Genomic DNA, 72,089 nt, shown 5'->3' with positions numbered 1-72,089 from the left:
CACTCCTCTAATCTAAAGCAGTAAGAGAATACCCCGACCTCCCTCTTCCCCTTACTACACTTTGCGCAATGCTAAGTGAACGACCCCCAATAAGCCCTACGCCTAATTTTATTCAGTGGCTGGCGTAGGAAGCAGAGGCGTGGTCCGCTCGCGTCTCCCACCGTACAGCGCTTTTAAAACCGACACTCACATCGCTTACTAAATTAGATATACTTCCGCTCTCATCGTCGTCTCTCATATGAAGTGGCTCCCAGTACGCCACATATTTTACTAATCAGAAGGATCACCCTCTTGATTATGTGGTGTGACGGGATTTTTGAAATCGGAAAATAATTCTTCGGCTCAAGACGCCACTACGACTGAATGAATACGGGTCCTGCTCATTCGGTATCAATCCCGTTGCATGTGATTATATCTTAAGCATGTGCATTTAGTTGCAAATAAAGTTACCAATTTTGATATACCGATAATGTCATTTGGTATGATGCAACAAAGATGATCCAAACTGTAAGTGTAGGGGAATCGCTTTATATTTGTGCAGTCTGTTAAGCTATTTGAAATTAAACATTTTTATGACACAAAAATGCAGACATGAGGTTCCGAATTCTCCGAAACTCCGAATTCATTATTAACTCCGTATTCATTATTGCAAAAAGCATGAGGTCAGGATGATTGAAGCGAACTCTCAATTATTGCTCAACTTGTTCCGAGTATGGACATAAACCAGGAGATGTATCAAGCAGTTGCATTTTTCAAAATGCCATTTAGTAAGGATCAGTACCGTAATAATATATATATATAAATAATATAATATATAGAAAGCACTCCCTTTTATCTATTTATCGTACATTTTCCATCCTGCTATTCTGCCTAAGTTCATGTTTTAATAACGCGCATTGTGACGATATTATTGGTTATTTTTTGGGACATAACACAACTTAATTATACCCTTCATTTATATATTTGCGAAACTTTGTAATGGCAAACTGAGTAGCTTATCGAAAGTATCAGAGGATCTAGGTTGAAAATCACTCAAGGAGCGAATAAATTTCAGATTAAATCTCTGGAATAAATCGGTAAGATGTCTCTTTAGCTGTGAAATGTCGAAAATGTGTTATTGGCCCATCGTATTACGGTAGGACAGATCTTGTCAATGAAATTAGAGAGCTCAAGTGCTGAACAGGTAGATGTAAGATGTCACTTTTCCCGTGAATGATAAGGGATAAGAATAAGATAACGTTTGTCCGACCGCACTAGGAGGGGAAGGTGTTTTGGGTCTTGGGTAGTATGATGTGTTATCACCCCCTGCCACACACCCTAGCGGTGGCTCGCAGGGTACTAAGTAAACTAAACTATGTGCATTTATAGGTGATAAAAATTATGTACCTGGCGATGATGTGTCCGTGTTTAAACTCACATTCGCAATACATCGCTGAGGATAATTCCAATCATTTGGGAATAGTAAATTTGGCTTGCGATTTCCTTTCTGAATGCAAGCATGAAGAAAGTAAGTAGTCCACCGAATTACCTAAATTTTTGAGTTCATGATTTTGGTTTTAGTATCACTAAGCATGAATACCGATGAAAATTCCTTTTAAAAATATAACAATTTAAGTGGCATTAATTATTCCTACAATTAAAAGCTGGACACATAGAAGGCCCCAAGTTGTAGGGGTGAATTTTTATGAAAAATATTATTGCAATTCAATTCATGAACGCTGGCTGGTTGAAATCTTTGGAGGTAAAATATCAGTCATACCAAACCCTCTAAGACCAGACCAGAATCCTTATTGTCTGGGCAGTTGCCCTTCGTTTTCAATGCTGCTTCGGTGAGACAACGTCCACCCCTTCAGCGTCAGTGGTTGTGCAATTGGCACATGGGAAACAATGGCGAGCGAAAGTGTAGATGACGAACGTGTACCTTTCCAGTGTTAGTGAAGGAGAAATTGAAAGAAGGACCACTAGTGGGTTGGCAATTGGCCTTAAATTTATGCAAGAACTAAAATTAACTTAATTTTAAGGGCGGGAACAATTTGCCCAAAACTCGTCAACATGACGGGATAACATTTTCTAATCCTAAAAACTTAAATTTAACTTTTTAACACTCTGGTCTAAGCTATGTATATATAATGTATATATTTTTTTCTTTTGTTTTGGTTTTTTTCCTTAAATACTTTTTTTCAGTCTTTTTTTTATATCTATTTAGATATATATATAATTTTTTTTATTGCTTTTGTCTTATATATTAGTTTTTTAAATCTTTTTTTTCCTCTTTTTTTAACATCAATTTTTGCCCAACAGACCCTCACACATTAGGTCTAGTCGGGGCCAAATGCATATTTACTGTGATATATATAAGATGCAACATGCCTTCTTATATATACACTTACATAAAATAATGATTAGTGTTACAAAGTGTTTACTATATTCACAAAGGAAAACCCTCATTTTAATAAAAATATTAGTAAGTTGATAAGAATGAAAGTCATAGAAAAGATTTCGGTTTTGTTACCGAAATAGAATTTCTTCATACCAAACCCTCTCACTTTCATCAGGGAATTCATATTTTTCCAGCACTTATTTTGGGTAGAATTTAATAGCTGAGACAACTAATTAAATCAAAGTATAATTGCAAATCAAGAGAGTACCGAAAATACAGAGGAGTTGATGGATATACTAATACTTTTTTTTCTGAAAAATTAATAATACGGTGAATGTTGCTGTGAATAATTTTCAGCAAAAACATCAACAATTTTGCGTTCATTTCTTAATTGGTGTTAAATTTTATTATTTGGAAGTCTACAATTTAAGGTAGATTTTGGATGGCACATACTAAACAAGGCTACACTTCTTAGCCTCTCCAGACAAAGAGGAACACTGAATAAACTCTTCGTCATTCCATATACTTCCTTCCCCAATTCATATCGGCCAATATCCCTATCCTTTTTTAACCCCACTTCACTTGCCTAACGTCCTTCCTTCGAGCCATCGCAGAACAAAATGCTTTGCATCCATCTTTCTTGCCTCCTTTTAATTTCTCCCAATAATACTCTCTCTATCCCAACTATGTCTAATACTTCTTCGTTTATTTCCCTTTCCGTCCATTTTACCTCATCCATCATTTTCCACACCAGCCTCTGAAAAGTCTCCAATGGACGTTAAGCATCTTGCTTCAATAGCCATCTTTCGGCGCCCTACATTACTACGCTCTATATCAAAGTTTTCCTTAATCTTTTCTCAACACCCTTACTCTACGTTCCTCTCCGTAATTCCATCCTTGTAAAAGCTTCTTTTCCTAATGCAATTCTCATTCGTACTGCGTAACTACTTTGGTCATCTTAATCCAATGTATCGAAACAAAAATTGCGATAAATTCTCATCTGAATATAAGTAATGCTCTTCCTTCTCTATCCCATTCCACATCCTGGGTAAGGAGATTTAGGGTTTATTTAGGTTTTTGTGATATTATTAGAAATCCCGATTGTAAATCATGTGAAGCCGTCCGATGAAAAAAAATTTTATGGGTCCTCATTTGTTACTGTCCTCGAAAGTTTTCTTGCATGGGGTTGCCGAGCCTTTGTATATTTGAGTGTCCTGCTTCTATGGCTTATCCCGACAATTGGCCAATTGGCGTAACTGCCGTCTCGGGAATAGCCGCTCTGTAAATTAACGCCTCATGGACGGTGGGAAGCATGAAATACGACCACACGTTAAGTTCACTTTGAAGAGAAGATGATTTTTTTTAGGGTTCAGGTTCTCCTTTTCCGATAAGTCCATACATTTCATAATGAGTAACATTTCAGAAGCCCATTTTCCCCTCTGTAAAGTAAAAATAATGCAACTTCGGAACGACATCAAATGAAATTAACGGTAGAAATAACACATCTAACGCAATAAATTATTTCATTCCAATTTTTAAGCCAATTTAAGTGAATTTAATACATAATGAGTATCGCAATGCATAGGAAAAAGTTCAGAAAACCACAGATGATTGAGATACTGAAATACATGTCTTTTCTTGCTTGCTGCAGATGCTCAGACACTGACGATGATTGCGTGCTCCCTAACAACGTCAGACTGATGCGGACGGCATATTCGAGAAGAAACGGAATTTGTTGCCTTAACATAAATCAAGAATTTTCCGAAATAACCGTTTAATCGTGTCGAAAATGTCGGCTGCCAATGTATGCTCACGGTCAGGAAAAGCGATCAATTGTTGATTCAAATACTAGACTCACGCGTGGCGATATTGTTAAGCTGATTCATGTATAGCAGAATCTTGACAAAAATACACTAAAATTCTGTGTATCGAAACCACGCGCCTGTTGGGGGGGACAAAACATTCCTTCTTTGGAGAGAGAGATCATATTCGTATTCTAGGCTTGAGGAAACGGTTCGTGGTCACTGAAGATTATTGTGGTCGGTCGGGTTGTGGCCAAGCTCGCCATGGTATCTCTCGAAGGGTGAAGGACCTGTCGGGAAGCCAACGAGTAATGTAACTGAAATAGGTGCTGCATTCAAGTGAATTGTCGTGAATTCCGATCTCCCGGTGAAAGAACTGGAAATGTTACTTGGTGCAAATGAAAACTGCCTTCCTGTGTGGAAGGACATAATTGTGATGGTGAAACATTTCAGTAGAAGGAGGGGGCCATAGGAAAGATCTCGTTATTTACGTATAGGATGCTCCTGATTTAATGTAGCAGTGCTAATATTTATTGAGAGAATTATTGTCATGCCGTAGTATTTGTATTTGTATCAGCTAATGTGTATGGAAAGCCGAAAAACTTTCCTGAACGCGTGAAAAAATTAAAAACAGTGTTTTGATTGTAAATGTTATTGACTTTAATTCCAGGAAAGGAATTCGAGCACCAGGTCAGGTCTAAAATGGCAATTAAGGTCATGTCGAACGCAATTTGGGACAATATGGGATTAGACAGTTGCGGGGAAAGTGAAAGAAAAGTACTGCGGGGGAAAACCGCAGAAGTGATACGTGTACCTGAAGCAAATACTGTCAGACTTCAAAGCGATGAAAGTTCCAAAGAAAATTTCATATCATCCAACTCTGCTTAAAGTACTTGGCCGTCCTTTTCCTGTAGTGTTTTCATGTACCCGAGAAACATTTGTTAAGATCGTTTGTTAAACTTTGCTGCTGAATTTATAAATTGTCGGCTGAATCATTAATTAATATTTAAATTTTGTAGCGCACATCAGGCGTACAGGTGTACAACGTGAATAATAGAACAATACTTGGCCTTTAAAACTTTTAAAATGTATCCATGCCAACATTTTAACAAATTATTGTTTAATAACAGTACAAAAACAATGAGATTTGGTTTACCTTTTTGTTATCGTCATTAGTATCTTTGACTATCAAACCAACTTTTGTTCTGATCTATTAAAGTTTCCGATTCTTCGGGGAGTTTAGGGAACGAACAATAATTGTGAATAAAACAGAAATTTAGTACTCTATATTAATTCTGGTTTCAATTTCATTCTTTCAGTGCGTTCTTGATAGAGGGGTTCATTTTGTCACCGGTGGCTTCCTAGTCCCCGCCTTCCGTCGATGACAATGTTTCCCCTGAACGTAAGGGTTTTAAACGCGTTTAAAACGATAAACAGCTTGAAGACAGTGTCATCGTTAACTTGTGATTAATGATTAATACTTATGTGTGGGATCTAAATCAGGTTAGCGATTCGTGAAACATTTCTCTCAATATGTGTGACGTCATATCATATAAAAGTTTCTTCTCATTAAATTCCATAGCTTACCCTTTCAGTACACATCAAAAAAGTCTATGAATAAAATAATAATAAAGTCTGCGATGTCCGAAAAGTATTCGTTGTTGTAGCTAATCGTGCAACCGAGTAAAGAAGCATTAATTCCCTGACTGTATACCATGAAGAAATCAAAATTTGAATAGTGGCGTCATCGGTCTGTCGTCCACGTGTCTTTGAGGCATCAGCGAAGGCATTGTCTTTTATCTATAATCCACAGTTCGTGTTATTTTTTTTCCGTTGTGAAACCAGGGAAGGATATGTGGTCGTTATCCACTAGGTAATCACATGTAGAACATCCTTCCCCGCCCATCAAATAATAATGATTGTAAAAAAATATATAATTATCGTAAATGGAGCCGGCCGTCCCGGAAAAAAAGCGTCTATGGTCAGATGATATCATAAGAAGTGAAATTAATTTGATGCATGTTTTTATCGGAAAATTCTCTTCGAAAAGGGAGCGAAGAGGGGCCTTCATAGTTTTTTCATAACCGTAGCTTGCTCAACTTGAGCATTCAACCCACGCCCTGTGTGGGAAAAGCTCTTATGTGGGGTGCAAGTCTTTCTGAAATATGATCCCCTTTGTATTACCCAAATGTCTGGATTCCACGACGGCGAGAATCAGTTCGAACTGGTTTCCTGCTGCCCTCTTACGGGAAACCGAATCGGTTTTGATACCTACTCGGAATATCTACTTTGAGAGGCAATAAACGGAGGAAAAAAAATGAGGTTTTGAGACTTCACTCCCTTGAGCACGCATCCCCCTCTAGGTATGGTGGGGTTTCCTTGCCGCCATAACACTTGCACGTGCAAAGAGGGCAAAGAGGGACACGCGCAACCACGTGCACGCGTTTAGTTAAACGACTACCATTAACTTTTCAAGGGGGGGCAATTACTCTCATTCTTTCGGACTTTGTGGTGGCCTCTCAGCAAGGGGGGAGGGGGGGAGAGACATTGTATTGGCCACGCAACCACTCGCTTCTGCAAGCGACGGCTGCTTTGACGTCCTGCTCCTCCCATTTGCCCCCTCCGGGTCCTCCATAAATTCGAGAGCCGAGAAAATGCGGGGAATGCCTCGGAGCGAGTGATTGTCTTCCAAAAACCCTAACTTAAGAATTTCGCAAAGGCGGGAAAAAAAATACTAACCTTCCACCAGTAAACCTCCGCCCCGACGGGTTTCTTCCGACGCACCACTCGGAGGGAAAAGAGGATTTGCCGTGTGCGTATGCTGTCGAGGGCGAACGCCGATTGCAGAAAGCGCTCATAAATACTTACATTTATGTGGAAAAAAATAATTGAGCTGATTCTTTAAGTGCGCTTCTTATGAGAGTGAGCAATGCTTTTTTCAGAAATTATTTTTCCAAGAATAATTATTTTGAATGTACTGGTGGCTTTTCATATTCCTTTCTCCTCATGAACGCCCATGCATTCGTTTTATATTTAATAATATAAAACGAATGCATGACACGACACTTGGCGATTAGAATCAAATGTACTTACAAAAGTACGTAGAGATAATTTTTTCGGAAAAGAGCAATTCCCTTCCGAACGCCTTCCGCATTGGGAACACCAAAATGGAATATGTGGACTAAATTAAATACCTAGGCGTTACCCTCACTCACGATCTCTCTTGCGTGAAACACATACGGGGAATATGTGGACAAGCTAACAAAAAATTAGGATTTATTAGAAGAGTACTTGGTAAATGTGATAAAAATGTAAAAGAGAAATGTCGACTGTCGTTGGTTAGGCCTAATTTAGAATATGCTGCAAGTATATGGGATCCTCATGAAGTTGGATTAATTGCCGAATTGGATCGCGTGCAGTGCAGAGAAGTTAGATATTACAAAACGTTTTAATGATAAACTTTGTAGCGTATCCAAAATATTAGAGGGGCTAGGCTGGGAATCACTCTCGGGGCGAAGGGAATTAACAGATTGAAGCTCATGCATAAATTGGAAGGGCGCCTCGTTAGCAGTGATGTTGAAAATGTATTATTACCCCCACCGTAATATGGTAGGAGAGATCATGTCAGTAAAATTAAAGGGATTAAGTGTAGAACAGATTTAAGAAGTCATTTTTTCCACGAAAGATAAGGCATTTTAATAACATTGTCCGCGGTAGGGTCATGTTTGGGTTAAAATTAGCCTGGTGTGTATTCACCCCTTGCCACACACACTAGCGGTGGCTTTTAGGGTACATAAATAAATAAAATAAATAAATAAATATTTTTCCCTCTTATTTATTAAGTAAAGAGATTAATCCTTCTGGAAAAAGGTGCTTGTACATGCCTTTAATGATATTGCAGTATCAAAAACTGCAATAAAACTTCTTTAAGTGATCGCGTTCAATTCATCTTTTTTCAATTTTGACTGTCTAATTACATGACCATGTACACTCATTCAAAAATAGCACTATTGGATCCATAGCTAGGAATTATTAAATCTTTAAATATTTGTTAAGTAGAGTATTGAGTTGTTTAATTCTCATCTGTACTAAGCGTGAGATCTACTGTTGCAAAATAAAAACAAACATGTATATACCTTTTATGTTATTTAAATTCGTAGGGTGTGGCAGATTGTTCGGTATTATTTTAACATAGAATTCTGAACGCACCCATGCTCTCTGATTGTATCGTTCTCGCTTGATCGTTGCTTCGGAAGTGCTCTAGACAGTGAGTCATGCGGCTTAGCATTGCGGGACACGGGTAATCGGTTCGAGAAGGATAGAAGCATATAGACAGATGTTGTCCTTGTTTTCAATCCGCTGTAAGTTTTCTAGTCATATCATGTATCGAAGACTTCCCGACGCAGGAAACTGCATCCGAAGGCACGTATCAAATTAAAAAAATCGGAAGACTTCCTTAAGCGGATAAAGAAAATCAGATTTCTAATCTATTCACGTCACGTGAGAATTTTCATTGTGAAATAATTCGTTTCTTCTTACACATGTATTACATTTACGGCAAAGAATACATGTATGACCTTTCCTCTGAGATGTCCTTCAGGGGAATCGCGTATGAATAGATGGAATGTTTATCCTCTCAAGTTTTCCTATAACTTTTAGCGCGAATCTTGATTGGTCTTATAATCTTGATTAATCTCTTTTGACAACTTCACTTTTTCCTGATCGAATTTAGACATTAAAGGAGACTGTCCTATCCCTTCAGGACTTCCGGAAAACATTAGCCGTCAAACGTAGTCGTGATTAAACTAAGCAATTTAATGAATTCGTAACGTATAAAATGTTTTTCGTCTCGTTGAATAAATTCCGTTGCGCAATTACTCGTGAGTCGGCGTTTTCCATGTTCACTTGATCATCCTTCCAGATAAATCTATTTCTTCTTGATGACGGAATCAAAATATTATGCCTCCGCGTTGATCGGAAAGCGGTAAGATTTTTAATCTCCAGAGGAAACGACGCAATGGCAGAAACTAAGCGGTGTCGTTTTTTGCTTATATCAAGTGGATCGATTACGCTGGCCGATCAAGGTGTTTCGAGACAGTCGTAATTAGTGGAACGAAAACTCGAATGAGGTCAATAGGAGAGATCAAATGACATATATGGCAAATACGGAAAATGCGTGTGGAGATAATTTAAAGGCATTGTTAACTTAGGCTTTGTGCGAAGAGAAAGCTTCGAGTAATACACGTGGGAAACTGAAGACTTATAGCTAGGGGTAATGTTAACTTTCGCGAAATTCTTAATCTCACTCCACTTACTTGACATTCCCGACTATTCCGAACTAAGGGTACTAATGACACATCGTGACAACGTGCTCGGGTCTAATTTCAACACACCATTGAACTAACTGCCTATTGTTCGTCGCATTCTTATCACCGAATGTCGATTGTTATTGAGTTCTGCAGTACGGCATTGCAAAACCTTCGAGCATTATATAGAAAGAGGAGGCATTACACACTCTTTCCCCTCCCAAGGCCTCCCTTCCTGCCATAGTGCGTCTAGTTGACTTCACGTTTCTGTCTAACCGGCACTCACCGTTTAATGCTTTATTTTCATTTCGCAGGGTGGTGTGAATTTCCAAGGATTGTTTATATCCCGATCTCTCTGGGTTGAGTTCATGGATTTTTATGACCACATGTTTCCTCCGGTGGGGGAGAGTCCCAACGCCAACTTTCCTAGGATTTCAACCGCTCTTAGCTGGTGTGAGAGAGAAAAAAGTCGAAGGGCCGAGGAAATGTTGCAACACAGGTTAAAGATGCTATTGCCGTCATCCCCAAGTTAATGCGACTAGACAGTTTTTTCCCCGAAGATTGGAGGCCCATATTTTCAGTCGATACTTAAACTCAACTCACAGCCCCAAGGTAATTTCCAGGGTATATTTCCCGTAGTACGGTAATCTCCGGGGAACATGCTGTTTTTTGACGCTAAACAAAAAATGCTTTGCAAGGAGAAGATGAAAATTGAGAGGGCATGGACCCTGCCGGCCAACTCGGAAAATACCCGATGAAGGGTGGAGAGCATTCCCCGTAGATGACGTCAGGAGTGGTAGAGGAGCATGGGACGACGAATTCGAGCAAGGCCCTGCGGCGTTGAGTTGTGGCTTGAAAATGGTTTTTGCGATTGATTTAAAAAACATTTTGACGATAATTGGTGCCAATAATGAAAAAAATATGTAGCTTAAAGATTTACAATGAACCTTTCAGAAGTAGATGCTGATAAATCCGCAGAAGTTTTATGCTATGCTTGGACATAAGATTTATTCTCAACGTATTTTTTGAACAAACATTATTTTCAGTTTTTAAGGGAATTGAAAAAATGCATTTAAATAATGCTCAATTGTTTTATTTTAGATCGCCACGGAGTAGGTAAATATGCTACTTTCATTTGCGGCCTAAAGAATATTTTCATTCCGGTATGGTTAGAATACCTGTAAGCATGTTGGACGATATCATGACAGAGGAAAGGAGAATGAAGTTATGAGACCAAACCAAAAATCAGTGGTTTATTCATAGTGGTATATTATCATAGTTATTTAGCTATGTTTGTATATTTTTAGCTGTGTTACTTGTGGGGCAAGGCTAATGAGGACATTCAATCCTGTAATTATATGAACTGAGGCAAGAAATGCTATTTTTTACAAATGCAACTATGCTGTGATTTCCCTGAAAAACGGATTATTCAATGTAAGATAAACCGCGAATTGTAAAATGTACATTATTGTTATTGGATATCAATTAGGCATACATCTCACGTGTGAGCATGCTGGTCTTCTCTTTCTACTCAGCTCCTTTCTCGTGAGACTTCTGAAATACAGATCACCTAATTTCAAAAATCTACGTGTTTCTTGGGCGTGTCAGAGTCGGCGGTCTGAATTTTCTCGCATACCTGATCCAATCCTGGCTCGAGGATACAAAGTTAAGTGGATAACGGGTCGTCTTATTCATTCTTGAGGTGACGCGCTGCCTAGACAGACCTAACACGCGGCGAGAACAATTGCTTTGGGTCTTGTATTATTACGGGCGTAGTAGCGTCGAGTAGAAAGTTGAAATAACCTTCGGTTGGGATTCCTTCGGTGTAGCGCGAAGAAATCACACCACATTATTCCTTCATTGATTCAGAGGATAAGGATGTTAACATATTAATCCAGCATTTTTCATCGACAGATATTCAATTTAGTATCTTATCCCACTGTCACATGTCAAAAAGAGTATATCAGCTTCGTTGAATGCCTTGCTGAACGAATTCTGCCTTATCAGCCTTCATGCTACCCTTATAAGCGACGAGGCGTTCCCATTGGATGTAGCTGGAGGGCTGTTTTTTATGCGGAAGTTACGCTTGAATGGTCTTTTGGGGAGAGCAATGGTATGAGACAAGATATGTGGGGAGGGAGCAGGGAGGAGGAGACTAGCACTTGAGCATTCCTCAGCTCCCGCTGCCCGCGACAATCGAGCTACTCTCTCAAGTGATGGCTCCCCGCGAAAAAAACGCCGAGCTACGGCAATTCATGATTCGTTGCCCGCGCTATTGCATTGCTACGGATATTTTTAACTCGTGCCCTGCACTTCTAATGCTTGCTCAAGTAGAAAAACAACCACGGTACACTCCCGAGACTTCTGAGCTCAGCATTGTGAGATCCGCCGTCGGGAAAATCGGTTCAGTTGTGTACACTGACCAGCCCGACACTCACACTCATTTGATGATCCCCGCTAAACAGGTGGTCGGTGTCGCTCCTCGCGGCCTGGACGCATTTAGATTCTAAATACGAAATGTTTTCCACGTGCAATGCTAATGGTCGTGCCCGAACTTCGAGGGCTTCGTCCAATAGTCGCCAGACGCTTCCCTTCCCCTTAGAAATCCTCTTCCCACTCCTACGCTACCCCTCGCACTTCCTCACCCACGATTCTCTCCCCCACCCGCCCTTCTCTCCCCCCCTCTCAACTCAAAATGCTTCTGTTCCTATTCTCACTGAAGTGAAGGGAAGGACGCAGCTGTGAAGGGTAGGCCTGCGAGAGAGAAGGGATAGCGCTTGTGGTAGGAGCGGAGGAGGAGGTCGAGGAAGGACGACGAGGGCTCTGCGGGTCTGCGGTGGAGGGAAGTGAGGGGGATAAGCCGGGGGAAGTTGGTGACGCTGAGGCGAGGGACTGTCACATGCACAAAGGGGACGAGTCTTGACAGAAAGGTTTAGACCGCTGCTCGAGCCGAACGGTTGAAGGAAGATGGTATCAGTTCTCAGGTCGGACTTGGCGGCAACGCCCAAATTGGAATATATCGTGGAATTTCGGTGTGCTCGAAGAGACCGCGCTCACGGAGGAATGCGCCTAGAGGGATCCCGTGATTTACTTCGTCAGCCCGGGCGATGGGGACCTACTCGCCAGAGAATTCCGTCGTGAAATCTCGGTAGGTAAAATTGTGTTTTCGTCTTATCTTCAACCTCAGGTCGCCGCTTCCTCTTGCCGCAAACGTTGAGTCGCGTATGTAGAATGTATTATTCGAATTCTGAAAAGTTACGCGCATACATATCATGAGTTCATTTCCGAAGTTCAAGTAGATTTTTTCCACTTGAGCGCAAGGCGTCTCAGGCGCACTCTTCATTTTGTGTACTTCGAATAAAGTTTTTCATCAACAGCATGGCAATCAAAGTGACCTATGGTTAGGCTTTTATTCGTTATTTTGCTTTTGGGACCAGGTTTAGGAGGGCAGTAAATTCCAGAGATTACCTCCTAAGCCTCTGGCGAAGCCTTTAAGATTGACCTCTGCTGTCCGTCGCCTGCCCTAATAACTAACTACTACTGCTTCAATTATGAAACTTCACCGGACCGACGGAACCGGCCAAGCAAGTTCTCCTAAATTTTTGATAACACATTTTTCTTTTTTTTTTTCATTTTTTTTCGTAGAAGCGATGGGCATAATTGTAATGTGCTATTTTGAAAAAAATGTGAAATGAGTGAATTGGGGTTCGTAACATTATATTTATCGCAAGTCGTTGCGATCATTAATATAAAAACACTTTGCCATAGGCTTGGTGCCTTACCTGGATAGTACTAAATTTTTAGATTTAAAAAAATCCCACATTCTCTTAAGTGACCAGCAGGAAAGTATAACTTGAGCATCGGAATGGGAGTTCAGTTGGTCCAAGCGGGCTGGAAAAATTCCTACGGGGAACCCTTACGTCAGTACGTGATGACACTGCCATTTTCATTGACATGGTCACTCTTTGTTCATCATGACCCGAAAATGTTTACTTTTGGGAGATATTGGCCGCATAGCTGTGCAACTTATTGAACTAAACGAAATCTCTGAAACTTCTTTCAGGCGTCACCCACAGTTACTGCGGTGGGTATCGCGGCGGAAAAATTAGCGGGTTCGAACACTTCTTAATGCGAGCATTTTGTTTAACTTGTGAAAAATTCTTTAATGATTTCTCAAATTGTTGTTGTAAAACAAGCCATATTGAATCTCTCTTTCGTCATTCAAAGTTTTTTGTTGTGGAAAATTAATAAGGTAACATTTCGTAAATTGAAATTGTTTTACATAACCCTATCAAGGTTTGGAACGACGAAAAATGATTCACTGTGACGTGGAATGTCTTTACTCGATCTAAATGCATATTAATCGTTGAAGTTTAGCGAGGAAGTAGTCACATTGTTTTTATTTACGATGCATACTTTACAATCAAAAATCATTCATCAGAAAAAAGGTGCAGTCGTAACCAGAGTGAAGCACATATGCTCTGGTATTTTTTCTTGCATTTGATGGCTCTTATGGGGCCAAGTGAGTGAGTGTGTGTGTCACACGAATGTTTAACTCTGGTTAGAATAATCTGTTGAAGGAAATTTCAACGCGAGAGAGAGGGAGCAATAATGACAAATTTAGTTAAGAAGGACATTCTTCAAACGTTGGATGTACTGCGCATTCGGATGGACTGGACGAATGAGGAACATCCTTAGTTAACGCCGTCCATAGCCAGCAGCGGCAAAGAGCTGATTCCTGTTGAGGGGGCGTGCAAAAACAGAGAAATAGGGATAGTTAATCCACAGTTAAACATAATAGATCCTGAACAATCTATATGTAAGCTCATAATGGGTTCTCTGCAACTAATATAGCCCGAGTGAAAAATTGATTTTGAGATAATGTCCTTTTTTTACAAGAATAAGGAAACTTCGTACCGATGATGATGATACTAAGTACTTAATATGGCCGATGACGATATACCGATGACGATGATACTAGTACTCAGGCACCACAACTACGTTTTCTATTAATAAAAAAAGCTTTAGGATTTTTCAAGGCATAAAAAGTTAATTGTAACTTAATTAAACAAAACTCATTTCGGAAGAACTCACCTATAAGCTTAACTCAAAAATAATTTCCGTTTCTTGAGTATACTATATTTCAGAAGTTCACGTTGTTTTTTCCACTTAGGCGTATGGTGGATTGTACTCCATGGATTTGTATACTTCAGTAGTTTACCTCAGATAGAATTGCGATTATCGTGCTGCCATGACAGACTCTCCATGGTAATTTTATCGCGGCTTCATTCCTAATGCTAGTAAGATCTTTTTGCATTAGCCGTATCTTGCTAGGACGATTTCTTTTGCAGAGAGAGAATTGGCCATTGAAACCAACATACTAGCGAGAGCTCCAATTTGTCACCCGAACGGGTGTGATTCATCCTCACTCTTTCAGAACCTTAAGGTCAAAATAATCTAAAATAATTATGCACAATTTAGCCAGGGCGACCCCACATCCAAGAATTTATTAGTGGTGAGATACGCACCTTTTTTCCCTGATGATGAATGTCACTAACCATTGTTTGCATTTGATAATTCATCTTCTCAATGTAAAGTGGTCCAATTCCTTTTTATTCCGTCCGCAAAATGCTCACAATTGTTGGAAAGTTGTTCTTATACTCACTTGGGCGTGTAAAAATTAAGTACATCATGTTTTTTATCAAGAGGTGATGAAATAATTTATGAATGCATGCAACAGGGGAACGCAGTGAGATGTGATTGCGTTTGGATTGAGTGTGAGATGTCGGCGTCTCATTTTGCGAGAGGGCGTATCTCTTGATTCTTTGAAGGTACAGGAAGACATTTCCTTTCATCAGCGTTGTCGTAGTAAGCACACACATACTACCTTGATCAAAAAGTTCCCGGAATAACCACCGTGTGGCGCTCCCATCGTTCCGATTTGAGTTCTGTTTTTTTTTGTTAAATTGGTACATCTGTTGTTGATATTCCCTTTAAATCTTAGTGTCATAACTTGACATTTGCAAAAGTTACGGTCGGTTTTCGGTATGTCCATCAGTGCTTCCTGCGATTTTTCCATTACTTCCTCTCGGCTCCTAAAACGCGTTCCCCGTAATGGTTTTTTAACTCGATTGAACAGAAAGAAGTCACAGGGAGCCAAATCAGGTGAATTCGGTGGCTGTTGGATGGTATTTGTTGCATTTTTCGTCAAAAAATTACGAATAATGATAGCACTGTGCGACGGTGCGTTATCATGGTGCAAAATCCACGAGTTTTCTGCCCACATTTCTGGTCTCTTTCGGCGAATTGCTTCACGCAAACGTCTCATAACGCCCAAATAATATTCTTTGTTTACTGTCTGGCCTTCTGGCAAAAATTCATGATGCACTACACCGTTGTAATCCATGAAAACCGTCAGCATTGCCTTCTTTTTTGACTGAAAACGACGTGGTTTTTTTGGTCTCGGCTCATTTGGTGAACGCCATTCACTTGCCTGATGTCTGGATTGCGTGTCGTACTCATAAACCCACGTCTCGTCTCCAGTAATGATCCTTTTGATGAATGTGGGATCGGATTCAGCCTCGCAAATCATGTCTTTTGCGACGTCAACACGGTCTCTTTTTTGCATGAAATTGAGGTCTTTTGGCATGCTACACGACGGAAACCCAAATCATTAACCACAATGTCTTGGGCGGATCCATAGGCAATGTTCAAGTCCTCCGCTATTTCTCTGATAGTTAATTTGCGGTTATTGACCAACATTTCTTTTACTTTATCAATTTTTTCACCGACTTTCGATGTCGATGGTCTGCCACTGCGTTCATCATCTTCGATTGACTCACGACCACTTCTGAACCGCTCGTGCCACTGGTAAACGACCGTTTTTTTTAGAGAATCGTTGCCGAAACACTTTTCCAACATTTCCAACGTCCGTGCGCCACTAAATCCGTTTTTTACGCAAAATTTAATACAAGTTCGTTGTTGCAAATTTAAATCCATTTCTGAAATTGTAAAAAATCGCCAACACACACAGAGATAGATGTACTCTTGGCTACGTAACTTTTGCAAATGTCAAGTTATGACACTAAGATTTAAAGGGAATATCAACAACAGATGTACCAATTTAACAAAAAAAACAGAACTCAAATCGGAACGATGGGAGCGCCACACGGTGGTTATTCCGGGAACTTTTTGATCAAGGTAGTATATAAGTACGTAGGCACTTGCTTCCAAAGCTTATGAGAAAATCAGTGCATAGAGGTCAGACTACTACTGGTTGGTGCGTGTGTACGATTAAATTGCAAAGCTTGAATAGACGTAATATGCAGTACTATGATGGAAATTTGTTGATTTGATCCTCATTATTTCAAAACCAATCTTTTGTCAGCATGAGATTTCAGCAGCATGTTTGACTGGGTTATTTATAAAAGAAGCTTTTTATCTTTAAATGTACTATTAGCGAAGATTTCAGCGCAAAATAAATGAATTTAAGAATAAAAATAGTAATAAAACTGATTAATTATGCATGTTTCATAATAACATTTCATCTTGGTTAACAAATGTTCTCGGTATAACATTCATCGCCAGACTTCAGGAAAGCTGATGGAACAGATTTGAAAATAATAGAAATTTGACTTGATGTGAATTTAGGTGAAATTTCTTTTAATAATATATGTCAACCCGATAAAAATATTAATCCCGGACCAAAAGTTGGCCATGCTAAAAATTTCATTTTGTGAACCTCGAAATGCTGAAACCATTGCGCATCAAAGTCTCTCAATGCACAGTAAATTGTATGCTGTCAGTGGAGAATTTAATGTTTGTTAGCATTTGATAGTCAGAAGTGGGGAAATTTACCTTCTAACAATCCATTTACTGACTGTTATTGTGATCGTTTTCAATGGGAATTTCCAGGTATATTTAATTTTTCCCGTGAGCTCTACCGTGAATCATGACTTTCGTGTTAAATAACTCCGGATAATCGTTTATTATCAATTTTTTCAAAAATAGGCGAATCCAAACTCGTGGAGAGAAACTTTGATAAATATTTTTAAATCTGAGACGAGTGGAAAGAAAATATCGAATTATTTTTACTCATACTTTCATGACTGACTCAAAAATCTTTCTCATTCCAAAGATGAAGAGCAAAAGAGGGATGATGACAAGATTTTGGAGGATAGGCATGAAGTTGGCTCTCTCTTCATAATGTTGGCTAAAACTGCTGATTCACGTGTAAATATTGGAGCTAAGGCCGAAAATAATGTCTTATGTACGTAGGTAGATTCATGCAATATTTTCTTATAATTGCTGTGGACTTTTACTTCGCTTGTTAAATATTTGATTTCTGATTGCGCCCAACATTCCATGGCCTCGGTGTCCTTCACTTTAGTTGAATATCAGACGGAATGGCGGCATATACGAATTTTGAGACTAACTTGCGCAGCAAGACACCAGTGGTAATATTACGGTGTACTGATAGGCAAACTATTTGAATGTAAAATTAAAAGTCTATTAGCAAATCGAGAGCCAAGAGTTATTAACCTGATAATATTCCAATATTTCAGTGATTACTGAACATTTTTTGCGAGAAAATAGCTTTCATTGTTTACGAGATAAATAACAAAATAAAATTATTAAAATTCGGCGTGTGTTAGTCAGTTAACATTTAAAAAGCCCCGAATTACAACGATTTAATGATGTAATCTTTAATGTAATGTCGGGGCTGCTTCATATAATTAAAGGATTCGGACGGTTGCGGGTGAATATAACAACAATGCAGCGGTCTTGATTAAAAATTGGAACGATATACGAAAATATCTTATAATTACGTATCACCAGTCGATGGATCGGCGCTCTCTTTTCTAACATCCCCAAGTTGGTTTTTTTACACCTGTACGTAATTTGACGTCATGTGCTTCCGGTGATAATTAATGAAATGTAATGTTTTTATTTCATTGGATGTATTTTCACGCATTTTAATTTCGAGGGAGACTCTCATCGATGCGACGAGTTGAAATTGATGTGTTGAAATTATTTTATATCCAGGTTGAGAGCCTTACTAAGAGCGTAAAAGTTAAAGTCTCCATTATAATTCAGTCAATGTTCAATAAAATTTTATTATAGCTTCACATTTAGTAATGAAAAAGTAGTGGGAAGGATATTTATTATGTCTACTAAGATTACATGCGGACTTTGTGATGTTGGGCACCGCTCAATGGATGCCAATTCCAGTTTTTTTCGGGCATCAAAGCAGGCCGTAAGCACAGATTTCGGAGTGGGAAGAGAACCGGCCTCCTCTGGGATCTTGTATCAATAATTTGATGAGAATTGTATGGTTCAAACATTTATAATTTCGTGCCCGAATCAGAAGATAAAGCTTTATGCACACAACACGAGTCTCTTTAATAAAGAGTTGGTTATATTTTTTTTAGTCTCACATTTTTTATGCAATAATGAATTGTATGTTATATTGTTAGGCAACTTAATGTCTGATACATGTTTGGCACAAATTCAATTGATTTCACGGCGGTGTTGAGTCAGCAGCAGCTGTAGCAAATTGAAACATGTTTAATTATTTACGGCGATGATGGAAGTGGCACAAAGACGCTGTATTGAAATTATGTTTTGCAAATTCTCAGCCGGAGCATAAGGAAGGAGTTTTTTGAAGAGTTTTCTTCCATATAGGATAGCAAGGAGACGTGTTAAAATGTTTAAAGGCGGGAGAAAAACAATTTCAAGGTGGACCTGGAGTTCCATTCACTATTCTTACAGAAGTAAACATTAACATCGCAGCAGCGATTGTGAAAGGTCTTCGAATAATGTAATAATGTCAATATCACTCTCATAATTATTGAAATATTCAGTAGGTGTCATCTATATGTCGGTAGCAGGAAAATTACACGTGACGTGTTTGTGTGCAGTGAGTTCCAAGACTGCTCATACCCGGACAACAAGACGTTCGCTCGCAGCTAAAATTGATGCTATAGGAAGATCGGTTTCTTTCAAAAGTTATAACAGCAGATGAAACTCTGCTAAATTTTTCAAAGTGAGGGGAATCAGCAAGGCTCTGTGTAGAAATATTTTCACTATCAACCAAAAACCAAAGTGGTGGCTTCGGCTGGGAAAGTTATGATCATATCATTTTTGATTTTTCGGGAATGTTGTCTCAGCATGTTGTACTACTGCATGCGACTGTAAATGGAACGTACTCCGGGGATGTGTTAAAATTTTTCCAAAGCCATATCAATCGCATCAAGTCACATTTCAAAGCATCAGGTTGGATCCTGCAACACGATAATGCGTGACTTCACACTGAACATGTTGTTGCTGAGTATCTCATAAAAAGCCATGTGAAGTGTATTTCTCATGCTCCCTATTGTCCAGACCTTGCCCCATGTGACTTCTTCCCATTCCCTAATGTAAAGAAACATTTTCGTCGGAAGTGCTTTTAATCAGAAGTCGTACTCTTAGTGAAGACCGATGAGGGTATTTTGAAGGAACCATAGAAATAATCGTAAAGACTGTAAAAAATGGTTGGACTAGTGCATTGCATCTCATGGGAGCTGCTTTGAGAGGGGTATCAACATGTGGAGGATGAGTATTTTATAAAAATATCAATGATCATTCTCTGTATCCCTCTTAATTAATCGTACATCAAAGAAAGCGAGTGAAACATAAAGGAAACACTTAAAATGGCGTTTGCGATATAACTTGTCACATGACAGCTTTAGTCAGCCGTTAGAAGTGTAAGTTGTCACTTCCGGGTACAAATGCATCGCTATTGCGAATGTGAAGTGCGCAGTTAATTTCGAACAATTGGCGAAGAGTGGGGAGAACTACAGGGACAAATCTCACATTTGGAAAAAAATGTGTTACTGCACATTGGAGGATAAGGAGGAATACAAAACCCTATATTAAAAACAAAATTTGTTGCTGACATCAAAATTTTACTGGCAATAAAAAGAGTAATCAACACATAGGTTGGTTTGATAGGAGAGGGTAGATTTCAGATGACAAATACCTGTATACGCAATAAGCCCGACGCACAATTCATGCGACTGGGTAGGGGCGTCAGTTCCTTTCACCCTGCCGCCTGTGGTTTCCTGTAAAGACCTGATACATATACTCGAAAAATCACACAGCTTGAGGGAAGCCAAGTGCTCAGAGGAGTCACCCGGAGTAAAAACCAGGTCCTCAGGTTAGTTGCACATTCTACCAGTAGACTACCACACCTCATAGGCATTCCCGATTAGACGAAATGACCTCCGCGATAATGAAGTATGTTGGAAAGAAAGACATTTATTTATGCAGCTGGAATGATGCCAATGGGGAAACTTGGTTTTCCATTTAAATACCAGCCGTAGAAGATCGAGGTTGATAAATGCGAGCATTAGTCGTGCAGTTTGATTGACTGTACAAGCTTAAAAGTTATTCCCGGGATTATATGCATAAGGGTAGAATGAAATCAATAGTATCCATCGATCAAGAACTACACGGCTCTAGGGGAAAAAGATTTTCCTTCAGAGCTGTGTAGAAAAGAGGACAGGTTTCATATTGGTAAAAAAGCACAGCGAATACACAAATTTAATGATCTACTTCAATTTGGGAAATAAGTTGATAACGCTCCCAGGGACAGAATGTTAAATGTTCTCAAGTAAACTAGAGTGGAAGTTTGTGCAAAGGCAAATTAATTGTATGAAGATTGTATGCCTGTAAAAGATGCTTGTGTTAAAATACGGCCGTTGATTATGACAATGTGCTTGCTCGTCCCTTTCCTCAAGGTTTTTTGATAAGGTGAGAAAGATGTAAAAGGAAAAGGAAGTGAAGGACGGTGTACGCGGAGAAAGTCAGTGTGCGACACTTTGCTTGATGAAACAGCAGTGTTATTAGAGAGAGAGAGAGATTAGATTGGACGTGCAAATTATTCTTAGTGGGAAAGTTAGCTGTTATCAGGAGAGGCGACCGATAGCTAAGGTCATTTGCGGTGGGAAAGGCTATTAAAAACAACTAAAATCAGTTTAATGAAACCAAAGACAATAAACAACCAGTAATAACGTGAAACGAGTGGAACAATTTTGTCACCCCAAACAATAAAAATATATTCTCTGCTCTTCCACTTTTCTTTTTACTACCGAGTTTGTCATATTTAACAGTCAATACATCATCTCGTTAAATATCTCGATGCTCACCCTTCGAGCGTCTTACCATAGTGATAAAATGAATGGTGGACGAATACAAACTGTTTTTCTTGGAGTCCACAACATTTCCAGGATTCATAGCCTGCTACACTATCTTATATTTGAAGAATGGCCTCGGAAATGTGATAACCAGAAACAGTCGGTAGCGGGACGATACGTGTACAATAAATCCATCAGAAAAACGTCTTCTAACAGTCAGCCGAATGGACTAAGGAATAAGGACCATTTTTTTAAGCATGCCTGGAGCATTCTTTTCTGCGATTGTGAGATAAGGATAATGGCAATAGATGAGAAAAAGAGGAACGATGAAGATGAATTAGGCGAAGCTAATCAAATACATAGTATTTCGACGAAGAATGAGGCAAGTATGAATGTTTTTGAAAACTCCTGAAGGGGAGGAGAAACTAATTGGATGTTCTAAGGTATGTTAGCCTCCTGAGATCAGTAGTGGAAAGAAGAACTGGTGGGAAGAACCAGGGAGGAAGGCTGCAAATTGAATGCCACACACAGATATTTAGTATTCAAAAGTAAGAATTCACAAATAAATGAAAGGCTAGGTAATAAGAGAATACAGTAGAGATAACCGCAAGATTCGCATCGACAACTGCTGATAAGAGATCGTAACATATCAGATATTGTATACCTACTGAAAGAAATATCAACATGAAAATTCTTATTTTGAGGCGAATGTCCTTTGCGTGCATTTTGTATCTGTACTGCGCGAGAGAAAGGAAGGCTTTCATAGATGCATTTATATTACAATAACTTCATAATATTGAGATAAACTTACCCTAAATATTTCTGGCTTTTAGAGACAATGGAAATCATTACGGTATAGGCTAATTTATGAATCGGTGCCCTGGGAAGGAATGGTATTCCTTCCCAGAGCACAGAAACTTTTTAATTCCTCGATAATTTCGGCTAAAAAACGAATTGCTCATCAAATTGGATGCCAAATATATAGTACTTTTATTAAGAGTAGAACGCGAAAAGTATGCCTTGCGCACCGAGTAATTAAAGGTAATTTACATTTTTATACTCCATGTAGGGATAAGGTGGCTAACAGCAGCTGATGAGGGAAACGTGAGGGGAAATTGGTGTTTTTATTGTGTTGCTGTGTTGAGAAAGTGGTCAAGGGTATTTAATAATTTTCAGGGACCGTGGATGACCGAACTTCACGCGGAAGATTACTAATACGATGACTGATACCAATGTATTTAAAGTTGTTCTGATACTCTTGCGCCATTAGGAGTCGTTCTCATTAGTTTATCAAATATTAAGAAACACTGTTATAGACTATACTTAACGCTAAATTATTTCTGGTCATGCCCTTTCTGAAAGTTGTAATTTCTAGTCAGCTGTACTTGACAGGACGTGGGTGAGCCAAAGCTTTGGATGCATGCATGCTTGCTTCCAAGGTCTAATCAGAGGCGAGAGGAATGGGAACGTCGATTGTTGACTACCACAGGGCGTGTAGAGATAAATTCCAGTCTTCTCTGCGGGAGACTGGAATCGAAGCTGCCGCGAACAGGTACCGTCGGCGCGCATGAAGGTAACTCGCAGCGACCGTTACTACCAGAATATTCATAATAAATATAGCCTTCTTTCATTAATTACAATAGATGTAAAAACACAAAGTAGATTTTTAAAACATAGAAACACAAAGAAACTACATAGGTGAGTGTCCTTTCTTTGTGTTTCTATGTTTTAAAAATCTACGTCTGTGTTTATATATAAATGTGCGCCGCCGAAGAGCGTTCCATTTCGAAGATAAATATATACTATATATATCCCCTCCTCAGACTACAACCTTGACGTGGTGGAAGGGCTTTTGCGTTCCAATGACCCCTAGAGCTGTGCTGGCGGGAGTAATAATTATTGCTCCTGGTAGGGTCACCCATGCCAGATAGGTCGAAGGTTAGGAGCCAGACGAAAGGTAGTCCACGCAGCGTCTGTTCCTCAGTGAGGGGGCTGCAATGGCGTCTGACCCCAGTGGGGCGGCCAGTAAGTGATGGTGTCACGTTAAAAACACTATTGAGGAAGGCAACGGGAAACCACCTCAATTATCATTCCCAAGATAAACATGATGGAATATATATATATATATATATACATACGAGTATGTATATATATATATATATATATATATATATATATATATATATATATATATATATATATATATATATATATATATATATATATATCGCTCTTCATGAAAATGATGATTTCAGCCTCTTAAAAATAATAACAATTTGAGTTAGCATCAGGCTTTCACAGCTAATACTTTTCATTCTAATAAAACTTTCACTTGAATTTAAAAATCTCATTTTAGACATTTAGTAGGTTCTGAAGAATTTACAGAAATTATTGAGGCGCCTTTTCTAGACCGTTAAGTCTCGTATCATATTAGTGTCTATTACTGCCCTGCCCTTAAAACTCTGATTCACCTGCATACGTTTAGGTTACGTTTTACAGGTATATCGTGCTATGGAAAAAATGATTGACTCGCATTCTTCAGTTTTATTGTATCTGTATAAAAGAACGTGCAGTGGGTGTTTCCAGTCTGCAAGTGGAATCAAGTATAACGAAATTAAAATGCAGGAAGATGTGAGTTTCTACTTTAAAAAATTAATGGAGAATAAATCAAATTAATCCACCGTTTAAAATATGTGTATTACTACAAATAGGACTCTCACCACCTGCCATACGTCCCTAAATGATCCTGAATGGAGCTATTGAGACTAAGTGTAAGTACCGAGAATTTCTACAATGAATGAGAAGAAAAACACGGGCTACTTTGATAAATTTATTCACGAAAATCGATGGATTCATTTTTAAATAAAAAAAAATTCTGGGGAAATGAATAGCGTTCACCTTTTGTGAAGAGGTATGATTGAGATCGTCATTTAATATACTAATTTCGGTGCACAATAGTAATCAGTCTTTGGAATTAAGGTAATAAGCTGTAGGAGCATTTACAAATACTTACAACCTAAGCGAAAATCCTTGAATTCCTTGCTGACACGGACAGATCCATGGAGAAGGGAAAACCCAACTTTGTGAATATTTTTTATTTTAAACAAATTCACGTTGAATATATTATATTCCTGATACTATTTTCGCATAGCTGCTGTCCCCCCAGCATAAAATTATCTACTAAATGTGTTGCGGTCTCCAAATCTATGCTATTACTTAAAAATTCAACAGATTTTCAACTTTGCTAGCATTCGAAAGACGTGAGGAAGAAATGGGAAAATAGAATCATTAGCCTTTTTGCCTCATAGCAAGTTTTTTATGTCAAGAGCATTCTTTCGTACTCTAATGCGAGAGAGAAACTGAATAAAAGGAACTGAAAAGCAGTAAGAGGAACGGTTTCACATTTTATTCTAACGGAAAGAAATTTCGCAAATGGTTTCGTCGAACCTAGCATAAGTTTTTGGCAGGGAATATAAATAGTTTTTTAAATAGGGAATATAAATAGTTACAGGAAGTTTTAACTCCTCATCTTTGTTTGTTTTTAACATTTTTTAAATCACCTTCAACGTTAATGAAATGCCAGAAATAAGATTTTTGGGAATTTTCAGCTTCAAACCTGGGACACTTAGGAATGAAGTTGTAGTTATTCTAGCGGACACTTTCAAAAGAAATGAAATTGAATACGTGGCGGATCGACGAACGTATACCTTTAGTTGTGTATCTGCAATTCTCGACTCTCCCTTAATATTTCAAAATATCTTATTTTATATCATGCCATTTAAGTCAAGTGACAGTCAACTTTCATGTAAATTAATGTCAATTTGTACTTTCTCCTGACTTTTCTTGAATCATTAGTTAATCAGTTGGAATTCTAGAATTTCGAAGACAGTTCAATCTTTTATACAACTTTTTTCTATTCCTCTCACAATTCCTTCTCTTACAATATAATAAGAAGGTGTCCATACTATTCGTATATTAGTTTAGTATTTACCACAATCTAACAATAAATATTTACTTACCGTGTAAATCTGTTTTCAAATGGTAAAGTGTATCTGTCTAAAATGTTTATCGTGTAACAAAGCATTCGTTGACCTCACCCACCACTGTTATCTCTCTAAAGGTTGGTTTAACTATGCTAAGTGAAATGCTTGATTGTTGTTCAATGTATATTGATTAAATTATACTTATTTACGTTTTTCCACTGACTCTCTAGCCTGTCCCTAACACAAGTAGGAATTAAATGAGAATCGTCGGTACTGACAGTAGGACTATGTATGGTAGCAATTATCCCACTGGTATAAACATAAATGTTCGAACGCAGATTTTGAGGGAGACTATCGAAAAGGTGCAAATTGACCCTACTAACTATCATATTTTCTTCTGATTTTCCATGGCAATCAAAGGTCACAAGGGCAATTATTCGCGTTTTAGATTCGGTAAAGTACACCTTAGATGCATAATTGATGTCTTGTTTGTATCGTGTGAGATTTAGCAGCTGATCTCTTAGCAGCCGAATACATTCATAAATGCTATTCACGAGGCGAATGAGTTTCCAGTAGCAATGGGAATTGTATAGAATGAGAAGTCCAACGAAAGTTTCAGCACGTACTTATTTAAGATACTTGAAACTTCCATTACTTTATTTCTTTGATAGTTCATTTAAATCACAGCAGTAGCTTGGATAATATAACATTAAAACCCCATTGTTTACCTGCCCACACCTTTATCTCTTACTGCTGGTGACCTTGACACAGTCCTTGCGTAAAAATGAATGGTTTGCACCCGACACAATCTCTCAATTACTGAACATATCACGTCATCTGTAACATTTAATGATTTATAAAGCTCCTTTGTTGGCAGTATACTCTCATAAAATTGTTGTAGTATTTTACCCATATATATTCCAAAAAAAAGTTCATTAATCTTACTCGTGAACGAAAACAAACTTTTTTCTAGCATCCAATTGGCAGTGTGGTAATTTGTCTTCATTTGTTAATCGTGAATGCCACTGGCTTTCGTTTTGCTGGACAAAATGTTGATATATATTTGGTTTACAATTCTGTTGTTTGCTTTTGGTAAGTGGTATTTTGCTTCTCGCATATTTAATGAGAGCAATCAATTTTCTGGTTTGGATGATAAATAAAAGCTGTTACCAAGCATTTCTCAAAATGAACGGCATAATAATTCGTGATGAAATAGTCGTGTGGACCACCCGGAATAATTTGAGACTCGGAATAGACAATAATATTCCTGTGTTGACAGATAAACTCAATTCCTTTTGTCACGCTTATCTACTTACTTAGGTTTTTAATTACAGCAAAATGCCAAAGAACTCCTACGATATCATACATATCTCAAGAGCAAATAAAAGATATTGGCGGTGTTGTTGACCTGGAGTGCTCTGTTCAGTATGCCGAGAAGTATCCGGTGATATGGATGAAGATAGATAGCACAGGCATCAGTACACCATTACCGATTTCAAGTGGGACATCTCTTATTTTTCCAGATAACAGGTTTTCTATTACTTACGATTCCCGATCATCAACTTATAAACTTCAGGTAAGATTCAAACTAGTTGATTTCCAGTTTCGTTTTTATATTACGAAGCAAATTATATTTTCAAAAGAATCGGAAAGAGTATATACACTGATGTTGTAATATGATATTTTTGTTTGGAGAAAATGGTTTAAACCATCGAAGCGTGCAATTTGATTCAAAATTTGTTAATTTAGTCAGTTGGTATTAGGTAGAATTATAATACCCTTTCTAAAATTAAATTTCCTTCTTACATCATACAATATTTTGTAATGTGGACGATTGTTGCCGTTATTACAATTACTCAAAGAAACAAAGTAGTTGTAAGAATTCATTCCTCGGTTTTGAATGGTTATGTATAGTTATATCATTGTTTAAAATGGTTTTTTAATCTATCGACTCCACGTTTCAAGATCCTTTTAACCTCATTATGTTGTGAACCCATTAGAATTGTTACAATACATCTAAGAAAATGTATTTCTTATTTAATTTGTGGTCGTTTCAGTTGTAGATACTTCCAATTCAACCAAATAATGAAGTTCATTTCATATTTTCTCTTTTACCATCCTGTTTAACATAATCCCTACCCGAGCAACACATTTATGCTTTCATTGAAATAGATCTCTGTGTTGATATTCAATGCTATGTGAAGTGTTTGCTCTTACACTGAATAGTGAGTGTTATGGTCCTGTTAATGGTGTTTAATCCAGTTCTTTCTCCCTTCAATTTCTTTTCAATTTGTATTGATCCAAAAGTAGAGACCAGTTCATATTGAGAAAACATAATAATTTTTAGTTGGTGAATAATTTATTTATTTTAAATTTGTACTGGTCCAAAAAATAGAGACTAGTTCATATTGAGAAACTGTAACAATTGTTAGTTGGTGAATATTTATAGCTTATTATTTTGTCTTTATGAATATTAAAATAATGATAACCTTAATTTGATGTCATGAGGTCCACATCTATTCTTGGGAATCAAATCTGTAGAACTTAGAGATCAAATTGAGTAGCTTCAGGCATGTTGTGGTTGAAGTTGAACATAATGAATAACTAATCTTACCCCTTTTATAAAGTTGAATAGTGCTACAAGCAGTTATTCATTGTGAAGAGATGCTCAATCTTTTTAGATAATTTCACTTAAAGTTGTCATTGGAGGATGTCATTAGCTTTGAACCCGGATCTTTTGCTTCCCAGATCAAGGATATTCAGGAAACAGATGCTGGAGTGTACAATTGTCAAGTACTCTTATCTGTTAATGATGGAATAACAGCCAATGTGGATTTGCTGGTGAGAAGGCCTCCTACTATTGCTGCCAATTCCACTAGCTCCTTGGTTGTTGGTGAAGGTGATGATGTCCAGCTTGAGTGTTATGCATTTGGTTACCCATACCCTCGCATTTCGTGGCGTCGGGAAAATAATGCAGTGTTGTCTACTGGAGCATCTATTTTCAGGTGTGTTTATGAACTCATATTGTATTCCAATTTGTTACACATAGATGCAATGAATGTTATAGTGTGAAATGTGTAAATTACCCTGGTGTAACTGTAAATATGAAGGAAATAGTATTTTTTATTGTTGAATAATTCATTCCATAGTTTGCAGTTGAATTTATTGATTACCGTTTGAGCACATTTTGAACCAATGGTAATGAGTGAGATGTGAGTCATGTAAAAGAATGTTGTTTTCAAGTGGATTGAAACACATGCTCATATACTGTGTGTACATTTGGAGGTATCATTTATGTTCCATAAACATTTATCATTTGTTTTGATTGATTTCAAATTATCAAATATTGATGTTAATCCTTTCTCATGATATTATTATTTGCCATTTTAAATTCCAGCTCAAGCTTGCACAAATATTTCCAATACTTGGGAGCATCATATATATAATGTGGCTTTAAGTATAATATAAAGTGAAAGAAATACTTTGTCTGATTGATTCGCCACTGGCAGGACAGCCTATAATGATTTGGAAATTTGTTTAAAATTTGAAATAGAATATTTTTAAATGTAATGAGTTTTAATTTAAATTATTTATTGAAATTCTAGAGGGAATATCTTAAATATTACCAATGTGCAAAAGGAGGACAGGGGAACATACTACTGTGTTGCTGAAAATGGAGTTGGAAAAGGAGCTCGCCGTAATATTGCTGTGGAAGTTGAGTTTAAACCTGTAATCACTGTTCCACGACCACGATTGGGACAAGCATTGCAGTATGACATGGATTTGGAGTGCCATGTGATTGCCTATCCTCCTCCTGCTTTAGTGTGGATGAAAGATAATGTTGTTCTTTCAAATAATCAGCATTACAGGTTTGTAAATACTAGGCAATTGTACTGCTATTTGGCATACTAGGCATGTTTGCAAAAGTCATATTGGCCATAGATATATAGTGGGAACCAGTTGACCTAAAATTTAAGGAATAAAGCCAAAGACTAATTGGGTTTAAACCCAAACCAAAATACTATTGAATTTCTTGAAACTCATGTTAAATGCATGTAATGCTTACATTTTTCTATCACTCTGAATATTGGCGTATTTATATTTGTGATATAAAAATCACATTCATTTATGAAACCAGTGAACTTAGCTAATCAATGCACTTAGTGATTTCAGCAGGAATAAGAACCCATTAAAATAATATTTTATGAATACCCATCTTGATATTAAGGTCAGTCTGCCTGTTGAAATATCTACCTTTTAACAGAAGTATGATTATTTTTTCAGATTGAAATTAATGACCATGCCACATGAATGTTTCAAGTCATCAACCAACTCGTATACTTAGTCGCCATCTTTCCAAGTTAATAGAAATCCAAATGCTCTAATTGGCATCCCATGGTGATATACAGCACTCAGTGAAGGCATTATGCCATCACATTAATCACTTCTTTATAATAGCTATAATCCTCCCCTCTGTGTTGCATACTCATCAGCACTATTGCATATTAGTATGATATCATTAACTTTCAAACTACCTGTAGAAAAAATAGAAGGAACTGTCATGCCACTCTGTTCTCGAGTGTGCTTGTAAACATTGTTTAAAACTAAAATTTTGTGTCCTTCATACTGTCTGTTATTTTGTGGGAGGCTCTTATGCTCATAAAAGGTGATAACCTTTGTCTAATTTTATTTTGTTTTCCTTAAATAAATATGTAAAAAATTGCTTTGTTGTATTCATGGTATCATCATGGCAAATTGAAGTAAGGAAGTTGCTAATCCTATTTCAATGCATATTACTTGTTCCAGGAAAAAAGCATGAATTAACCTCTGGATATATCATTCCTTTATATTTTGTTTTATAGATGAGTATGAATAAATGTACTTTAAAGCAATTTGTTGGAGACAGCTATGCTACTCTGCATATTCTAATTTAGGAGCAGCACTTGCTTCTGGCCAATACCCTTGGCTAGCATATGCTGTAAATATTATAAAGGGAATGTATTTCCAATAATTGTTAATTTTTCCTGGGATGAGATATTTATCTAAGTTGAGGGTCTTCTTATTCTTTTAGCCTGGTTAAAAATTGGAAAGTAGTATGCTACTTTTATTGTACTAGCAATTGTGGCTTATGGTTAGACTAAAATATCTTGAGGTTTTTCCCTATCATTTGTTCCTACTTTGTAAGATAGCCATTTTTATTGAAATTTCAGAATCCCATATGTTGTTTTGTATGAGTAATTGAGTTATTTCATGGTAAATCTTGTCATAACTAGTCATTATGTTTGAAATTTTCAGTATGGCTGATAATATTTTATCATTGTTTATTCCCATAGTATTTCCAACTTTGCCACTGCTGATGAGTACACAGATACTACAATTCGTGTCATCACAATTGAAAAGCGTCAATATGGAAAGTACATATGCAAAGCCACTAATAGGCTTGGCACAGCTGAAGCAAATGTTGAGCTCTTTGGTAAGTTCATTCTCAAGCCATTTAAATGAAATAAAAAATATTCTATTAGATGGGGATGAAAAAAATATTTTTTCATTGAACTTAGTGCTCATCTCATGTGTTCAGTACTGCTAAAAAAATAGACTCCTTTTCCATTGAAAGAAAGTTATCTCATATTTCAAAAGGCTTAGATATTTTCATTGATTTGTTTTTTTGTCACAAGAGAGTATTTCTGTGCATGTATCCTATTTTTCTGTTTGTGTTAAGTAATAATAGCTGTCATTATATCCAAAACAAAATTACTGATATAGGAGATTTTCAGTGAATTTGCTTTGTGGAATTTGGACATGTTGTAAATAAATCACTTTGTAATATTCCAAACATTTGATTACTATGTCTCTACAGGTTTCAATTTACACACGTTATTTTCAAGTGTGTTTATTTTCTTTTCTCACCATCTCATCTTTATACATACTGGATATATAATGGGAGGAAGAGAGGGTGGGAGTAGTTTGGGATTACGTAGCATTCAGGTGTTAAAAACTAGGGATAAGTGCTTGGTCTTTTCAAGTCCATGGAAGGAGAAAGGGAGGGTAGGGATTTAAATAGTAACAAAGGGTAAAGAATTCGAAGGAATTAAATAATTAATTAACTTGAAACACGGAATTTTTTAATGCATCATATATGTTTCTACAAAAATCAGTTGGAACTCTTTCACAGCATCTAAAATCTTGGGGTTAAAAACTGAAAAATGATGAATTTAAATGCTTAGCAAAGAACAACTTATTATCAAAATTAGAAAAGTATTTAAAGTATTCCTTCATTCCAACACTTACTTCTAGTCAGACAAACATATGCATTTGCATTATCCACACCTCCATTCTCCCAGTTCTTTCCATTATCTTAAAAAAAATTATTCAAAGCCATCTTCTTTTCTTCATAATTCCCCATTTGTCCCCCAACAGTAGGCTTTCTTCCAGGTTGCTCGTGTCTTAGTATTCTCATCATTGAATCTTTTGAGCAATAATCCAAACTTAATGTCTTCAGCATTGATTTCGCCGAAGTATTCACTGCATAATTTTGCCCTCTCTTCTGTGCTCTTTCTGTCCATGCTGTCTTCCTCTTGCTACTGATGTCTGCCAAAATTTTTTTATTTGATTTTTTCACCAACTCTTGGACGTAGTGCCAAACAATTTTCATCAATTTCAACAGCATTGCATCCCTTGTACTTTGTTTCTCATTAACACAAGAACAAATAGTCCATGTAGCATTTCTATGAGTACAAAAAATAAGATTTAAGCTTAAATTATTGAATTGGGTTCGTTTCTATATTGATAATGTATTCTAGGCAGTCATCTTCCCATGTGCACTCAAACTTGGCAAGTTTTCACTGTTATCTTTCAGTTGTGTTCACCATCTCAAACCAATTTTTCACAGTGGTATAGCGATGTGGGAAGCAGATTTTTTTCCAATGAATTGAGTAATGAATGATTCTTGATTGTCTAATTAATCGACCATACATATCAGTCAATTTAGGGTTTATTGTTTAGTTTGAGGCCAGTTTGTGGTACAGTGCTACAGTTATATTTTCCATTCATCTCCGTAGTAGATATTAAAAAATAGTTAAACTCATCTCGTGATAGCATGTGAATGATTCTTGATTGTCTAATTAATCGACCATACATATCAGTCAATTTAGGGTTTATTGTTGAGTTTGAGGCCAGTTTGTGGTACAGTGCTACAGTTATATTTTCCATTCATCTCCGTAGTAGATATTAAAAAATAGTTAAACTCATCTCGTGATAGCATGTGCATATTCATGACATGGGGATCGAGATGGTGCAGTGGCTATTGTACTGGCTTCCCATCCAGAGGGCCCGGGTTCAAATCCCGGCGGTGTTGAATATTTTTCAGAGGTATCTCAATACCTACTTGAGGTGCTTTGTGGAGGGCACTTTGAGTGAGTGCACCGTCCGTCGGATGGGATGTTAAGCTGTGGACCCCTTGGCGCCTTTCGTAAAGAGGAGGCTAATGCCAATGCCGGGTTTCTCTCCACCCTTCATCCTTTCCCGTCCATCCCTAATGGTGCAAATGACCTCGGCTGTCGGTCGCCTCCCCTAAATACTACTACTACTACAATTCATGTCACAATATCTTATATTATGTGCTTTCCTTGTCTCAGAAGCAGCATGCTACAGGAGGCTACACCTATTAAATATAATTCAGTGTTTTATTTCCAAACTAATATGAAAACTCTTTTTATTATGCACAATTTGAAGTACCTTTGTAGTGAATGTAATCTCGCAGCCATGGGCAGAGTTTACCCAAGCACTAGATGTGTAATTTTCTGAAATAGCATATTTTTATCAGAAATCTTACTGAAAATGTCAACAATCATAGTTCACCCTCTTTCATGCTTGATATTATATGCAAACTATCAAAATTTTCAATATTCCCTGGTGTTGGACTTTATTATTCCAGCAACTTTGTGTGTATGCAATCAATTTTGCATTTGCAGTTAAAAAATCTACTTAGAAATGATTTGATATGCTAGAACAGTGAATAATTCACTAAATATTAATAACAGTGAAGTTTTGCACAGTCCTAGAGGGGCTTGAGTTACAGGCAGCTTGTCAAATGATGAGGAGAGGGGGATTCCGGAAATTATTGTGTGCCTGCTGCCTTAGGACGTGGTTAGCACTTGTTCCACTAGCATTTTAATGTCGCTAGTTGTCACATTTTTCAACACTTGTGCTCAGACATATTAATTGTGATTTTTTTGTTCAAAGCTTAATAATAATTTGTGCATTGTTAAAAAAATCTCTGAAAAAAAGCCACAAGAGGACACGTGGAGAGACTAAAAATAACGATAGAAATTAAAAGTGAAATCATTGAAAAGCAAGGTGTGAGTGTGGGTGAACTAGCACACTCGTAAAATCAGACGACATCAACAATTTGCTTTATCATCAAGAACAAGGGCAAAATTAAGAAGAAAGATGCTTCAAAGGGAGTGATGAGAATATCTGTGCAGCAGTTATATACTCTCAATGATGTTGAAAGGTTGCTTTTCACCTGGGTAAACAAGAAGCAATTGCAAGGCAATGCTATTAACCAGGAGATCATTTCTGAGAAAACAAAAGTGATTTTCTCTGATTGTATTAAGAAGTTACCAGGATTATCAATGGCCAAAAAAGAAGTATTTAAGGAAAGCTGTGGTTGGTTCAAGAAGAGAGTATTTAGAAGAGAAGAATCAGCATCCACAGCATTGAGAGGCATGGCGAAGCAGCAAGATTCAAAGGCAGCGGAGAACTTCATTGGCACCTTCAGTAAACTCACAGATTGTGAGGGTTACCCGCCAGAGCAGGTTTTTAATTGTGATGAAATGGGTCTCTAGTGAAAAAAGTGCCGGAGTGATCCTATATAACAGCAGAGGGGAATGCATTGCCTGGCCACAAGACAATGAAAGACCATCTCATACTGCTATTTTGTGCCAATGTAATTGGCAATTTGAAAATCAAACCCCTGCTTGTTTACCATTCAGAAACTCTGTGAGCCTTCAAGAAGTATGAAGTCCAGAAGAGCTGGCTAAATTTTATGTGGAGGTGATGAGAAACTGTTGCATCATACATTGAGAAGAATCACCCTAATAATGCAGTGCCTATGCAAACGGCAAATTTATTTAATGATAATGCAATACTGCATTTTTACAAAATTTTGAAGCATTGGCAGAAACAAATGTCAAGACAGCTTTCTAGTAAAAAAGGATCAGGAATGTATTGTAAATAATTAACTAATCATTTTGTTTCAATCACTTTGTTGTTTTCTTCAAATCAATTTTACATTTAATGTGTATATAATTTTATTTGTACCTTGCACATTTATTTTTATGGCATGGATCCCATTATCGTATTTTAAATTTATTAAATTGAAAAATTTGGTTCGTTTAACAAGTATTTTGCTTAACAAGAAAGATTCCTCAGCAAATTCTGCTTGTGCTAGGTTCCACTGTACATTCTTCCTCCCTTCATTCCATCCAACATGCCTATCCTTTTCCTATCTATCCCTCCATTGCCCAGTGTCCACTCCGCTATCCAGTCTTCTGCATTCCATCACCTATTCAAATACTCATGTCTGGTTCTGCATTTGCTCTTGGGAAAATGTCCAAATTAATTATGCTGTCCCTAAATCTGTGCCTTACCTATACCTACATTTGTTGTGGTATTTAAACCAAGTGTCCATATGATTAGACCATATCTCCTGTGATACTCCATTGCTTTCACCCCACAATCATCCTTATTCTTAAACCATAGTATCCATCCTTGTTCTTACCCCTTCCTTTGCCCACCACCAAGTTCCTCTCCCCTACCTATCAAATGTTTCAAGTTTTTATAATTGTGGATCACCTTAATATCTCTAGTTTTGAAATTGAATATCAACAACTTGGCTTTTCCACTTATAAATTTATTTTAATTTACTACCTAGGTTTTGTTATGGTATAACATCATCAGGTAAAAATACAGGTCAAACACCATCATGGTGTTTGACCTGTATTATTGGTCAAACACCACTAACATGGTGTTTGTCCTGTATTTTTACCTGATGATGTTATACCATGACAAAACCTTGGTAAATTCCAAAGAAACTGCAGGAGATACCGCAACAGTAACTTTTAAATGGAGTCATCCGCTAATATGCGTATTAATACAACAATTTCAGAGTGTAAAAAATCCTTCGCCTGGACCGGGATACAAAACCAAATTCCTCAATGTTCGGCTGAATGCTTTAGCCAGTTAAGCTATTGAGGCATCCTGTTAAATGTTGAAATTTCAGGGGCTTTGAAAGAACAAGATGTTGTGACCAAATACCGTTTGTACAATGTCACAGGCATTCGTAGTCGTGTGTTATGCGCCACAACCCCTGAGGTTAAAGCCAACTTTTAAACACTTAAGCTATCGCTATCTTTAAAGCCCTAAAATTTCAGAGTTTAAGAGGATGCCTTGATAGCTTAAATGGCTAAAGCACTCGACTGGACATTGAGGGATCCGGGTTCAAATCCTGGTCAAGGCAAACGATTTTTACACTCTGAAATTGTTGCATTGAAACCTTGGTAGTAAATAAAAAAATTTCTATTTGGAAAAGTGAAGTTGTTCATATTCAATTTCAATACGAAGATTTACCACCAAGTGATGCCAGAAACTGTTTTATTTACCTGTAGTTTTACTATGTTAACATAACCACAGTCAAACATACTTCATAACCCAGGTGTTTGGTATGCATATAAAGCTTATTTGTACCTAAATTTCAGTTGACACATTATTTGTAGATGTGATGTAATTTGCTTAAATATTAAATGATTCTTTTTGCAGTTCAGCCAAAAATTATAATCATTCATAATACATAAAATACTGTGAAGAAAATTCCACCAGTAGAAATAAATGTAATGCCTTGAGTCATTCACCATAATTAACTCTTATAAATATTAATAATTCTCAGATCATCTCGTCTTACATGTACTATTGTTGTCATTTGGAGATTGGTCTGTGGAATATTTTTGAAGTGAATTAAAGTTCCAGTTTCTCTCTTCATTAATTGTTCTTCATATTTCAGAGTCTATTATCCCAACTTGCCCACCTGCATGCAATCAAGTAGTCTATGATGGAGCATTGCAGATTACTACCAGTGTGGCTGTTATCTTTATTTCTATCACAATGCTATTCTTCTGGAGTAATTAGACGTGAGTTTCCTGTTTGACTTTTCAAACTACACAATATTTTTGGCTGAGGTACACCACCTGGAGTTCAGCCCATTGTATTAAATACTCTGAAAGCTGACCTAGAAATGTGCTTTGATATTGAATCATATTTGTGAACTTGATAAAATATTACATATCTCATATGAAGGACGTGTGGAATTATACATGGCCAAGAGTGCTCAGCGAATGTGCAAAAAAGCCCTTTTAAAACTCTTAATGTTAAGGTTATCTGAGCTTACCCAAATTTTGGGAAATAACTGTATGGTAATGATCAGTCCGTGGATCTTGGAACATTTTTGAGTAATAGGAGTTTCATAACCCTTCAACTGTTTCCATCATGCAAGCAGATATAAGTTCCATCTTTGTCTTCTTCAATTTTTTGTAATTCGCATGAAATATTTACTCCAAAAGCATTTAATTTTAGTAAAAGATCTAATGAATTTTAAAATTGAGTTAGCAGATAATAGCATATTTTCAGAATTAGTATTGCATTTTGAGACTTTGAGAGGGAATATTTAAAATAAAAAAAACAAGGTTTTTCATGCACAATGATGGTTAATGCCATGCATTTGTGCAGTTAAAGGGTCAATGGAAACTGTGAAGTAGATTTTATGTGAACACAAGACGGAACAAGGTGCATTGAAGGTCTTAGTAAATACTAGACACATTTATTCTGAAATATACATTTTCGAAGCATTATATTTTTGGCAAGTTTACATAATTTTTAACTGCATCAAATCTGCTATTCATATTGAGATATATTTCATTCAATATTTCTACTAAGTAGTAATGTAATACCTGGTACATTCATATTTTTACATTAATATGTTGAGTGTTTTTGAATGTATAATACTGATGTAGAATTTTATTGTACACTTTGAGGACTGGTAAATGTCAGGGTTATTGAAGACTTACACTATGAATCTCTTACTTATGCTTCCAATGCTAATATAGATTTATAATCTTTTGAAAAACATCAAGAGTAATTTAGTGTAGATTGCCAGCTATTCACTGATGTAATTTGTACAAATGCACAGGTGAATCTTATTCAATGAGAATATCACTTAAATATGCATTTGGTGTCTATGGCTATGTTGATTCCATAACTGCAGTATTTGATAAACTATTGTATCCATGTTGATTTATGAAAACCTTTATCCTGTTATAATTACAGTGGTTACAATGCTTTGTCGGTGTGAGTGAAAAAAGCAAATAGGTTGTTTTACTGTCGGTAGTATAGTTTTCAGAAATATTGAGAGGATAGCAAAGCTATTGTGTTGGCTCTTTCTTTGTTTTCATTACCTTGATTCTCTCTCTACCCTTTTTCTTATGCCTTTGCTCTGGGTGCACTTGTGATAATTTCTTCAATACTTCCCAGTTATTTCAAAGGATGTTTCTTTGCAAAAGACATTTTCATGTGATTTTATATTCCCAGCTCTTCTTTAGACTCGACTATTCGCCAAAACCTATTTTTATTCATTTTTTAAGCATTCCATTTTTACAGTTTTAAAAACTGTAGCAGCTATGAAACTCATACATTGACGACTTTAATCTGTGGACTTCATGTATTTTCATTCATTTGAATGTAATGCATAGGACTAAATATCTACCATAGTAATGAGGGAACTTCAAATTAATGCATTTCTACTAAGATGTGTTCGCTTACCACCTAGAACTCTAGTGGTACTGGAACTTATTTTAATCGTAAAATGAAATGTATGCGGTATTATGGTTGAAAACATATTAGAGGAAATGGAGGCATTTTTCTGTAATTTGTATTCCTAATTTTTGTATATTGTATACTTTTTCTAAAGCTATTTTATGGTATGCTATTGAACAAGGACAATGTGAATTTCATAATATTTCCATAATGGAGACCTGAAATTTGCCAGGATATTTTCTGCTTTTTCAGTGGTCCATCAAACCAAAGAATGATATTGTATGCTAAGAATTTCCTGTCTCCATTTCCTTTTAATCAAATGTGGACATATCCCCAGAAGAATATCATACCTGATATTTTTATCATAGTGAGATATTTGTAGTGTTATTTCAATGTCTCTTCTGGACACGGTGCGATATTAATAAAGCAGTCTGAGAGAATCAAATGCTCCTTTAAAATGCAGCTCATATTCTATAGATGGAAAGAATGACTACAATTAGTAAAAAATTATGGGCCCCCAGGTTTTTTTCTTCATATTTATGTATTATATGAATTCCAGTATTGGTTTTGTGATTGTATTAAGTCCAACTGTGTCACAATTTTATATCTTGTGAAGAATATGAGCACTTGTGAATGTTGACATATATGCATACAGCTTTTCTATGTCTTGATTTTAGTATTGATTATTGCTAAATGGGAATTAAGGTTAGTAGCAACTCTCCTTTTACTAATATTCTTATAATATTATGCTTGGGATTTATGAGATGTTTTTAACTAATTATTATTTGTACAATTTTGAGAATTATTTTAAATTATATTTTTGTTATATATTGATTATTTGGCCTAAGCAAGTAGATCTTGTGTTGTTTTTTTTGGAATCTTTAAAATATTCCAGAATTAATGTATTATCAAGCACACAGTACCTTATTTCATTAGGAACATTTATTGATCCACCCAGAGTTGCCTAAGGATTGAGTTCAGTGTATTGAAAATTGATGAACATCAATAAGACAACTATTAACACTTAACATCATCTATTGCATCCAATTTTTTAAATTACATTTACCCTGAATGGCCATGGTTGAGGTTTATTGCTGAATGGTCAAGGACTTCACCAAAAAGACCACCTTCCTGTGTTGGTGGTTATTCATTTTTGAGTTTTTTGAGAATTTATGTTGTGTAAGGAGCTTTCCTAAATTATGCATAAGAGATTTTAATACAGGTGAATGTTAATCAGTAAAATTTGAAGTATTGAAATGAATCGTTAAAATTTATAGTAATTTGGTCCAAGTAACTGAAATTTTCAAGATTTTTATGTATCCTTTCGCAGAAGCTTTTGTGCTATTGTTTAATATACATTTTAGAGTCCAGCTCTAATACTTAAAATTACAATGGTGCGACAATAGCCATAGTAGTAGTAGGTTTTGTTGGTTGAAGATAGAGCTCACTCCTAAGTAATCCCTAAGAACCAATTCACTCATTCTGGAAACAGAAACTATTCTCTTTAGTTCTATCTATTTGCTACCTGAGATTTCTATCAAATTTATGATAACTAAGAAATCGCACAGATTAACCTAAATAACATGATGGTTTATGTGATATTATGAATAGATATTCATTTTTGAGAAAAGAATGGTAATGTGATTGGCAAAATTAAGTATAAATTCATAATGAAATTATTTTATATAATTCTAATTGAATTGCATAGTAATCAACTCTTAAGTTTGCTGAGTAGTCAAGGAGCACATTAACTTGCTCCTGTTGCATTTGAAATCCATTTAGTCAAGGTTTGGAGCCTCTTAGAGACTCTGTTTCTGTCACATTAGAGATGTTGTTTGTCTTTTGAAATAAGTTCAATTGATTTCACAATATCTCTTTAAATAATAGCTTCATTTTGTTAACCAGGTATCTGTATTTTTCCCTCTGTAGTGTTTACCACCGACTTTACTGAAAATGATATTTTCTTCAGGGTGTACCAGTTTTTATACTTGCCCTACTGTTATTCTCTTACAGACCCTTACGAATTTGTCTAGTATGCATTAACTAGGTTTACAAATGCTCTCAAATGTTACAGGATTGTGCCGTTTTCAGTAGATCCAACCACCACAGTAATGAGCCTGAAGGTTGGTTTAGGTAAATGTAGAGCTCACCTTATACGAAGTCTAATACAGCATTTGTACTGAACTCACGTCAGTGCCGGTTCTTTTTTCTGTTCCACTTGTTGTTTCCCTGGAAGATCTGGTACCCAAAAAATCATGCAGTTTGGGTGAAGCCTAGGCCCAGAGTCGTTTGCTCTGCTCATGGACTAACATATCCTTTTTGTAGATTAAGTATTTCTTTTTTACAAGATTCTCATCTTTTGAACTCAAAAATGAATTTTTCACCGAATGAATTAAGACAGGGAGTAATTTTTTCAATAACTTAGATGAAGTGAAAAGGTTTTTCTTAAAGAATTCTTTGTCAACTCATGAATCATTTTAAATTTTGTATACTTTAATTTGGAAGTCAGCCAATTAGATGGAATCTTTATCGCATTTGTCTTTGGAAGCCAACCGCTCTTGCAATACGAGCATTGATATTTGATTATAAAATTGAATGGTAGCAGTATATGTTGTTAGGTGGTCTAATCAAAGGCCATTATAATATTTGGATTATCAACATTTTTTAATAGCCAAAAACAGAAATGCTTTTTAATGATGGACATAAAACCGTCCAGCCAATTGCTTTGCTTTTGTCCTTTTACCATATTTTATAATGTCCCTTGTTTTCTTATTTTATAATTTGATTCCGTGTATTTAGTCCATTAGGAATATTGGACTTAGTAAAATTGCAGTTGGACCTGGAGGAATCATTTCCTGCTACAGATTTAAGTACTTTTGGTAATCCTATTTGATGGTCAGAACAATGTTGTACCATCATTCATAGATCATAATAATAAATTTGTTGTAGCATAATGTCTTCTATACGAAGAAAAATAGAAGACCGAGGTATCTGAGAACAATCCTAAGGAGAACTCTTAATGCTTATTTTCACTCTCATGTAGTGTTGTGGTGGAAGTTACTATGGGCAAAATATCAAAACATAGGTCAGTGATAGGTGATATAAGATGTGATATTAAATCATTTACTGCTGTTGCATTTGGTTTCTGTATTTATATTCTTTATTATTATGTTGATTTATGTACTGTTTACATATTTTTTGATTTTGTGATTTTTTAAATTATGATACCATATATTTAAGTTAAATTTCGACAAAAAGTATATGTGCTGTGTTTTTAGTTTCTTCAATGTGGAAAGCAATTTTATTGTTTTAAGAAAGTTGTGTAGCCTCCAAGGTACATTGATGATACTCAAATTTTTTTTAGTACTTTTATTCCTGTTTACAGTAATGTGATATTAATTGAGCAAATTTGATCAAGTGCTGATTGCTTGATGGTGTTCTCATAATGTGCAAAGAACATGATCACACTAATTTGCAAAAAAAATCACCAAACAATTAAGCTGGCATTGTGGTTGCTTTAGTTTGCAAAGTTTTAATGAGTAGACAGTTTTAGTTAAGCTTTCTTCATAGTGTTAAAAAAAATCCCTGCCGTCTAGTATCAAGCATCAAGTAATGCCTTGTAATGTCTTGAATGAGTTACTCTACTCCAAACACTACACCTGGAACGTTTCATTCACAAAAAAATATCTTTTAACTCTTTGATTGTGGCTATAATCTTTTATCAATGATCATCAATCCACCAATGTAATAAGCATCTTTTATTATTTATCAATAATTCACCAGTGTGAGTAATATACAAAAATCCCAAGTTATAATGTGTGGCCATTCTTTGAGAAATTGCATAGTTGCACCATGTTTTTGAGCTTCAAAATGATTCTGAAATCTTGAAAAATTAAAAAAAAATCTTCAAAAAAAGATTGTTGCCTGGAAAACCATTTATAAGTTTCAGAATAATATTGTGGAATATCTCAATGGATAACACATGAATGATGATTTGAATATCTTGCCTTTTTTATGAAAAACATCACATTTTATAGTAAATATTAATAATTTTATAACTTGAGTTTTACATAATCTCCAGGCCCTATCAAAGAGCTGAAAGATAAGGTTGTTCTGGTGTAATATTGATTTGAATTCATATTGTAAAAAATGGTGTGTGTATATGTACCTGTGGTAATAAGCACATAAATTATAGTTGAACTATATAAACACTTCATAACTCAAGCCTATTTTTAAATTCCATCACAATCAGTAATAATTAGATTCATATGAATTTTATGTTTGTATAATGAAGAATATCTAAAACTACTATTTTGTAATACTGTTGTATGAATATTAGTCAATGCAATTGTCAACTATTCATCCTTAAATATGGTGTATCAATTTTTGCAGTTTTTGTTTATTGGTGAATGGAAATAAAAGCTTTAACATTCTATCTAATTTTTTTTCATTTGTTAGTTTCATTACTAACTTGATATAACCCATCATCCATTACTTATGCCAGTCCTAAAGTAGTTGCTATGTTCCATTTTAGTTTTTAGATTTAGTTATGGTAATTATAAGGGGGGTAATATTATGGGGTAGTTGTTAGGTAAGCATTAATAAAAAGGAGCACTTAATAACTACTTATGGGCCATCATTTTATTCTGAAAATAGTATGCTCTTCAATGAATTTCACCAATCCACTTTAGAAAAAGTTATTTTTTCCTATATTTGACTTGCTCTTGTGTTTGTTGAACTGCTTATTAGCAAGTTGCTACTTGGTTTGGTTGATGGCTAAAATAAATGTTATGGATTTATTATATTTGTTGTATTAATTTTTATAATAGTTCTAATAAACAGTTAGTGGTAGCTTTTCAGATAGCAGTAAAACAATCTCATTAGTCTATGAAACATACCGCAGTCATTTCTAGTGTGTCTTGTCCTATTAGTGATGGGCATTAAAAAATGGTGGCCACAATAGGGTCATTTATTCCTTTTCTGAATAATATAAAATGAAATTATTTACATTTTGAAAGCAGTCACTATTTTGTCCCATGTAATCCTTATTTCTTGTAAGTTTTTCATTCACGGCTTAGCCAACTTTTTTGTCTTCCCATTTAACTAACATGAGAAAGTGTCAACTTTCAGGCTGTGCTTTTTTATAAGGTGTATCAATTTATGTGATTAGAGGTGTAATTCAATTTTGATGAACTGTAATGAATTCATCTGTTTAAGGAAGAACCTTTGAAAAGCTAATGTTAAGGGCAGTTGTCATCATTGTGGCAAGTAAAATTTGAATTGGTTATTGGCACATTTAACTTGGTAGTTGTTGAAAATACCTACTAAAATTTTGTCAAAAAAACATAATTTGGATTAAATGAATTTAAAATTAAGTTTTCCTCTTGTACATAAATAATTCAAGACTCCAGGTCTGCTCAGGCAAATCGGGGTTTTGTAAATCACAATATTGAGAGGTAATGCATAAAATGAGGTCCTTGTTCAGTTGGACTGATATGTTTACATATTTGGTTTCGTAAGAGATATCAAGTTCATAGGTGTTGTAGAAAATGCTTGGAGACAATTTATAACATGACCAACTTTCTCTTGTTAGTTAAAAAATCTCAAGAGAAATAACATTGTTGCCTTCTCCACATTTAGTGTTGGAATAGCGTTATTTTCATGAAAAAAATTAAAGTTTGAAATTTCAACAAAAATACTGACTTGCCTATTTTGAGATCCCCAGGACACACATTGACCCATTTCCAAATTATTCCTGGGTGTAATTAGTCAAAATCTATTAAAATGACTAGAACAAAATGTTATATTTTACATGAAAAGCAGATGAACTGATTAGATTTTAGGGGTAAATGCACAACATTGGATGCGACATTATGGTGACACTGGTGGGTGATACCCTGATGAGTGATTTTTCACATGCTGTTGGCCTAAGTAATGGGTGAACATTACCATCACCTAACAAGCCAAAATATGATATAAGAATTGAATTTTCATATTCCCTTTACTATTTTTCATGTCCCTTGAAAAATTTGAACGCATAATTCATGTGCAGATTTTCAGTGCCCTTTTGGATGTGATCACCATGTAAATTCCATTTTTGGCAATGGCTCTTCATCTTTAATAGCGTGAGTACTGCACCCTTTTTTCAAGTTATGGTTCCTACGCCTTAAAATGCCGTAAAAATTAAGGCCCATATACAAATGGGCCAGAGGATTGGCTTCTGAGAGAAACACGATTAGCATTAGAAAATATTCCTATTTGTATGTCTTGACTTGCCTCGAGTTTTATTTTCGATATTTCCACATGAAAAATTTCTTAAGAGGAAAATACTACGTGATATATGAAGCAGAATACATTTTTCTTGGGTTTTCGGATGAGCAACGCTCTTGGCCGGCATTCACCGACCTTGGATCACTGTCTCGCCCATTGTTTTCCCGACTTTCGATTGCCATCTTCCCAAATAATCGTGTAAAACTGAATGAACTCGCGAATCTCGGGATAGCCACATTTCCACGAGGGAAATCTGACGGACAAACCAACCTTTTGCATAAAAATCAGTTCCTTTTTATCCTCTTTGCAGAAATTACTTAACTACTCGCTGCGTTTGTGTATCAAGCGGAATCAGTTTCACACGTGACCATAACGAAACGGCGTTTTTAGGCAATCCCACTGTCATTAATGTTTTTCGCAATTTGACTTCGGTCTTGTCGTAGGAAAATACTCGGGTCATTTCCAAGTAAAGACACTAATCAAAGAATATTCACTATTGTTTGTTCTATGAAGATAATCCTCTTTCCTATAAACGGAAGGGTACTTCCGGGTGTCACTTCCCGAACCAGATAGTATTCGTGTTACGAACGCTAAAAATAACGGAAAAAATGATGCTAATAGTTCATTTCGGTGACTGAACACCATAAGAAATAATTTTAGTTCTTAAAAATGATGGAGGTGATTGGATCATTGTGACGAACTGCATATCTTGGAAACCCTTTATTCTTCTAGCAATATCTATGGCGCGTCCTTGCCTCGAGAGAGAAAAACAGGGAATACGTACATGCATAACTCCTCTTTATTGTCAATTGAATGTGGCGTGGGATTCGGTGAATTACCAGTAGAATGGTGCCGCATGATGATATCCTACCAAGTTATTTTATCATCGGCATGTATTTTTACAATGCCCCATGCTTAGTGCTGTTGTTTTGCTTTTTAACAAATGGTAACCGAGAGTAAAACAATTTAAAGCATTGTATATCAATGTCGATGGCTTCGTTGATGACTGCAACTTGGTTGCATTCGTTAATAATGATTGAGGTGCTTGGCTAAAGCAATACAATCAAAACTTTTAGAATAGGTGCAGATTCACTGCTGATGAAGACATTACATACGCTTTATGAAGATTCTTAGCATTAACGTTATTTTTAAATTACTTTTAACATGAAATAATGTGTTTGCCATTGGTTTATCTTAAAACGAAGGAAATTATAAAATATACTGGTACAACTTGTCACGTAAATTCGGTTGATTCTGTTTCTTTCTTTGTAAAATTTATCAGATTTTCCTTGGTTTAGATAAATATTTCAGTTTTAGTGCTCCAAGCTCAGTCATGTACGTACATGCATGTTAGCGCGCACATAACTCAACACGACGACGGCGAAACCGTGTGCTGGACACTGTTTTAAATGAAGTTGCGACGTTGCAATGCACTCTTAGTGCGACCAGGTCACACTAAGAGTGCATTTGAGTGTTTTGTTTTTTAACAATTGACCGAGGTACCAATAATGATTGCATATTGCGCGGTCGCTATGCCATGTAGAATAGCAGCACTGGAGATATCGAATCAACGAATTCCCGTCACAATCCCATCCTGTACAATTCCAGGAGCTTAAGTAAAACTAAAAGATTATCCCTTATAAAACGTGATCCCATACAATGCCTGTTCGCATACTTTCCGATCCAAATCCAATTCTTCACATGATACGAGAATATGCATTGCTGGAAACCGTGCTTATTTTTCATTAATAACTTCTGATTATCGAGGTGTATCACGATCGAACTAGGAACCATATGTTCCATTACCATGCACGAAATGGATGTGAGGGAAATAGGCCTGTAATTACTCAGTTTCTCTCCGACTCCGTTTTTAAGTACTGATGTTACGCTAGCCGTTTTACAATCTCTGGGAACCTCGGGATCTGCTAACGACTTCGTAAATATGATTTCTAGGTACGGCGCAATTTCCGAAGCTATATCCTTAAATATACGAGCTGGTATTCCATCGGGCCCGGAGGATTTATTAGGCTTAATATTTTACAGCAAACTCTCTATTCCACTATATGAGATTTCAATTTCGGGAATAGGTTTACCAGCACGATTTGGTAACCTATCGGAGGTATTCTGTGAGATATTAGTGAAGACGCTTTGAAAGAAGGAATTTAATAAGTTTGCCTTTTCCAAACTGCTGTTTACTCTTTCGCCTATATCATTTTTGAGTGAATTAACGTTTGACTTATTTCCCTGAACTTCTCTGACATGTGACCGAAATGCATGTGGTTTCTCTTTCAAAATTTCCGCTAACATTATCCATTTAAATTCACTTCACGCTTTCCGAAATGAATTCATGGCATTCGCCCTAGATACCCTATAATCATAAGTGTTCTCATTCTTTTTGGCCTTAGAGATATCATTCCCAATATTTTTCATATTGGCGTGACATAGCCTTTGACGTCGTAATGCCTTTCCAACATCAGCGTTTTACCATCCAGGTTCCGTGTTATCCTCTATAAATTTACTGGGAATGAACTTGTTGACTGCTGAGCGCGTGATCTCAAGGAACTGATTTCACGTAGCCTCAGTACTTATTTCACTGATGACTGTCTTTCTTAAAACTAGCAAATTGATTCTGTAGCACGTACTTTAGGGCCATTGTAGTGCCCTTCTTACAACTGGTAAATTTTCCTTTTAGACTTCTTATTTCGGACCCCATGTAGCGAAAACTTAGCACTTACTGTCCTGTGGTCACTAATTACTTTTATAGTTTCTACGGTTCGGACTTTTTCGGGAATATTCGTTGCTAACAAATCAAGAATATTATTGCCCATAGTTGGTGAAGAGACAAAGGTTGTTTGCTTGTTTGTAAAATGCTATTATGATAAACGTAGTAGCGTATCCAAAATATTAGAGCATCTAGGGTGGGAATCGCTCACGGAGCGAAGGTTAACGTACAGATTGAAGCTCTTGCATAAATTGGAAGGGAATCTTAATCAGTGATGTTGAAAATGTATCGTTACCCCTATCGCTCTACAGTAGGAGAGTTCATGTCAGTAAAATTAAAGAGATCAAGTGTAGAACCGATGCATTTAGGAAGTCATTTTTTTCCACGAAAGATAACATTGTCCGAACGCGGTGGGGTCATGTTCGGTTAAAAAATAATTCTGTTACCCCCTGCCACACACCCTATCGGTGGCTTGCAGGGTACAGAAATAAAAAAAAACTATGAAGGGATTGGGCAATAACCCTCGGAAACAAGTGCCATCCGGCCGTGCATATCCTGTCGGATTGTAAATGCTCAATCGAGGGAGAGTGCTTGTGTCTCAGTGAGAGGCGGCGACGGCGGGCGGAGAGGGAAAGGAGGAAAGCGAGGTTGAAGTTATTGATCGCGTATTTCGTGACGACTAACCTCTTTCCCGGCACCCTCCCTCTTGAAATGCGCGCACCTCTAATACCTCTCGCATAAAATCTCACGCACCCATAGCGTCACGTACGCCCATGCCTCCTCTCATTTCTCACTTTTTACATGCCGCAAGGAGGGAACGGCTCGGTGCCACTGCAGTTTGCAACGTTAACTACGCCGGGACGGTCAAGCAGGCGAGGGGCAGGGTCTGACTCCCGTCTCGTACGCCACCCGCGTCTCGGCTCTGCGTCGCCGCACTGTGTTCCTGTGAGCCAGTCAATCGGGCGCCGTCGATAGATGCGGTTGCAGGTGTGGCCGGATTCGAACCGAACTGCACTCTTTCGACTCCTGGTTGAGTCACGCGCCTGCTGGGGTTACGTCAACTACACCACGTCTATTTCCGCTACTGACATCCCTTCCACGCCTTCGTCCAACGTCACCAGCATTCTCAACCGAATTCCCTGCGTTGGTCAAATTATAAATTCCTCTTCAAATATGAGGATTTTCTGTTACACGAGAGAGTACACTCATTAATAGTTACTTATCTAAAGTTGTCATCTTTTCGATTGTTGTACGCTCAAAATTTAGAATCTACAAATTAATTAGCAATCCCGTTCAATGATTAATAGACATAATTTCTAAATGGTGTGCTCTGTGAAGTTGTAAAATTATTGAACCACTGGTATTCATTTTTTAATGCACTCCCTTAATTGTATTATTGCTTAGTCTCCCTTGCTAATTTGGTTTGGTCAGATTGTGTGGCGGACTTTCTGGCACACGTGCTACATTGAAAGGCAGCGAGCCCCATAAAGATTTCGATTGCTAAGCATTTATCAAGTCCTGCGCGCTAATGATTGGGCCCGAGCCTTGCTTCGTCCAGTCTATCCCACACGGCATTCACGAATCGCCCCAGCCCCTCCCCCAACAGCTTCTTCATCCCCTGACGGGGGAGGGGGAAGAGGTGAGATTGGCAGCAGGTGTGGAGGGGGACGCGGGAGGGCTTAAGGGCGGTGACGTAGACGAGCCAAGGCAAACACCAGAGGGGGGCGGTGTCCCAGTCGCGGGTTTGTCGGGCGGGGGATTAGTCTGTGCGATAGATGGAAGCGAGGAGGGCGGCGGTGGAGGAGGCCCCTGTGCATTCTACTGTGCCGGCAGTGAATTGTGCGAGGACATTGACGTAGTCAACATGAGCACGGATCCGACCGACATACGCGCCAGGGCGTACCAACTGTGTCGCGAGTACTTGCACGGTGCTTGGAGGAAGATCTCTCCCGAGGAACTGATCGTTAGGAAAGTGAGGTGAGTCGTTTTACATCCTTTCCCAGTGTGTGTCGTGCCTGCTCCTGGGTCAAGGTCTGTCGAGCGACCCCCGGCTCGAGCCCTCCTTCTCTACGGGTCGACCTTTTTCGGGTGTTCGCGCTTTGCTCTCCTCCTGACCCAGACTGTTCTAGGATGGTGCGCGAATGGGAAATTGCGACCAGTTCAATATTCGTCTCATAGCACTTGGGTAGCTTTTCCTTGACTCCCTCTGTTGTTTTCCCGACCTTAACTTTAAATCCGAGAGGAATGTGGGCCAATTCAATAATTCACACCCAGCCTTGCACGATTGCCGCATTTTAAAAACTTAAGAAACTTACAGCTTAAGCAACTATTTGTCGTCTGTGACCTGGAGCTCCATACTACACGGTGAGCACATATACGAGTATAGATGCTTCTATTCTGGATTATCATATTAACAATGACAATTCCGTGGACCAGCCACGAAAATAATATTTTGCTGTTTACCGTAATTTTTCCCTTTTCTATTAGATTTTCTACCCTTTTAGGTTGCCAAGTAATACCGTGTTGTAGTTTAGCTCATTGCTCTATTTATTGTTGAATATTTTCTCTCGACATTGTTTTGAGATATTGGAGAAAGAGTTAATTTCCGTTGTCGGTACTAGGAGTTGATTCCTTATATTTTGAGATTAAAGTAATATAAAGGAAGACTTGAGTTAGGTGGCCCTGTCTAAATCCTCACAAAAATCAATAATGGGGCTGATTACTATTTTGGTCATACGATAATAACTTAAATAGGTTCTCAGTGAACATCACGCAATTCTCAGGCATTCATTGATCTTTTTAGTGTTCATCACTGTAATATGCTTTTTATGAGTACGAAGTGAATATCGTACATGTAAATAATTAATAGCTGATTGTTTCCTATTTTATGCTCGTAGTGAAGTAGCTGTTGCTCTTTGAGATTCCATTTTCATTGTATATTTTAGGTTGAGATAAGGTACCACGATTATCAGTAGAGTCATCTGTTTTAGGATATTTATATGCTCTAATTTTGAACGGTATGTCCGATTGAAAACGAGAAGAACGAAAGAGAAAATAATCTAGGGCAAACAAGATTTCTGCATGGGGAAAGCACGTCGCAGATGTAGTAATTGTTATGCACGGCATTAATGCTGTTGTTTGTTTCTGTATCTGGCGTTTATTGAAACGGCAGCGTGTGCTTTTTAAATTCCACCTGAACAGTTAAATTTACATATCAACCTTGTAAACAGGTGGAAAGTAAACATTGAAAAACGTAGCGTTTACTTCACTCTACAGAATTGTTCACTTGACTAAGTAAAATAAAAAATGCGTCTTTTCCGTAGTTTTTGGGGAATATTTGATTGTTCTGGATTAATTAATGCCGTGAAATTTGTTTTCAGAATGCTTTTGTGAGCATTTGATTGCCAGGAAAATTGAATTTTTAGAAGTCCACAGTATTATTGACCTCGTCATAGGAGTAAATTTCATCTGCAAAGAACTTCATCAATTTAAAAATAAAATGCTTTCTATTTTAGTGATAAATTTATTTGATGAATTTATAAGGCAGTTTTATACCTTTCGTTCACGTAAAAGGTACGTACCTCACGTCTTACTTGATTAAAAAATATTTGCCCATGATTTTAGTAAATGCGGCTATTAAAGATATTTGTTAGACCGTGTGGTTGAATATGCATTAATAATACCCACCAGGAACAGTTTGTTGGCTGAACCACCGTGGGACTGAGATCATATTAATTACTCAAACTAGAAGATTGGGCGATGAGTGCTCGCTAGGCTAGTTCAGGTAAAAGTAATAGTTTATTAAATGAAGAACGCATGTATCTTTCCACTCTCCTTTAATCACGTACGCTTAAGCGTTGAAACTAGTTGGAAAGATACATTGTGTTCTTCATAAACACGAACTTCCACAAAGTTGAGCCGGGAACAATTGAATATTTAAAAGTAATAGTGATCGGCGAACTCTCTGCCAGGTATTTAAAAACTGCTCGTAGTGAATGAGCTAAAATGTAAATGTAGGTGAATAGGTCATTGGGTCATTCAATGTCTAAAGCTTAAAATTAAAATTTCACGTGTCTACTATGGTTTTTTGTTGCTCTGTCCAGGAGGCTATGTGTATATCTACAGTAAGTGCTGATTTCGTAAGTGAAATATTATAGAATGTCATAATTGAAAATCGATAGAACCGTATTTCGTACCAAATCGAGTGACTTAATCCACCACCGCGCTATTTTTCATAGCTTATCTTCTTCTTGAAACTCACACGTGGCTGCAAATATTTTGTGTCGTAATAATTCCCGCTGTGTATTGCCTTAACGACATCATCTTGTGACATTCAGCTAGATAGGAATACTCGTACATTGATAAGCGACAACTCCGCCCGGGTCTATCTTCTTCGGTTATGTATGCTCTCTGTGTGCTTGTTCAGGCTAATTAATTATTAGATACGTCGAAATTACTGCGAGTGCCTTAAGGTCAAGTCCTTCAGCCTTGTTCGTATTGACCTTTTGGTCGGTCAGTGGCAGTCGTCTTCCCCAGACATTCATCAGCTTGAAGACGAAAATATTTCGATGGCGTCATTGGTGTGTGATATTAGTGATGTATGCCACTAGTAGTATTAAAGACGTTGATCAATGGAAAATGAATTTCCTAGAACATCACTAAATTTAGACAATTTTTAAATTAAGAGCCACTCAATGTCAACAAAAAAACCGCTATGTTAATGACGTTCGTATGTACCCTGAGCACGTATTGTATCGGAAACATGTCGAGATGGATGTAAAAGAAATTATAAAATGAGTATGTCTAATTCAAGTGATATAAAGTTTTACACGGGTCTTTAAGAAGAGACACAGCTGCCTACTGTAATGAATATGGAATAAACGCTTTCATTTTTATGATGAATGATTACTATTTGTAATAGGGCTTCATCGAATCATGTCTCATGCGTAGAAAAACTTCAGATGATTCAACAGATCATCTGAAAGAATTTCCCGAAATTTTCTTTATTTACGTATTACTTTGAAAGTCACTGCTAGAGTATATAGTAGGGGATGAATCTACACCAAGCACGCTACATCAAAATCAAATGTTATTTATCAATAGAATATTCAAGTAATTCAAGCTATGAAAATAACATTTACAACGACTGACATTCGCTGCGGTATCCAAATCAAAATTTCTTTACAAGTTAAACTGTCCGGAGTTGGTTCCTGAAAGCTAATGTGTAGTCAATTTACCAACACTTTAAAATATTAATTATTGTGAAAAATAATTTATTTTGTGATATTTTTATGAACACTCCTGCTTTATGACAGTGTGTTTGTACCTGCTTTGTTTCAGGAGCGTCTTTTAAGTAAAAATTTCGGACCATTCATTTGAGATTTCGTTTGAGAGGTTCGCGTGATTTGTGAGTAATCAAAATGAAATTTTTCGGAGAGGAAATTGGGCATTTGAAAAGCAAGGAATTTCTCCATGTGCTTAGAAGATGATTTTATCGAATTTTTAAATGATTGTTTAACCCTGCAGATTGTCTGCAAATATCAAAGGCCTCTGATATCTTTAAACGCTCAAAAAAAAAAAAGAATTCGGCGCAGCGCGGTGCCTTCCACTCATTGCATCGATCGCGTAATCGTTTTCGGTGCAAAGCAGCGTTATTTGTGTATTCATTTTTAGCCATCCCATAACTGGAGATTTTGGTTCCATATAAACGAATGGACAACCATGGCGGCCACTTATTCGGAAAACAATATCGGAGCCAGTCAATTTCGTCATAAATTTGGGGAAGAGACCGAACTTCGGAGGATTCGAGAATGGGATTTACGAATCGGGGATTCGTGAGGAAGACGATTATGTTCCTTTTACTTGTGAGACCAGTTCGTGTTTGACAATTATTGTTCGCGAAAAAAACCGGAACTCTAATAAAGACCGAATGTTGATTCTCATGGCGTTCGCAGCGATGAGGGATGATTCTCAGTGTACCTAATGACGTTCCAAATACTAAGGACAAATAGATAAAGCTTATTATATGTTCAGCCGGAAAACAGTGTGAAAGTATGCTATTTAAATCTGAAACAATGAGTGTACATCCTAATCAGAAAACCGCGAAATATCTACATCACTTCTACCATTTTCGTCATTAGGTGAACACGTTTTGAATGATAGGTTTTACTCTGCCTAATTCTCTTATTATTTAGTCAAAAATAGTTGTTTTCATTATATTTTATGAATGATATGTTGATTGATAGTGGTATTTCGGTAATGGTGATCCTAATTTCATCCATTAGCTCAGGTGTCTCACATTTCCCCTTATCGCATACGATTACCGAATTGAACCCGGTAAAATTAAGGGTTGTTTTCCACCGCGGTAGTAAGGATAATACTAATTATATGTTAAAGCAAATGTTGGAATTTGCCATGAGCAAGATTGCATTTTCATAGAATTTTCAAATATGCATGTTCTGGTATTCAATCGTACATGTTAAACAATACGACTAAGGAACAAAATCTCACTGTGAGCTTTTATTCTCCAATGCCGCACATGACCTATCTTTTTATTATCGAATACTATTAACGTTTGCCGAAGGAACCCACCACTTGTGGTAAGCTTTATTAATTTTTTCAACACATTTATTACATTGGACATTTGATGTCATCAATGTTTCTCGCATGAGTTAAATTGAAACAAATAATCCCATTCGTTATGTGGAATGAAAAACATTTTTTCATTGCGTACTTGCTCATATTTTGTCACGCATATTTTCCAGCAAAAGTACCTGTATGTGACTACACATCCAGCTTTGGAAAAACGAGGATATTTTTAGCCTTTGTTAGGCTAACAAATGCGCAATTAATGAATCAGTTATATCCTCTTTAAAGGTCATATTGAGAAACGGAATAAATTCAATGCATGATGCATTACTTATCGTGCAAAGAAAGTGTTAATGTATTTAGTAAAATATAAAAATAATACCAATTAAGAAGAGGAGCAAAATTTTTCATACTTTTGCTTGTTTTTAAATTTCAACGGAACTTGTGAAATAATGCATGTTGACCCACGCTCAATTAAGTAGTAATTTTGCAGATCATAATTAGATCAAAAATAAATGTGTATCCATGAATTGAACTCGGAAGTTTTGCTCCACAGCTGTCCCATTTGTTTCGCGTATCTTCAGAAACGCATGTCGAGGAGACATTCGAAAGCATTATGCCAGTCTGCAGAATTAATGAAGCAGTAAGTACCTACCTACCCGAAATTTATGGATTTGAGTTCTGCCTCGACTTTATAATTTGGATCTAACTGAGGCTCAATTACGGTACACAATGGTTCTGAATACAGGGACGATGAAAAAATTACCGTAGTCAGAAAATGGCATGCTTGATTTAAGGATGTCACACACCCCCGTTTTTAGACCCAAGCGCAAAAAATTATCAGGAGGTGGGGCAGCGCCGAATGTCACAAATTGTCGTGATTACATGTGCTTTATGCGACGTCGCCGGAACAATCACTGAGACGTTCTTGGAACAGCCATCGAAGATCGTAGGGGAAAAGTAGCGGCTATTTTGGACTTCACGGTCCTTCTAAAAACAGATATCCGTCTCCTAGCATGCGGGCATATCCTTGGATTTAGGTGAATTTAGTCACGTGTAAATGACGCATCCAAAGGCTCATAGGTAGTAATCAAACGAGTCTCTTCCGAGAAGTGACGAGTATGGATTTGACGCTTCTAAAATTAATTATATGTAAAGTTATTTTTGGTAGGTTAGTTCTCCATTCAAACAAAAATTGGAGAAGAACCAAAAGACTGTCGCCCGAAATTACTTAAGCATATTCACCTGGGAAAGATTTATAAGAAAACGCTTCATCGAAATTGGGCAATTTATATATATATATATATATATATATATATATATATATATATATATATATATATATATATAATATAATAATGGGCCGACACAATATAACACAAATAGAAAAGAATATCAACATTTAAAAGAAAATTCACACGGTTAATTGTTCAAGCTTTCGGCCCTCTCAGAGGCCTTCTTCAAGTGAGTCTCACTTGAAGAAGGCCTCTGAGAGGGCCGAAAGCTCGAACAATTAACCGTGTGGGTGTTCTTTTAAATGTTGCTATTCTTTTCTATTTGCGTTATGTTGTGTCAGCTCATTATTGTGCCGCTCGTGTGAGTTTTTCCTTACTATATATATATAAATTGTACAATTTCGATGAAGCATTTTAAAAGGCATTTTAGCATTTTTTCAATAGTGCATTTTTGCATAAAATGCACTATTGTTCTGCACTCAGCTTCAAGTTGTGGATGAGATAGTCGACGATTTGTTCTTGTCACTCATTAAAACGTTGACGGAGTGTGTAATAGATGAAAAATCAGTAATTAGGGAAAGTGTGTCGTTTGTATAAAGACTTGATGTTTTCATAATATTTTGCAACAATCTCCCAATAGTACTCTTAGTTGGGTATGTAAAGGACATTAATTTACATTTTTAAATGGGACCTTTTACGCATTGATTAACATACAGAAATTCAGAAACAAAATTTTATATCAACAAACTGTCACGTTTTACTTGTGCAACGTATTTAAGTAACATTCCGGTTGCATTACTATATATAACAAACAGTCAGAGGGGATCGGAATATTTGCATCTAAACGTTCAGCTTCTTCCGAGGATATTGTGAGCGCATTCCGTGAATGCTTGCGCGAGTGGGAGTTCCTGACTGTCCGTCGTTGATTTGTTCAGGCAGCTGTGTGGGTGGTAGAAGGCGAAGAATAAGTCAGCAAATATTCGAACCAGTCGTAAGCATATTATGCGGCGGTTATCCAAGAAAATATGTTGCTGACGCAGCCTAGTGAAGCATGTCTAGACCTTCGACATCGCATGTATAGTATTTTCTAAGAGGATGGAAATGCTAACGCACGTAGTCTGTCTAAATCGATTCCGTAGAAATTTTTAATAGGATTAATCTTGGTCGATAAGAAGCAAAACAGTCGTTTAAGTGCTTAAATAGTTCAAGGGTAAGAAATCTTCTCGGAACACGTATGACCTGGATTTTTAATTACTAGAGGTTTAACGAGTCATTTAAATATCTTTTTCATTTTCACTCTGTCATCACTTCATGTCTAAGTCTTGTCTATCCATGTAGTTTTTTAGAAGACATCATTATGAGTGCATAGGGCCTCGGAAGACATTATCAGTTGAAGTGTTAATTGGCTTTTCTGGGAAAGTCTATCTTGATTCCATCGTGTTGGACGTGTGAATTGGGAGCTAATATGTGAGATATCGTTAAAAAATACTTGCTCTCAACCCCAACTTCGAAATAAAAATTGGCGGACGAAGGTGTTTTACTGCTGGCTTCATGCGATAATTCTGGAACATCCGTTCTAATGATTATTAAATGATGGCGAGACCAGAAACAGTTAATTTATTGATAACACCATTTTCTGGTCCCACAAAAAACGTAGCATCTTGTATTAATTTATGTTACTTTAAAATATTAATGGTGATCACTTGGATATTGTTGAAATAATTTACTTGAAGATAATATTCTCTTTTAGTTATGTCTCAGTTGTACCATGAAAAAATAAACGTATGCATTGAAGTAGATGATTTTTTATAGATCTCAATGAAAAAAAAATTTTTGCCGTTGTTTGTTGACCATCTTGAAAGTGTCCTTTTTGTTTTCATAAGAAAACCACAATTCCTTTTTCCTTTTAAGGTATTAGAAAATTTTTCATTTGAACTGATAACCTCTATCATACCTCTTAGCCCTGACACTAATCCAAATGTTCTAAAAAAATTTCTGAGATTAAAATGTTAAAACTTAGTTAACCACTATTCATCCGGTATTGAAACATTATGGCAGTTCTTGTTTTCATATAATTTACACCACAGTTTGGATGGAACATGCGATAAAGCGATAAAAAAAGAATTATATTGATCTAATGGATACAGAAATGCAACGGTATGGCGTCCCGGGATAGATGTAGTAGGACATAAAAATATTTCCACTGTTAATCTTTAAATATTCACTTTTAATTTGGAAATAATAAAATCTTTGCCGTCCTCGATAGCGGCGGGGTAACGCCATCGCCTGCCAACCCGGAAGTCGCCGATTCGATTCCCGGCTAGGTGGGTTTTCCTCCACCTAGGGTATGCTTATAATGTTCTTTAATGTTATATTATTGTTGAAATTAGGATGTAAAGGCCGGCTGCTTTCAGATTATTAATAAAATAAATAAAATCAACATCGAATCGGGAGACAAATTACAATGAGTGCATAGTAAAAATTACATATTCAGGTGTGATGTTGTGGAACTGTTCCATAATAACAGAGTCTAAAAGTATTAAAATTGTCCGTTTAACAATTATCAAGTGGAAAATTGTAATAGTTTTCGCCCATTATTAAGTGCGCAGTAGTTACATCAACAGACTGTAAATAGGCAATTCCTTTGACGAACTGCATTGATGCTCTAATCGATAGCTTTGACATTTTTTCCTTACCTACAGGGACTTATGTACACATATGGAATTCTTTTATGTGTTTGAACAAAAAAGAAATAGAAATCCATTCCTTTGATCGAGTTACTCAACATTTTGGTAGTATGTAAAATGGGATACCTGTAAATTATTGACTATTGAATTTCTCCCCAACCGAATGTACTGGGAGCATTTTTGCATGAGTCTACTATTGACTAATAGAGTCAATATGGTATAAAATTCGATATGCAGTTGTTTATTTACTCGTGAACGATTAAATAGCTGAATTGGGGCCAGAGAGTGAGTTTTTTTCGTGTTGCCATGGAAGTGATGTATTTCTAGCATTTATTTCTCGAATGTTTAAACAGATCAATCAGTGACCTTTAATATTTGACTGTAGAACAAGGAAATTGATTTAGAAAAGGGATGAGAAATGTCAGAACATACGTGTATGGTCAGAAATGTCACTCTCTGAGACAGAAAAAATGCCAAAGTAGGAGGGCATAATATTTCTCATACAGCAGGTGAAATTGCGACGTGGGGTAGAGGGATCAATTGAGGAGATGATGGAGTGGATTGCGTTAAATGATGTATGGAGTCAGTTTAACAAGATCGCTGGAAGAGTAAACGCAAGTTTAGGTGTGTATTGGAGGTCACTGTTGCGAGTTGAGCGGGCAGGGGTACCTGTATGTAGGAAGAAGTGGGGAAGGATATCGTCAGGTTGCTAGTAGCCATTGATGACGGAATGGTGGAATTTTCAGTCTAGAAATATTCTCTGAGTGTTCCTCGTTACCATACATTTCTATCATCTTCAAATTATGTAGATATTAAAGTGATAAAGTTTATGCCTGAATATCTGCTTTTGAGGGAGGAACGAAACCTCCAGGGATCTTTCGAGTACTCATTGCTGATGTAAAGTTTTAATAGTTTACGTTGAGGATAAAAGGCTTGAAAATGACCGTTTAAAGTTTAATTACCTGAACTAATAATTTACTTATTTTTTTGAAATTACTTTCAAGTGTTGAAGATTTCGAGCCAGAAGCAATATCGGTTTTCTTCGGCTATGCCCGATCTTCTCAACGTGCACTGATGACATTCTTAGGGCTGAACACGATTCCAAAACTGCCCAATTAACTTTTGGACATCATTCGATCACTCAAGTTGTCGATCAAATTTCACTCATTCTTCTTCCCTATATCTTCCGGCCACTGAGATTTTCTGCTCACACAAGAACCGACAGAATCACAAACATTAAAAATGGGCATTTTGTTATGGAGTGTAGAAATAATCTTTGCAGTTTCTGACACAACCCCTAAGAATTGACGGATGTCTACGGGAGTTTAGGCCACGGTAATTTTTCACAGTTTTATTTAGCACTATTTTCCTTTAGTGTGTCGTCTCGATCCACTCCCTCGCACTAAATATTTTACCACTTCTGCTCTCTCCCAAATAAAAACACCTCTATCGACTCTACATTCATTGGCATCGAAAAGTTTTTGCTGAATCAAATCTGGAAGTAAAAACTTTCTTATGAAGTAGATGTATTCACTGATGTTGGGATAATGTTGCTATACCACTAGTGTATTTTTCTCGAGTTGCTTTTGTGAATTTTTACTTTGTTTTATGGAGCATACAGGCCTAGGTCTTCTCTAGTTTTATCTTCATTCAGATGGGAGAAAATGCAGTAGAGAAGGAATTATAGTGAAATTAAGAATTTTAGGTGGTCGAGGTCAGAGTCCACTTCAACAAGAAACGCAATCAGACAGTCATAACATTTCACTTGAGCGATTAACCACAGAAGAATCCAGCATCTGTAGTCCTGTCGTTAAGTCTAGTGTTGATGAATTTCCAGTCGGTCAGTCACGAATAAGAAGTAAGGTCGAATGGGTGAATCCCCTTTTTTACTTAACTCCCTGTTTTTCTTCCCCGATCCAGCGGCGGCCTGAGCAATCTGCTGTATTACTGCGCTCTCCCCGAATCCTACGGAGCGGAGAAGCACCAGGGGGGCGCGGGAGGGAGGAGCTGTGGCATCAGGGGCCGCTCGGAGCCGTCGGCCGTTCTCCTTCGGCTCTACGGCCAGACGACGGGCGGCGGGACGGTCGGGGACAGGGCCATTGAGGGACTCATCACGGAGTCGGTTATCTTCGCCCTCCTCTCGGAGAGTCAGCGGGGGCCGTGTCTCTTCGGCGTGTTCCCCGGGGGACGCCTAGAGGAGTACATCCCCGTGAGTATACTTAAGAATCCCACTCCAAACCCGCGTTTACTCTAGGTCAGTACCTCAGTCGCCGGGTTGGCAGGGAATGCCGGTGGCCTGTACACCGAGGAAGATGAGGAAAGAGTTCACGAGGCACTATCACTCATATTCATTACACACGCCGGCTACCATTGCCATTAATAATTCAATGGGTAATGAAAACAACATTGTACATTGCACCTACCAGCGAATACACTGTCCATGTACTTTGATTCGGGACCAAATGAAGTTTAAAACTTGAGCTTGGTGGCCCGTAGGAAACCTCAAAGCGACCCAAAATTTGTCTTTCAAACGAGTGGCCTTCATTAGTTCTAGTCATTCCTCCGACCCAATTCATCAAAAGTGCTCCATTTTATGTGCAGGATACTTTCATAGCAATAAATATAATTCGTGTTAGTTGGAAGTGAGATTTGATCAAGTATGTAGTAGGTGGTTTTGTGGGGTTCTTTATTTTCCGAAATCCTAATAGCTTTTGAATTCATATAATAAGGAAAGTGTTAAAATTACAATGTATTATTAAGCACTTCAGTTTGAGTTTAATCAGATGTACATGATTTTTAATAATTTAATTCATGTCGGCTGACCGTTATCTAAGACGTTCACAGTGCTATTGTTACGTAGCAAAATTTGTTGTGGGGTTATGTTGAGTTGGTTAATTGCTCCACGTTCCTTGCGTGCATCTAGTTAATTTTATTGGATTTTTTATTTTGTGATAGATCCGTATTCGTCAATTCATCACGAGGTAGATTAAAGTGTTGCCGAATCATACTCTCGAAAAGTGCTACAAAACTCTGCTGTAAAACTCATTTGTAAGAAGTCTCGAATAAAATAATTAATGTCTCGTTATCCAACCAGGCGCGTCCCCTGAGAACCCGGGAGTTGGCCGATCGAGGTTTAAGCCGCCTAATAGCAGAGAAACTTGCTCAGATACATCTGATGAAAGTTCCCATCAACAAAGAACCACGATGGCTCTGGGATACAATGGAGAGGTGAGTTATTTCCTGAGAGAAATTTTACCAGGTGATTATTATATTATTTTGAGCTCTACAACCTTAATTAACTTAACGCGTTGAGAGCAAAACTCCAATTGCTGAAATAATACATGGAATAAATAAATATTTATATATGTGATTCATGATGTACATAAATATATACGTGTATTCTCTATGGTGGTCGGGTGACCAGGATTTTGTTATGGGATTTTGTTGATGATATTATTTTACTAAGGAGTTTGAAGTTGATTGTTTTATTGAGGCGAGACATATTTTTAGAAGGCGATGCGTATTCCATTTGGTAAATAAGATTTTCACCCTTCTGGAAGTAATATTTTGAATAAAATCTGAATGATTTTCAATTATGTATTTAATTGAAATAGAAAATTTGATCAATTTGTTGACATATTTTGCTATTTAACGATGTTATTAGCAGCTATTTTGGTGTGTTATTCCCTCTTAATTTACGCTTGCAAAGGATTTGGCGGTTCAAATCTCATACTCGGTGCGTTTGTTGAAGACTATGGAGCAGTTTTTTCTTTGTCGATGCCGGAAAGTGAATGCTTCACAAAAACTTGTCTCATATTTTCAGATGGCTTGCCACTATCCACGAGTATTCGGCGAGCGGCTTAATCCCCGACGCTTCAAAATCAGCCATGCAGCGCTTTATGGGATATAATCTGAGGAAGGAGTTGGACTGGCTGAGGTAAGTTAAGGAACATATGTAGTTAAAAAAATAAGTGACCTGTTCCGAAAAGTTTGACCTCACCGTATTCTTCAACAAAGCTTTTCTTTCTCAGAGGATAAATCATGTATCGGAAGGAAATTAATCACCTCCGCTGACCATCATTCTAAATGGTACATTGGTGGACCGCATCATTGTGCCCGCAACTCCCAATCAAGGCCCTCCTAAAAGCTTATGTCTCTCACTGATCCGTAAGTTAGTGGCGTGTGTTAACAAGTGATTTTTCTGGGCTCACGGACAGAGATGGATTTTTAATTTTTTTGATTATCCTGCTGTCATGCTGAAAGTGGCGGAGCGTCCCGTGCTACAATGGAGGTAATGACTTTCTCATAACTGGATACAGTTATATTTTTACAGAATGTACTTACTGAATTTGGAATTCAATCTGATTTAATGATACTTCCAAGAATTAAAAAGTGTGCATAAAACCTCCTAATTGCACGTGATAATTTTAATACTTTAGTTATTTGCTGTTTTTTTCATATTAAGTGACGACTGGGTTTCCTGATGCATTCATTTTAGTTTTTTCAGATAATTACTTACATATGATGGTTTGATGATCGTTATATTCCATCATGAGATTTTGCTCTACCCGAAAATGACCTTATTACGATTTGAATTTTTGAGATTATTGAATGACGCAACATTGGTTACTGGATAATTGACTTAACCAAATGATTAAATTATTCAAATGGGAGTAATGACTATTATTTACTCCGATTTTTGCTTCACTCTTGAGATTCAGTTGTTTACAAAAGCACTTTTACCGGCGGAACCTACTACCATCGGTTTCTGAAGTCGGGGAATGACGAGGTTTTGGATTTCGCATTGTAAGCATTTCGTTGGGCATAACGGTCGTCAATTAGTTTTTGTCCTCAAAAACGGTTAACGCTTCGCCACTGGCAGTATAAATTCAAATCGGCGCCAGTAATAAGCTGCTAGATGCGGCACAAGCTGTTGTCTGAACTTGAAATAAAAGATCATTTCCTTAAGCAGTATGGCATGATTCTCTCTCATCTCCCGAAAACTCACTGAGCTGATATTTGCGAGTGTGGCATCCACAGCAGATCCACTACTGTCCGCGGGTCGATATAGTCTTTGTTGGAAGTGGCCCCCGCGCCTCACGGTACCCTTCTTGTTTGACCGGTCTCCCTCTCCCAATCCCTTTGCCACACAGAGAGTACCTGGTCTCCATTCGCTCCCCCGTCGTCTTCTGCCACAACGACCTACAGGAGGGTAACATCCTTCTGAGGACGGAGGAGGGCGCTAAAGGCCCCGGGGCCCCCATGAAGGAGCTTGAGGCGCACGGGGCGCCCGCGCGGGACGCAGACGGCGACGACGCCGAAAGCGGCGGCGGGACGGGCCTCTCGGACGAGTACCGCGAGGCGGAGGAGAGGTGGTTCCACGGTCTTGCAGCCTCGGGCCCGGCGACGGTCGAGGAGTCAGAGGACTCGGATAAGGGCGAGGGGGAGAGCTCCGGGGGCGAGGAGGAGTGCACTGATGTCGTCGACCAGCGGCAGCTGGTTGTCATAGACTTCGAGTACTGCTCCTACAACTATCGCGGTTTCGACTTCGCCAATCACATGTGCGAGTGGATGTACGACTACAGTAACGAGAAGCCTCCCTATTTCACGGCACGGACGAGGAATTTCCCCACCAGGAGACAGCAGGTTTGTGAGCGCCCTAATGCATAAATTATGGGGATGAAACTCGTCTTTCCCACGGTGAAAAAAAATATTTGAGTTCATTAACGCATAATAGAAAGTGGTGTTTGCATTTAGAAACTGTGATGTACTGCATTTATCTTTTGACGGAGACCCTAAGGTCAGAAACTGATGTGTAAAAATTGACGGACTGATATTTAACTTGATTTTTGAGCCCGAAATTAAACACCAGCACACACCATTACTTTACTACCAGATGTCAGTGTTTACAGCACCTTAGATTTTAAGTAATATTGGGGTAGATATTAAAATTAATCTATAGTGTTTTCATAATTTTCATCGTAAAAATTCATTGTATTGAATAATTTATGAAAAATAGTATAAAATGTAGGTACTAATAACTAACTAATGCCAAAATAATAATGGTACACTAGTGGTTGTTGAAGGAATAACAATATTTTACTCTACTTATAATACTACCATTTTACGTTTCATGCTTTCTCTTGTGCGTGCATACTTGCTTACATAGTTTCCTCCACGTCGCTTTTATGACATATAAACTTTTCATTAATTTAAAATAATGGTTTACTTACGCGAAAACGTACGTCATTTGTCGTTACGTTATCATTGTCAACTTGATGTTTTCAGGATAGCAATATTTATTGCATAGCGTCTCCTTCTCAGTTCAATACCTTGAAAATAAAATGAATATTTTAAGTCCCGTCAAGTGGAAATTAACATAGCTTTAAAATTAAATGTTTTGCATTTCCTTTTAATGCGGTTGCGAAATAATGTATAACTTAGTCATAATGTACTCTCTCGAACCCCAGATATCGATGACTGAATGGAGTAGTTCTATCCGATGTTTTCAATCATTCTCCGTCTCTAGAGTGATCAACCTGACGGTATCTACAAATGGTTAACGTTTGTAACCCTGTGTTATCCCACGGCGGGTGTGAATCACTCGGTGCTTTCTCTGTGCCGCTTGAGACTTCCTGGGAGGATCGGGTGCCAAAGAAATCACATAACTCAGTTAATTCTCGGCTAATGTCCATGGGCATTACCCGGATTTTAAAACTGGGACCTTCTATTGCCTTACGCATGGAGCTTTGGAACGGCAATGGGACACCCGCCAGCTGAAATAATCGGAGTACTCGCACTGCCACTTTTGCTCCGTAAAATGCGGGGAGGGTGCGTTCAAAATTTTGCAGTAGGAACAATCTATTGTGCCCATGTAACCCGCAACACAAACAAACCCCACGGGCAGTATAGATCAGAGGATGATAGAGATACAATCAGATTCTCGAGCAGACGGTAAAAAAATGCTCCTTATCGGGGCATTTTATGGATTGATTGTGAGGCTTCCTATGAGGCCAAGTTTCCTATACAGAAACCTCAGCGAGAGTAAAACTGCGACTTTTTAATGATGCCTGATGAGCCCTTCACGCTGACCTTATTTTAGTCAAACAGCAGAAATCCTGGTGAAATTTGAAGATGGAAATGTCCTCGGTTGAAGTGCTGTTGGGCAATTCATTTACTTAGGAATCGTGATTAGCTAAACACAATTTGTCAAAATTGAAGATGGGATAAGAGGATTTCTCGTGAATGTAAGCAAAATCTGCGTCAAAATTGTTTAATGACTGCCTGTTACGTAAAAAAATGCTTTTATTAATTAGTATCTTATTCGATCCCAGCTTTTTGTTTGTTTTCCTTCTCGTGATAGTTTTCATGGATTTATTCTTACAAATAGTTGGTGACTTCCTGTGGTTAATTAGAATGGCACCGCTGTAAATGTACGAAATTATCCAGATTTTTCGCCTTAAGATTAAGTTACGTTTCCATCGAAGCACTCGAGAGCATGTTTCACGGTATTTGATAAACTTTTATCTTGTTTATTAATTCCACAATTTTGACTCGGGATATTACTCATAAATTTGCATAAAGATATCTAAGGCGCCTCAATTTTGTTTCGTGGATACTTAAGGACAATGAAATTGGAAAAAAATCTCTAACTATCTTTCCAGGAAAAGATGATTTTATCTTATGAAGATCTCTTCAAGATAAACGCATTACGCCCAGCATCCGTGTGTCTTATCTTATCGAATTTCCTCCTCGTAATCGGGTATTGGCCATTAGTACGATGGTGAGCTTTCAAAAAAATGTGAATGATTGGTTAATATTTTGCGTATTTATTTTTTGATACTAAATAATGACTACCGCAATGAGAAATAAACTATTGCTTGATAAATTTCAAAAGTACCAAAAATATCTCGCTTTTATGCCCTAAATAGCTTTAGCTATGGTACAGCTTTCTTACTAGTAAGTACACTTTGCTAGAGATTGTTGGCGCGGCGCTAATGCTCATTAACGTTAATTGCTGTCAATATAAAATGAGCAACTAATATTGGCACTGACGCTTTTGATGACTTCAAAAATAAGTTGACGAAGGAAGAGAATAAGTACAGAGTAAGTCCAAAGATGAATTACGAGAAGCAAGCAATGGAGTACGCAATAGCAAGCAACTCTGAAGGAATAATGTGATAGGTAGGCAATAAAATAGCCTGGAGTGATGCTGCAAACCAACACTCGGATTATAAAACTCTGATAAGCATAGCTGGGTTGAGCTCTTGCGAAAGAAAACAGAAACTTTTACCCAGCAGCCATAAATCTGAATTTCGTGTATGATCGTCGTTAAAATTCGACCAGCTTTTCTAATCAATCATTCTAATATTAAGGGTGAGTTCTTGTCATATTTTAATTGATGAATATAAAGGTTAGTGTTTCAGGTTACCACACCTGACTAGCTGACCAAATACTTCCTTGTCGGCACTTGTTAGGAAATAATCCGTCAGATAAGATACGACTACCTCCCGTTTCCATACCCACTTACTGTCGTACGTGTCAATATCATCCGTTGGAAAGCCAGTGCATCAAATTACTAAACTTATTTCATCAAAATTGAACATTCTTGTTTTTAAAGACTATTTTTCTTCATGTTTCCGGAATCAACATTACATAGTCGATATAATTGCAGTTTGGTAATTTATCACGGCACGCTCTTTTACGTGTACTATTTTTCGGTTTCAAGTTTAAGGAAAGCTCTAATAATTTCTGACAAGAAATGGAAACTATGTTTGCCATTAATTCTAAGTTTAAATTCTTAGACGTCATAATTTTTGCCATATGTTAGAGAACGCGTTTAATATGATCAAGACATGCAAATTGACGTGTTTGATGATCACACATAACCAATAAAATCATAACTGCCGAAATTGATACGTGTTGTTCGTCAATGTTGTTCTAGTGGTATCAGTCATGTGTTCTTTAAGAATATACATGATTTTGAGTCTCCAGGGGGTGTGCAGTATATAAATGTACGGCATATGTGGTGTCGGCCATTTCAAACACACCATATTAATCATAAGGGTATACATTGGGTGAAGGAATGCATAAAGGTCGATGTGGAAAGGTAATTCACCACAAACGTATCTCATGACTCAGGAGCGGTTCGTTACTTGGTACCTGGAGGCCTTGAGGCGGGAGGCGGCCGTCCAGGGAGTGCAGCCGCCCCTCCGGTGGAAGAAGTCCCGGCGATCGGACGCGGAGGCGAGTGGTGAGGACGCAGAGGGCCGTGAGGCGTCGTGGGACGAGACCGCCGCGGCTCTGGACGACGCCGAGGAGGTTAAAGCCCTCCTTTCAGAAATTCAGGCCTTCACTCTCGCCTCGCACTTCTTCTGGGCGCTTTGGAGCATAGTTAACGGCACAGTATCCAGCATTCCTTTCGATTATTGGGTGAGCCACATTCATTAGCGGCAGTCTTTCTTTTAGTGTGACCAAAACAAATTACCCCAATTTTGGTTTGTTGCGTCGATACCGGAAAACATAACATGCCTCGCGGCACCGCAGCTTTCATTAGTTCTTTTGTTAATAGGTATTTTGAGATTATCCATATTGTTAGCCAACCAATTATTTCGGTAATATTTACACCAGAGCCTATTAGGATGCGATAGAGTGAGCAAATTGTACCTGTTAATGATGTCTGACAAATGTATCCAAATGGCGGGATGTAGTGACTGGACATGCAAAATCAAATTCAAGGAAGAGAAATGATATAGGCCACAGTATCCTCCAACTCGTTCTGGATAAAAACCAGCAATATTTATTTGAATACGAGTAAAAATGTTGTTAAAGGGATATATTATTTCCTTTCTTACGCCCAATACAAGTAACAGTGTAGTCTTTCATCGATATACATACATCGACAGAGAAACAATTCATCAACAAATTAACCACGGTGTCGCTTTGTTTGCTAAAATTATACCATGAAAACCTCAAGAGTCAATTTTTCCGGACCTAGAAAAGAATTTCGATGGTTACAAGTCGCGCACTTCAATTCAAATTGGACTATACCGTTGCACCGCCGTTTGATCCAGCATCTCCAGTTACGGCTCGAATCTTCATTGATGGGATATGTATGATATACGTCGATTGGCATTTTTACCTTTCATCCTATGGAGAGGGTGCGCCTGGGTGGACTTGTAAAAATAGTGAGGGTTTTAACGTATATATATTTTTTTTGCATGAAATTACGAAAACACATACTTTTAAGATCTTAAGGACTTCCATGCATAACATAGACTTATTCATTTATTATCATTTTGATCTTATATTTGTACGTATTAAAAGGATAAATGAATATTTGCAATGAAAATAAAAAAAACAGAATCTTATTAAATGGTACGATTTAGTAATGAGCACAGTGGCACTTTTACATTTGTTCAAAATATTACCGTTTATATGAAATGAATTAATATTTGTAAAGATTTGCATACTTTTTCCATAAAAATGCCTAGAATAGTGTTTTATGATATACTATATACGAGTATATATATATATATATGTATATATGTGTGTATATAATATATATATATAAAATATATATGTATATATATATATGTGTGTATATTATATATATATATTTTATATATATACAGGTATCATGTATGATATGGTAAAATATGTTGGTGAAATCATTGAGTAAAAATAAGTTGCGGAAAAGATAATGGAGTAATTTGGATAAAATTGAAAATACCTTGAGCATGTTTTTCTAATTATTTTTCAGGAGTACGGTGAGGCTCGCTTTCGTGCCTACTTCAGGCACAAGCGGAGGCTGTTGGAAGAGGGGACCAACTCTGATCAAGGATCGGCTCAGTCGTGAACGGGACCACCACGCTTGACTCTTTCTCCGTTTGTGTTCTGCTGGTGGATTCCAATGGCTCAATTTTGGATAATCTCGACGGTCAATGGCAGTATATCAGGGCTGTGCTTTGGACGGTGCTGGACGATGTTTGCGTTTCTGACTCATTTTGGTCATCCCATGCTTTCTGGGGTGACGGATTGCATTGTAATGAATGTACCTTGAAGAATTTAATGGCCTATTCTAAACGAAATTCTTCATTAAAATGTTTTCCCATTGATCTGTGATTAGGGTGAGGGATGATTTTGCTGAATTAAAAATTCAATTGATTTTTGCCTACACCTTCGCAGTTCACATCTCCAGGTAGTCAGTCATTTAAGATGCGGTGTTAAAATGACGAGCTGTAGTATTTCTCTATCAATGGATGTTTGTCGTTTTTGATGGTATGATTTACATGTTTATTTCAAGGAAAACTCAAGAAAAACTGCGTATTAAGTTGGAAGGTATCAAGTGTGGAAGCGTGTAGAATTTGTACTTACCTAGCTTGAAAGCTATCCTTTCATATTTTAATCTACTTATTAGTTTATTAATCGTCCCAAGGAAAGGTATGAAGTGTTGGAAGGCCGTAAGGAGGACTATCTTGTTCAAAAAGTGGTAATTTTACTGTCTGTTGATGCTGTAGGGAAAAGCTGATTTGAAGCTCCTACTCATATATTTATCAATTATCTTTCGGGTTTCATTTGGTTTTTTAATTGACTGTTCCTGTCACGGCGGGAATGCATCAGAGTGAATTACTGGAAGTTAGACGCAAATTTCTTACATTTTTTCGGGACTCAATTCTCTCCCACCCTCTGACTTGATTTTCTTGGGTTTTCCTACTGTTTCCGAAACTAGAGCTTTTTCACATTCCATTCAAATCATAATTAAGTAATAAAAAGTCAACTTCTGAATACGTGTATACCAAAAGTTTTGGAGAGAAATTTGAACAGTTATTATTTTATAGAACTTATTTACCTGAAAAATTAGACTAGCTTGTGTGAACTAAATATTTCCACCTACATATCGTAAAAGAAAACTCAAACGCAGAGAAACATGTATGGATGTACTGCAGTAAATTTAACCAAGGTGTTGACATTACTCCCGAATTTTGGACAATGTATTATATTTCTGCCCTGTGCAAAAATTTGGATGAATTGGCTATTTTTGTGGTATTTGTCGTGATAAGTATCTCGGTAATGGTGCTAGGTAAAGTCAGAAATCAAGTATTTATACTACGGTGTACATGCAGATACGAAGTATTTTATTCTTGAGCCTTGTCACCTCTTATCCTGGGTTAAAAGATCCTGGAAAGATAATGAAGTAATATCCAAGATATGTCATTCCGGTACTTAGCGGAAAGATAAACGAGACGGCGTAATTGACTTATTTTCTATAAAATAAACCTTAAAAAAAATATATAAAGAAGACTAAACCATCCATTGAACTTATATATTTACAATCCTTTTAATATGCTTAAATATTAAATTGTTTATTGGTTAAAAATCGTTTGGTAAATCTTTGGAATACGGTGCTAAAGTTAAATATAATGCGAACTCTCTTTTCCTTCAGCTTTTCCATCGCTGTGATCTTGCACCTACATTTCCTTAAATTTAAGAGTATTTAAAGTAAAGTCGAAATTCAAAGCATTACATTTAAAAAATTAGAACGCTCATGTTGTGTATGATTGGTTTATGTTCTGGAAGGAGAGAGATGTTTACAGAGTATTGACGCGAAATTATCCGTGGCTTTGTGCAGATGAGTATCACGGATTCGGTGCTTTCCTACATAATTATATCGATAGTCCTTTCACATAAAAATGTCGATAGTCACTTGACGAAACTTTTTTGAACAAATATTATCCATAAAATATAATCCAATTAATTCTAATCATTCCAGCTTTTTTGAGAATTACGTTTAAATTTTGAAGGAAATCACTCCTTTTTTCATTAAGGATGCATCAGTTCATATTTTGCTCAAACTCGTTCATTGGTGCAATTGGTATTTTCAAAGTTTCAAATTTATATCACTGGTAGCTCACAATTGATAGAAACTATATTTTTGTGTTTTTGTTACATTGATTAGTATTATACTTATTACAATTGAAGTTTATGTGGTGCTGGTAGACTTCTCTAGGTTTAATCAAATATTTACTTTCCTACTAGTTACTAATTACCGCTCTACATTTGGTATTTCAATTAAAATATGGTAGTTCTCTACAAACACAATGTTTGCTTGGTGTTTAGTTCAGCATAGATTTGGTCATTTCTAAATTTCCTAACAACATTGACACTCTTGATCTTGTGCCATCTCTATGCTTCCATTTTGCAGCTTATTCGTTATAAGGTGCTCGTTGTTTGTACATCGGAATTCCGTGGTTGCCAGGAATTGCCGAGTTATTCTGCTAGCAGTGGAACTTGCCTAAGAATGTGTCTAATTTATTTAACCTGCGAGTGGAACTTCATGCAAAAATATTTTGCATTATTTCAAAGCAGATTTATATTTTTGTATTGCAATTACTACTTTTACTATTATAATTTTCAAGACTGTCGCATCAAAAACATGGATGCGAGTTGTTGCATTAACCCTTATTGTTTTTGCTTCTTCTAGAAATTGCGTAAAAATATATATTGTTTGCGTAAAATGTGCCGATGTTCATAATAAATTACTATGAGCCGAAAAACATTGGCTACTCAATAATTATGCCATGTTTTTTTTATCCTTAGCTTTCCTAAATTCTTGTGTCATACTAAGTTAAAGTAGTGGTGAAGTTTAGGCCGAAAAAGGAAAACGGCACTGGCACTTTTGTAACTTCCAAATTTTTTATGAGATATATTCTAAAATTTATACCACAGACCAAAGTCTGACGATAGATGCATGCGGAAGAACTGTTTTGTCCACTTGGTGCTGGTTAGTTGACAGAGTAGGTTGAGTGAGAGGAACAGTCACAGGGGAAATTATAACATTTTTCTGGGAAGAAGAATATTCACTAATTTGAATGTAACAACATATTGATCTCAACCGTCCTTTCCCCAATTCAAAATATTTGACGGTTAATGGAAAATCCCACTCTCATTTGAGATGGGAAATAACGAGCTAATTTCGTATGGCAACAAGTACCTTAACGGAATGCCTGCTATTTTGTAACCCTTTATCTATACTTATATTACACTAGAGGATTCGAATAATGGCATTCGCAGTTC

At 37.1% G+C, this 72,089-nt stretch overlaps 2 protein-coding genes and 1 non-coding gene across 5 annotated transcripts; all 3 read left to right on the top strand.

Annotated features, from left to right (window-relative positions):
- The first annotated feature begins 12,250 nt into the window (after positions 1-12,250).
- LOC139693408 (lachesin-like) lies at positions 12,251-42,946 on the top strand. 3 transcript variants are annotated; one of them, XM_071591540.1, is made up of 6 exons: positions 12,251-12,636; positions 26,982-27,223; positions 28,396-28,652; positions 29,253-29,516; positions 30,981-31,120; positions 36,707-42,946. In XM_071591540.1, the coding sequence occupies exons 2-6, from the start codon at positions 27,101-27,103 to the stop codon at positions 36,829-36,831; spliced, it is 909 nt and encodes a 302-aa protein (XP_071447641.1). In that variant the 5' UTR covers positions 12,251-12,636; positions 26,982-27,100; the 3' UTR covers positions 36,832-42,946. The 3 variants fall into 3 exon arrangements, with proteins under 3 accessions (XP_071447641.1, XP_071447639.1, XP_071447640.1); XM_071591538.1 differs by having other exon boundaries at positions 26,968-27,223; XM_071591539.1 differs by lacking the exon at positions 12,251-12,636 and adding an exon at positions 26,680-26,739.
- Positions 36,094-36,166, top strand: TRNAS-GGA (transfer RNA serine (anticodon GGA)). The gene has a single exon. It is a non-coding gene; the product is annotated as a tRNA-Ser (tRNA).
- A 6,296-nt stretch (positions 42,947-49,242) lies between the features above and the next one.
- Positions 49,243-70,950, top strand: LOC139693429 (choline/ethanolamine kinase-like). The gene is made up of 7 exons (XM_071591566.1): positions 49,243-49,480; positions 59,934-60,222; positions 61,108-61,241; positions 61,837-61,950; positions 63,167-63,659; positions 67,155-67,445; positions 68,776-70,950. The coding sequence occupies exons 1-7, from the start codon at positions 49,368-49,370 to the stop codon at positions 68,869-68,871; spliced, it is 1,530 nt and encodes a 509-aa protein (XP_071447667.1). The 5' UTR covers positions 49,243-49,367; the 3' UTR covers positions 68,872-70,950.
- The last annotated feature ends 1,139 nt before the right edge of the window (positions 70,951-72,089 follow it).

This window comes from Hetaerina americana, unplaced genomic scaffold (genome assembly GCF_022747635.1).
Source record: "Hetaerina americana unplaced genomic scaffold, ioHetAmer1.1.p SCAF_49, whole genome shotgun sequence".
Lineage (NCBI taxonomy): Eukaryota > Metazoa > Arthropoda > Insecta > Odonata > Calopterygidae > Hetaerina > Hetaerina americana.
Note: the sequence above shows the minus strand (reverse complement) of the source record. Positions and strands in the feature narration are given on the sequence as shown.

Excerpts from the sequence above, each read along its gene's own strand:
- LOC139693408 (XM_071591538.1), top strand. The coding sequence starts at position 12,596 with ATGGGGACCTACTCGCCAGAGAATTCCGTCGTGAAATCTCG. Across the intron at positions 27,224-28,395 it reads CATCAACTTATAAACTTCAG|ATCAAGGATATTCAGGAAAC; the intron begins GTAAGATTCAAA and ends TTTGCTTCCCAG. Across the intron at positions 31,121-36,706 it reads AGCAAATGTTGAGCTCTTTG|AGTCTATTATCCCAACTTGC; the intron begins GTAAGTTCATTC and ends TTCATATTTCAG.
- LOC139693429 (XM_071591566.1), top strand. The coding sequence starts at position 49,368 with ATGAGCACGGATCCGACCGACATACGCGCCAGGGCGTACCAACTGTGT. Across the intron at positions 61,242-61,836 it reads CTCTGGGATACAATGGAGAG|ATGGCTTGCCACTATCCACG; the intron begins GTGAGTTATTTC and ends TCATATTTTCAG. Across the intron at positions 67,446-68,775 it reads GCATTCCTTTCGATTATTGG|GAGTACGGTGAGGCTCGCTT; the intron begins GTGAGCCACATT and ends ATTATTTTTCAG.